This window comes from Dipteris shenzhenensis, chromosome 3 (assembly GCF_047967505.1).
Source record: "Dipteris shenzhenensis isolate YYH24624 ecotype China chromosome 3, Dip_SZ_1.0, whole genome shotgun sequence".
NCBI lineage: Eukaryota > Viridiplantae > Streptophyta > Polypodiopsida > Gleicheniales > Dipteridaceae > Dipteris > Dipteris shenzhenensis.
In genome coordinates, this window is record NC_141598.1 from 31,173,122 (window position 1) to 31,245,210 (window position 72,089).

A 72,089-nucleotide genomic window follows, 5' to 3' on the forward strand; every position below is an offset into this window, starting at 1 on the left:
CAAGCGGACGATTGGCATTCGAGGCATGGGTGGTAAGGCTACTTCTTTTAATTTAATTTATTGTTCTATTTGTTTCATTACATATTGCATGCACTTTATCTAACTCTTGTAAATTGGACCCACAACAAGCTACGATGGGTCGCCTTGCCACAGAAAAAGAGGCGATGTGCATGTTTCGCATAGGAGTGAAGCCGTGGTTTATTGAGATGGAGGCCATGGGAGTGACAGTCGATTGCACTGAGGTGGCTGCTCGCACGCTATAAAGTCTACTCCTACTTGTAATCTCTTATTTTTTAAGTTTCAATTAATATGGTTTCACTCTTAGAGTATAAGCTCGAACGTCCCATCAGCGGAGGTGAGCAGTGATGACGAGGGGTTTGGCTTACACGACTTCGATGAGGGCCAAGGATCAAGCGTAGCTCATGAGGGCCGAGGATCAGGCCAGCGCGACCACGATGATGACAACGATGATTCGGATGAGCATCAGTAGTAGTAGTAGTAGTATTAGTAGTAGTTTGTATATACTTCGGCATGCATATGCTTTTGTATGTTGGCTCATTTGAGCGATTTTGTATCACTATATAGCGACGCTTATATAGCAACATTTCTTTTTCGATGCTAATAGCGATGTAATTACCAACCTTTGCGCCTATCAAAAGAAACTTTTTAGTGTAAAAAAGGTCGGTATTTATGTCGAAAAACAGGTTGTGCCTTGTAGTGCTTGTTGGTTCTGGCCTTTTTATTTTCAATCTCTACTCCTCCAAACCACCTTAGTACACGATGGTAGTTATCTAGCAATAAAGAGTGTTGGTCCTTAAAGTACTTGTCCAGGAGCTCCTTGCCATAGAGATTACTTTTATCTCTACCACTCGTCTTAGTGGCCTAAAGACGTCATCATAACTAGGTGTTAAAACTACACCCGAGACTAGAATGCGAGAAACTAGAGGCCTATCTTGCAAGGAAGCATGCTCCTTATCTTCTTAAGAGAACCCATCTCTTGGTAGCTATAGGATCTCCTTTGCCGGCTATATAGACAATATATGTGTAATTTTATAAGGTAAGTGCATAGTACAAAATTCTAAACATAGCATCAAATAAACACATAGCATAACGATAAGCATAGAGACATAGCATAGAGCATATAGACATAGCATAAAGCATGTCCATAAAGATGATAACCATAAACACATACATATATAGGCATATCATAAATACATACATAGCATAGAGACATACCATAGCATAACCATAAGCACAAACACATAGCATGGATAAACACATACCATAACCATAAGCATAGCGACATGGCATGGATAAATAGCATAAAGACATAGCATATCATAGCATAGAGACATAGCACAAAGCATGGCCATAAAGATGATAACCATACATATATAGGCATAGCATAAATACATACATAGCATAGCATAACCATACATACATGGGAATAGCATAAATACATACAAAGCATACCATAACCATACATATATAGGCATAGCATAAATACATACATAGCATAGAGACATACCATAGCATAACCACAAGCATAGAGACATAGCATGGATAAACACATACCATAACCATAAGCATAGAGACATGGCATGGATAAATAGCATAAAGACAGCATATCATAGCATAGATACATAGCATAAAGCATGGCCATAAAGATTATAACCATACATATATACATACATAGCATAGCATAGCCATACATATATAGGCATAGCATAAATACATACATAGCATAGAGACATACCATAGCATAACCATAAGCATAGAGACATAGCATGGATAAATAGATAGCATAACCATAAGCATAGAGACATGGCATGGATAAATAGCATAGACAAATACCATAGCATAACCACAAGCATAGAGACACAAAATGGACAAACACATAGCATAACCATAAGGATAGAGACATGGCATGGATAAATAGCCGAAAGACATATCATATTGGAGCATAGAGACATAGCATAAAGCATGACCATAAAGATGATAATCATAAGCACATAGCATAACCATAATAATAAATTATATAGATAGGCATGCATAAGAATACATAGGCATATATAGGCATGTACATAGCATAGCATAACATAGCATAGAATAACCATAAGCATAGAGACATGGTATGGATAAATATCATAAAGACATAGCATATCACAGCATAGAGACAGCATAAAGCATGGCCATAAAGATGATAACCATAACAATAAGAATAAAGCATAAAGCATGGGCATAAAGATGATAACCACAACAATAAGAATAAAGCATACCATAGAAGCATAGAAGCATGACATATAAAAATAAGCATAGAAGCATAGAAGCATAGAAGTAACATATAAAAATACATAGGCCTATGTAGAAGCATACATAGGCATACATAGGCTTTTATAGGCATAGGTGAATAGCCCTCTCATGTATTGAATTAAATAAGATAATTTTTTATGGTTTCTAATGATTTGGAAGTGTATCATCATCTTTACAATGGATGAAATATATATTTACATTGAAAAAAAACTAAGGTATCATCATCTTTACAATGGACAAAACAAATCTTTACCATGGTTAAAAAATACATACCTGGAGTCTGGCTACATCGAATCGCAGGCTGCTCGTGTGATTCGAACTGTATGTGATCACAATCGGTTTCTTTAATTTCTGCCAAGAAACACATTTCTGCGAGTGAAAACCAGACGTTAGTGGAGACTCTATCCAGCTCACGGCTCACAAATTGGAAAGTTATCCCTCCTAAAGCAATAGTTATATATTTGGCTTAAATATGATAGAGGACTTGACTCTGGCATGTACCGTCCGTCAGACTCCGTCAAAGCAATATGATTATTTGGCGCATGCGCAGGGAAGCGGATATCAATGCAGATTCGAATTCGCAGTAGCTATTCCGTCCGTGGACACTACAGCTACAACTCCGAACTCTGCGCCACTGGTCCCGCAGATCAGGCTATTTGGTACTCCGACTACTGCAAGACTGTAGGTAGCAAGGCGGAGTTATAGCTAACTATAAAGTGGCATAGGTACGGCACTAGCTCACAATTGACGACGTCGTCTTCTACCAGTAGGAGCAGGCAAGGGTGAGTAACGGAACTGTTGTGCGCAGATATATATATTACACAGGTCGACCAGGTCGGTACTACAGAGTGCATGCACTACAACGAAATGCGAAGAGGGTGGGGATATGTCTGCAATGAAATGGGAAGCGGGCTCGTCGGGTATGTTTGCGGTTGCAACGAAATGTCTGTGGTCCGGGGATATGTCTCCAACGAAATGGCATTAGGGAGCTGTTGGTGCATGAACTGGAAGAGAACAAGCATCAAACCAGACCCAAACCCCCCTCTAAACCAACCCCCAACCAACAAACCTCCCCCCCCCCTTTCCCCGTCCACCTCCAACCCCCCTCTTATCTTAGGACCTCTCGTGTTCGTTAATGGGTTTTGTGAATTGCCTCTAGCGATGATTGAAAAGCTCATGCATCCTTTCAAATGTCTATGTGACAAACTCTGGTTGATGCATGGAAAATTTCACGATGAACTTATCAGCCATGTTTTCTTTTCTTTTTCTGTTTTTGGTAATTTTTATGGTTTTAGTTGAAAAGTTGGCTACCAATTTATGGGTGACTTGTTTTGCATGCCCTCTGGTGACATACTAGGTTTGTATTTTTTCATGGAAACATTTGCCTATATATATCGCACTGAAACCCACTCTAAGGGCTAAGGTGTGAAAGATATATTGGCTACAGGTTTGGAAGCCAAATTGTGATATGGTTTACTGAAGGGACATTTTGGGGGGGGCGGCCATGTTCACCCTTCAATCTTTCTACTACTGAGTGTCGCATTGGGTTTAAAAACTCCTTGGGGGAGCATCTCTTTGATCGAGATTTGCAATGTTCTACTTTAGGTTGTATTGAGTCCCCCCCCCCCCCCCCACTATTTGGTAGCATAGCCCAATGGAGGCTGAAAACAGTCTTCCTCTTCTTAGTTGTGAAAGACAAAAGAACTCTCTCTAAGTACAAAAGGAATAGGTGAACCCTATATGTGGGTCTCAAACCAAACTCAGCTAACTAAGGTGGCATACTAACTGAGCCACTAACTAGAGTACATAATGATAGCTGTCATCTAGCTATTATTCATGGGCGGTGTACCAATCGCATCTACAGCTAACAAGTCCGTGACATAAATGCACAATGGTCACCCTGGCATATCATGAGTGGAGCTCGATATCTCAACACTCCCCCTCGAGCTCAATCCCAATTCCTACACACCAAGCAGGTCTCTGAACTTGTGCAGCTTCTCTATGCCCAATGCCTTCGTGAATATGTCAGCTACCTAATCCTTTGTGCTGACATAAACTAGATCAATAAAACCTACTAGAACCTTCTCTCTCACATAGTGATAATGCACCTTAGTGTGCTTTGTTCTAGCATGATAGACTAGGTTATTTGCCAAGTGTAAACTGCTCATGTTGTCACAATAAATGACAACTAGCCCATCTGTAGACTGATGCATATCATAAAGTAGGTTACGCAACCAAGCCACCTCACATGCAGCCATTGTTGCACCCCTATACTCAGCCTCTATGCTTGACAAGGCAACTGTAGGCTGTTTCTTACTACTCCAAGTGACTGCAGCACTCCCAAAAGAGAACACATATCCACTGGTAGATCATCTATCAGAAATACTACCAGCCCAATTAGCATCAGTGTATTCATGCAATTGTATCTGAACCCTAGTCTCATAAAATAGTCCATAATGCAATGTGGACTTCACATACCTCAATATGCGCCTAGCTGCATCCAAATGCGGTTTCCTTGGAGCCAGCCTAAACTGACTTACCAACCCAACAACATAGCTCAAATCTGGCTTGGTAATAGTCATATAAATCAAACTTCCTACTATGCGTCTATACATAGTAGGGTCTTCCAGAAGCTCATCTGCATCTATGCTTAACTTCACATTCTGCTCCAAAGGAACTAAAATAGGCTTACATTCTATCATCCCATATTTACATAGCATGTCCAATCCATACTACCTTTGCAAGAGCCATATCCCACTTGTGGATCTAATCACCTCAATGCCCAATTAGTAATGCAGCTCTCCCAAATTGTTCATCTCAAACTTCTGCTTGAATAGCATTTTCACATGAAGGATATCTTCATCACTATCACCTATGATGATCAAATCATCAACATAAATGACAAGTAGCATAATGCCTTTCTCTGTTTTTCTCACATAAAGTGAGAAATCTGCCTTGGAAATCTGAAAGCCAATAGTGACAAGATACTATCCTATCTTGTCAGACCATGCTCTGGGTGCTTGCTTTAAGCCATACAAGGCTTTCTTCAACCTGCAAATAAACTGCAAATAAACTCAGGATGAGCAGCATGAACATAACCTGGTGGGTGCTCCATATAGACCTCTTCTTGCAAATCACCATGCAAGAAGGCATTCTTTATATCCATATGATGTAAAGACCATCCCTTTGATGCAGCCATAGCAATGACTTCTCTTATGATTGCCATCCTTACAATCGGACTGAATGTTTCTTCATAATCAATGCCATATGTCTGTGCATACCCCTTGACAACTAATCTGGCCTTGTGTCTATTCACAGAACCATCTGCATTGTGCTTCACCTTATAAACCCACTTGCAGCCAATTGCATTCTTGTCTTTAGGCAAAGGCACCAATTCCTATGTAGCATTTGCTTTCAAGGCATCCATTTCTTCATCCATGGCTTTCTCCCATTTTTCATTTCCCATGTATTACTCAAAAGAAGTGGGTTCTGGTTTATGTATCACTTTGACCATATAGGCATAGTGAATGGCTGTAAATCCATCATATGTCAACCTATCCATAGGATACCTAGCTCTGGTTTGTGGGGGTTAAAGGTCACTGTGCCTTTACCCCAATTAAGTACAATACTCAAACACATATATAAATGAATGAAAAAGAAGATTAGGGTGGTTCTGCACCCACCAAAACTTGTGTGGCTCTCTGTCTCTCTCTCTCCTTCTTCCGTTCTTGCTTCCGTTGAGATCACTCTCAACTGGTATCAGAGCACGGGTGATCTAGCTGAGCGTGCGTGAATGCTTGGAAGCTCAGCAGCTCTGTGGGAGGAAGGAGAAGCTCTGTGGGAAGCTTTGTGGGTGACTTTACTTGCATTCGAGTGTGCAGAGACCTTGGAAGAACCTTTGGAAAAGTCACTTTGGCTTTGCAAAGTGGTTTTGAGAGCCTATTAAGTGGTTTGAAAGAAAAAGTCGTTTTTTGAGCTTTTCCCTGTTCCGTTCGATGACAGAGACTCCGTATTGACTTGTAGAGGCAACTATTGCTTGCTTTTGGTGTCCACATTAGTTCAGGAGCCTGGAAACACCTTCATTCCTGAATCTGGGATCATTTCATTGGATTTCTGACTCACTGTGTCAGTTCCTGCGTTTTTTGCCCAGGTGTTGGAACTCAAGTTTGGAGCAACCATTTGCATATCTGTCAGTTCCGGTGGACTCAGGAGGTCCTAAAACTTCTATGTTGCTCATCATTCGCACTCCAGTGGAGTTTACAGATAGCTCTGTTTCCAAAAACGTTTTTCAGTCCGTGTGTTGGACCCAATGATTGAGACCACGGTTTCCAAAACCGTTTGTCCCATTGCGTTCCGGATGCCCAAAAACCCCTACCTATCAGTTCTTGCGCGATTCGGTGAAGGATTTTCAGAGTTTTAAATCTCTGTGTATTCGATTTCGTCTCTCTGTTATGCATTTTTCATACTAAGGTTTTGAAACCTTAGATTTATGCCACATGGCAGTGGATAAGTGTTGACTCCCATTTCTCACTCATCGGTTGGGATTTTGGAGTTCTGGCAGAAGAGAGATATTTGCAGATTTTCTTGCTGAGTCCAATTATGCAATGGCGCCCATGTTTTGAAGCATCTCAGGTTCTATTTTCAGTAGCGGTCATTACCGTGGGACTATGATTTCTTGAGCATACCTTATGCAGATCACTCTGGTTGCAGTTTGAGCAATGTGCGCTCATTTGTGGTATGCATTTGGTTGCAATGGATGATTTGTAGGCCATTTGGATGCATTGCGGTCCTTATTGGATGCGCTGATAGGCCCAAATTGCCTTGTGGGATGCTATTTTTTATGGACGCTTTACACATGGATGCTATTTTATGCTGAGGGATAGCTTTGTCACATTGTTGGTGATGCACTGATAGTGCTATGCTCTCTTGGATGAGATATAATTGATGCATATGCCAGTGGATGGTGTTTATGCTTGAGTCTTATTGGCATTTTCTTTTGGGCCAGATTTGCTCATATGGATGCATAGTATATGCACATGAGTCAGATGCATCTTTTGATGCTTTGAGCTTCGAGTTTTGGTGATATTTCACTCTATTGTGACATACACATTTGGGTGCACCTGGTATTTGGTGTGATTCTCTCTTGCAGGGACTAGCATTTGGGATTTTGTTTCATTTGCATCATGGCATCCTCTTCCATGCCTGAAAAGGAGTTTTTTAGCATTAAAAAGTTTGATGGGACAAACTTTTCTTTGTGGAAAGAACAAATAAGGGATGTGCTTATTCAAAAGAAGCAGATTAAACCCTTGGCAGGGATTGAAGCTAAGCCTGCAAATATGTCTGAGGATGATTGGAATGAGTTGGATGCATTAGCAAAGTCTACTATTAGACTTCATCTTGCAGAGTCAGTTTATTTCACAATAGTAAATGAGCAGACTACGGAAGATTTGTGGAAGAAACTGTGTGCCACTTATGAGAAGGAAACTGCCTCTAATAAAGTTTACCTCATGAAGAGGTTGTTTGAGCTGCAGATGAAGGAAGGGGTCTCCATTGCTTCTCACTTGAATGAATTCAATATTATTTTCAGCCAGCTTCAGGCTCAGAAAATGAATTTTGATGCGGAGACTAAGGCAATATTTCTCTTATGTTCATTGCCATCCTCATGGGATACCTTCTGTACAGCTGTCAATAACTCTATGTGAAGATAGTGGGAGAGAGGGAAGGAGTCTCACTTGCGGCTCTCTCACATGCACAATGGGGGAGTACACACAAAGGTGGAGGCTGAAAACAGTTTTCCTCTTCTTAGTTGTAAAAGCCAAAAGAACTCTAGTACAAAGAAATAGAAGAACCCTATATGTGGGTCTCAAACCAAACTCAACTAACTAAGGTGGCATACTAACTGAGCCACAAACTAGAGTAGATAAGGATAGCTGTCATCCAGCTATTATTCGTGGGCGGTGTATCAACCGCATCTCTAGCTAACAAGTCAGTGACATAAATACACAATGGTCACCCTAGCATATCGCGAGTGGAGCTCGATATCTCAACACTCTACATCGAGCTCAATCCCAATTCCTGCACACCAAGCAGGTCTCTGAACTTGCGCAGCTTCTCTACGCCCAATGCTTTCGTGAATATGTCAGCTACCTGATCCTCTGTGCTGACATAAACTAGATCAATAAGACCTAGTAAAACCTTCTCCCACACATAGTGATAATGCACCTCAATGTGCTTTGTTCTAGCATGAAAGACTGGGTTCTTTGCTAAGTGTATGCTGCTCATGTTGTCACAATAAATGACAATTGGCCCATCTGTAGACTGATGCATATCATAGAGTAGCTTATGCAACCAAGCTACCTCACATGCAGCCATTGCTGCACCCCTGTACTCAACCTCTATGCTCGACAAGGCAACTGTAGGCTGTTTCTTGCTGCTCCAAGTGACTGCAGCACTCCCAAAAGAGAACACATATCCACTGGTAGATCGTCTATCTGAAATGCTACCAGCCCAATCAGCATCAGTGTATCCATGCAACTGTATCTGAACCCCAGCCTCATAAAATAGTCCATACTACAATGTGGACTTCACATACCTGAGTATGCGTCTAGCCGCATCCAAATGCGGTTTCCTTGGAGCCTGCATAAACTGACTTACCAACCCAACAGCATAGCTCAAATTTGGCCTGGTAATAGTCATGTAAATCAAACTTCCTACTATGCGTCTGTACATAGTAGGGTCCTCCAGAAGCTCACCTGCATCTGCACTCAGCTTCACATTCTGCTCCAAAGGAACTGAAATAGGCTTACAGCCTGTCATCCCATATTTGGACAGCATGTCCAATCCATACTGCCTCTGCAAGAGCTGTATCCCACTTGGTGATCTAATCACCTCAATGCCCAAGAAATAACGCAGCTCTCCCAAATCCTTCATCTCAAACTTCTGCCTCAATAGCATTTTCACATGAAGGATATCTTCATCACTATCACCTGTGATGATCAAATCATCAACATAAATGACCAGCAGCATAATCCCTTTCTCTGTTTTTCTCACATAGAGTGAGAAATCTGCCTTGGAAATCTGAAAGCCAATAGTGACAAGATACTGTCCTATCTTGTCAGACCATGCTCTAGGTGCTTGCTTCAAGCCATACAAGGCTTTCTTCAACCTGCAAACAAACTCAGGATGAGTAGCATGAACATAACCTGCTGGCTGCTCCATAAAGACCTCTTCTTGCAAATCACCATGCAAGAAGGCATTCTTTACATCCATCTGATGTAAAGACCATCCCTTTGATGTAGCCATAGCAATGGCTGCTCTTACGGTTGCCATCCTTGCAACCGAGCTGAAAGTTTCTTTATAATCAATGCCATATGTCTGTGCATACCCCTTGACAACTAATCTTGCCTTGTATCTATTCACAGAACCATCTGCATTGTGCTTGATCTTATAAACCCACTTACAACCAATTGCATTCTTGCCTTTAGGCAAAGGCACCAATTGCCATGTAGCATTAGCATCCAAGGCATCCATTTCTTCATCCATGGCTTTCTCCCATTTTTCATTTCCCATGGCTTGCTCAAAAGAAGTGGGTTCTGGTTCCTGTATCACTTTGACCATATAGGCATAGTGAATGGCTGTAAATCCATCATATTTCAGCCTATCCATAGGATACCTAACCCTGATAGACCTGCGCAAAATAGGCTCACTTCCAGGTGCTCTCAAAACATCCTTGGTCTTTCTTACTCTAGGTGTAACAACAGAAGGAATACCCAACTCATCATCAATGCTCTGTTCTGAGCCACTGGATTCACCATCCACACAAGAGTGACCTGCATTCACATCAAACATCGGCTGATCTACCTTCTCTTTTCCTTTTCGTGATACCTGCGTACCACTCTCTGCATTGCTTTGAGGGGATTCTCCTGATCTCAATCTGCCTGTCCATGGCGAAGTATGTGAACCACTGGTAGAGGACACTCCAGGTCCACTGATATTTTGTGATTGCTGCTGTGCATTCTGTGCAGCATTACCATTTTGTGCATCTACATCAATCATCACATTTACTGGTTTATACCAGCTGCTCATCTCATAAAAAACAACATCTCCGCTCACTGTGAACTTACGTGTAGAAGGGTTATAGCATCTATACCCTTTCTGCTGCAGAGAATAACCAATAAAGACGCACTTCTCAGCTTTTGGATCCAACTTGGACCTCAACTCATCTGGCACATGGACATAGGCAATGCAACCAAAAATCTTCAAATGAGAAATATCTGGTTTCCTACCAGTATACATCTCCTCTGGCGTCATGCCATGTATTGCTGCAGTGGGAGTCCTGTTCATTATATAGACTGCTGTAGCAACTGCTTCAGCCCAATAATAATCTGGTAGATCTTTTTCATTTAGCATAGCCCGAGATACCTCTCCAATATGCCTGTTTTTTCTTTCTGCAATTCCATTTTGCTGTGGGGTATGACTGCATGAATATTGCTGCTTTATACCATGCTCCTGCAAGAACCTTGCAAACTCATTTGAGAGGTACTCTCCCCCTCCATCTGACCTTAGGCATTTTATTTACAGGCCTGTTTCTTTTTCAACCATAGCTTTGAAAGCTTTGAAGTGCCCAAACACTTCACTTTTCTTTTTCATAAAATACACCCACAGTTTTCTGCTGAAGTCATCAATAAATGTGACAAAATAGTGACACCCTCCAATAGATGCAGCTTTTGTAGTCCACACATCAGAGTGGATTAATTCCAATGGCTTTTTACTCTCTTGAACATGCCTAGGAAAAGGTTTCCTTGCCTGTTTCCCAAATTGACAGGCTTCACAAACCTTGTGCATTTCTGCAACCTTGAATTTAGGCAATCCTGCAACAATATTTTGGGCTTGCATTGATTTAAGTCGCTGTATATTAACATGACCAATGCGTTTGTGCCAGATATCAATATCTGCAACTACACCGGTCCCATGTGCAAACATTGCTGCACTCAATTCAGGCATGTCCGCATCCAACGTAAACATCCTGCCCTTCTTCTTTCCTTTTGCTATCAAGCGACCATTATTTTTCATATCCTCAACAAAGCATCCATGAGGATTAAATCTGACCTGCAAGCCCTGCTCAACCATCTGACCAACAGAAACCAGGTTCTTGGTGATGTTCGGGACATGAAATACATCAGACAAGTATTTCTTTTTCCCATCCTGCATAGACAAAGGAATTTTGCCAATCTGCACAATAGGATGTGCAGTATCATCACCAGTCTCCACAAATCCTGGTTTTTCCATTTTCCTTGCATCTTGCATCCATTCTGCATGACCTGTCATGTGGTTTGACGCACCTGAGTCAACATACCACACATCATTTTGTTCTTCTGCACTTGTCACAGAATTGGTCATATGCTGCACCATAAATAGATGCTCATTTCTGTCATCACCCTGCCTGCTAGAAGATGCATAATTGCCTTGCTGCAATTTTCCATTCATAATGTCATTCTGCTTTTTGTAGCAGTCCTTAGCCATATGACCCATTTCGCCACAATAGTAGCATTCAATATTGCTGTTTGCATTTTGGCCTCTCTGCCATCCACCATGGCCTCTTTGGCTCCCCCTGCCTCTAGAGTTACCACGTCCTCCTGCATAGGACTGGTTTTCTTGCGTTTGCTGCATATTTTGATTTCCACCACGGCGTGCAGATCGGCCTCCTCTACCTCTGCCTCTACCTTTGCCAGCATTTGAGTAGAAGACAGTTTCTTTTGAAGTTCCTGCTGAAGAAGATGCACCCCCATTTCTTTGCTCTTCGGAAATTAGAAGAGCAATTAACTCCTCAAAATTAGGAAAATTTTCACGGACGGCAATGGATGTCCGGAACTGTGCATAATCCTTTCCTAGACCATTCAAGGTCACAGAGACCAAATCGTCATCATCCACTGGCGACCCTATGGAAGCAAGTGCATCTGCAATTTTCTTCACTTTCATGTGGTAGTCATTTATGCTCAAATTTTCTCTCTGCACATTGTGCAACTCCTGTTTGAGTTGCATTTTCCTGGCTTGCGTATTTGTGCTGTATATTTTTGCCAAAGTATCCCATGCCTCCTTTGGCGTATTTGCATCCTGAATATGCACAATCATGGAGTCCGAAATACTGATAGACAGCCAGTACATAACTTTCCTGGCTCTCTCATGCCATCCTTTAAATGCCTGCATTTCCTGTTGATTGGGAACATTAGGAAGAATAGGTTCTTCTTCATTTCTTGTAATGAATTCCCAATAGCCTTTTCCCATCAAGAAATTCGTCATTCTAAACTTCCATGCCAGGAAGTTGTTCTTGTCAAGCTTTTCAGTGACAATCTGTGAAAGAGAATCAGATGCCATTACAGAACACTGCAAAATATTCTGTCACTGCAAAAAACACAGCTTTTTGCCTCACACGGGCAGATCTGCAAAACTGACGAAAGTGGTATTTCACCACACAGTCACTTCCTAGTGACGATTTTGCATCAACAGGCAACAGGCATGAATCTGCAACTCCCAATATCTCTGCACACAGGCATACGATGCAATTTCTGCAGCAACTTTTCACCGACTAGCCGCGTAGTGGTCGCACAGCAAAAAATAGGGCCTTTTTCTGAGTGCCTGCGAAGAGCTTCCGCCTTCAAAACGGGCCCCGAAACGGCCTCAAATCAGAAAACGCCTTCAATACTGCGCTCTCGCCACACCGCGAAGGGCGTCTCAATTAGAAATAGTGCACTCCTGCACTTCTGGCTGTGCTACTTGTAGAGATTTGCTCCCAAACTCGAAATAGGAAAGCAACACTGGTCCTCTTACCAGGACACCACGAACTTGGCTTGCTTTCTTGAGCTCCTTACCACGAACAAGGCTCTGATACCATGTGAAGATAGTGGGAGAGAGGGAAGGAGTCTCACTTGCGGCTTTCTCACATGCACAATCGGGGAATACACACAAAGGTGGAGGCTGAAAACAGTTTTCCTCTTCTTAGTTGTAAAAGCCAAAAGAACTCTAGTACAAAGAAATAGAAGAACCCTATATGTGGGTCTCAAACCAAACTCAACTAACTAAGGTGGCATACTAACTGAGCCACAAACTAGAGTAGATAAGGATAGCTGTCATCCAGCTATTATTCGTGGGCGGTGTACCAACCGCATCTCCAGCTAACAAGTCGGTGACATAAATACACAACGGTCACCCTAGCATATCGCGAGTGGAGCTCGATATCTCAACACTCTACACCTGGTGGAGTACTAAAATTTGATGATGTTGTGGGTAGCTTGTTGGCCGAGGAGATTAGACGGAAGTCTATGGATGGCAACAAGCAGGATGCAACCTTAAATGTGCAAAGGGGTAGATCACAATTTAGGGGGAAGTCCCAAGAAAGAGGGAAGTCTCGTAGCAAATCCAGGGCACGTAACATTGAGTGTTACCACTGTGGCAAGAAGGGCCATATGAAAAAGGATTGCTACAAGCTGAAAAGAGAGCAAAAGGATAAGAAAAAGAATGCAAATTAGGGTGCAAATCAAAAGGAAGAGAGTCCAAGGGAGGACAAAGGAAAAGTGAAGATCGAGGAGATCAATGCAGTCACACATGATAGTGACAATGACGTTCTCTTCATGTCTAGTTTATCTGCAGAGTTGCTTGCCACTTCCGATGATGCATATTCCCAGGATTAGATTTTGGATTCTGGTGCTTCATTCCATGTTACTCCCCATAGGGAATGGTTCTCCACTTATGACAGTGGAAAGACAGGTTGTGTGCATCTTGGAAATGACTATGCATGTGACATAGTGGGAGCAGGTGACATAGAGTTTTCTTTTGCAAATGGGTCTGCATTTGTTTTGAAACATGTGAGACATGTGCCTAAGTTGACCAAGAGTCTTATGTCAGTGGGTCAGCTAGATGATGCTAGTTTTCACACCACTTTTGGCTTTCAAAGTTGGAAAATTCAAAAGGGCTTTATGCTTTTGGCTAGGGGTGCCAAGTGTGGGACTTTGTATCCCTTACATGTATCAGGGGTATTTGATCATGTTGTTGCAATAACCGAGCAGCCAAGCACTTCTTTGTGGCATTGCAGGTTGGGGCACATGAGCCAGAATGGAATGAAACTCTTATGCCGTTTGGGTTATGTACCGCATTTGAGTTTCTTTGATTTTGAATTTTGTGAGCATTGTCTCTATGGGAAGCAAACTAAATCAGCCCATAAAAGAAGGGGAAAGAAAGAGTTTGAAATGCTTGATTTGGTGCATTCAGCAGACGTATGTGGTCCCATGCCTACACGGTCATTAGGCGGGGCTGAATACTATGTGACATTCATTGATGATGCAACTAGGAAAGTGTGGGCTTATGCTATAGCTCGGAAGAGTGATGTGTTCCAGGTATTTTAGAAATGGCTGGCCTTGGTTGAGAATCAGTCAGGTAGAACGCTTAAATGCCTACGGACTGACAATGGTGGAGAGTATCTCTCTCATGACTTTCAGCATTTCTGTGATACTCGTGGGATTAAGAGGGAGATTACATCCCCTCGTACTCCAGAGCAAAATTCAGTTGCAGAAAAGATGAACCATACCATTCAAGAAAGGTTGCAATGCATGCTTTCCAATGCAAGTCTTTCTGGTGGTTTTTGGGCTGAGGCAATGAAGACTGCAGTGCATGTGATCAATAGATCACCTAGTAAGAGTTTGGATGGTGGTATTCCTGAAGAGGCATGGAGTGGCAAGAAGCCCTCTTACTCTCATTTGCGTATATTTGTGTGAGGCATATGCACATGTTCCAAAAGAGCTTCGAAAGAAGCTAGATCCTAAGTCTAGGAAATGCATCTTTCTGGGTTATGGTGAAAGTGGAGAGATGGGCTATCGTCTCTGGGATCTAGAAGCAAAGAAGATCATACGCAGCCATGATGTGGTCTTCAATGAGAAGAAGATGCATAAGGCACCCATGAGGGATGTGGAAATGAGGAGAATCACTTTCCAGGATGTGAATCCACCTGCATATGTTGATAGACAGCAAGCTGTCCATGCACCAAATGTGCAAGAAATGGTACAACCAAGTACTCCCACAGGTATACAATCAAGGGTAGATGATGGATCATCTATTGGTGGAAATGATGAGCCAAATGTGGCTGATATGCAAATAAGACAGCAAGCTGAAATGCCCTTGAGAAGATCATCTAGAGTGTCTAGACCGCCTGATAGGTTTGTTCCAGGGGTAGACTATGTGATGCTTACTGATTGCGGGGAGCCTTCTTGCTACAGAGAAGCTATGATGCGTGAGGATCAATGCAAGTGGGAGTATGCTACGCAATCAGAGATGAGTTCACTTATGAAGAATAAGACTTGGGACTTGGTTTCTTTGCCACATGGAAAGAAAGCATTGCCATGTAAATGGGTCTACAAGATGAAGGTCACAGGTGATGATGTGCTTAGGTATAAGGCCCGTTTGGTTGCTAAAGGGTTCAAGCAAGAGAAGGGTGTGGACTTTGATGAGATATTCTCTCCAGTTGTGAAGATGACCACACTTAGATGCATGCTTGGACTAGTGGCAGCAGAGGATATGGAGCTTATGCAGATGGATGTCAAGACAGCTTTCTTGCATGGGGATTTGCATGAGGAAATTTACATGGTGCAGCCGGAAGGCTTTGAAGAAAAGGGCAAAGAGCATTTAGTTTGCAAACTAAAGAAGAGTCTCTATGGTCTTAAGCAAGCGCCTAGAGAATGGTATCAGAAGTTTGATGCTTTCATTCGGTCCCAGAATTTTAGGAGGAGTGAAATTGATCACTGCCTCTACACTAAAAGGGCTAAGGATAATAGCCTGATAATCTTGGAACTATATGTGGATGATATGCTATTGGCTAGCAAGAACACTTATGAGCTAGATGCATTAAAGGCCAAGTTGCATGAGGCCTTTGGGACTTGCAGGTCATATTCTTGGTATGCGCATCACGCGTGATCGGAGTAGGAAAATCCTTTGGCTTTCACAAAAAGAGTATGTTACAAAAGTATTGCAGCGTTTCAATATGGAGGGGGGGAAGGCAGTGAGTACTCCATTGCCTCCATATGTGAAACTGAGTCATACAGATAGTTCCAAATCAGAAGGGTTGCAAGGAGGCTATATGGCTTGATCGGCTAGTGGGAGATTTGGGGATTCATACAGGTGTACCGACATTGCATAGTGATTCCATGAGTGCTATTCAGCTAGCACGGATTCCGGTCTTTCATGCAAAGACCAAACAGATTGAGGTCAGGTACCATTTCATCAGGGAGGTACTTGAGGACAAGTGCATAGAGCTTGTCAAGGTTCATACAGATGATAACCCTGCAGATATGAGTATTGTCGTGTATTGATGGGCATTGAATAGTATGCTCACTGGTTGTTCTCCCTTAAAGGCACATTGTCCTTTAAGTGGGAGGTTGTGGGGGTTAAAGGTCACTGTGCCTTTACACCAGTTATGTACAATACTCAAACACATATATAAATGAATGAAAAAGAAGATTAGGGTGTGGTTCTGCACCCACCAAAACTTGTGTGGCTCTCTGTCTCTCTCTCTCCTTCTTCCGTTCTTGCTTCCGTTGAGATCACTCTCAAGACCTGCACAAAATAGGCTCACTACCAGGTGCTCTCAAAACATCCCTTATCTTCCTTACTCCAGGTGTAACAACAGAAGGAATACCCAACTCATCATCAAGGCTCTGTTCTAAGCCACTGGATTCACCATCCACATAAGAGTGACCGGCTGATCTACTTTCTCTTTTCCTTTTTGTGATACTTGCATACCACTATCTGCATTGCTTTGAGAAGATCCTCTTGATCTCAATCTGCCTGTCCATGGCGATGTATGTGAACCACTACTAGAGGACACTACAGGTCCACTAATAATTTGTGACTACTGCTATGAATTCTATGCAGCATTACCATTTTGTGCATCTAGATCATCAATCACATTTACTGGTTTATACCAGCTACTCATCTCATTAAAAACATCTTTACTCACTGTAAACTTATGAGTAGAAGGGTTATAGCATTTATACCCTTTCTGCTGTACAGAATAACCAATAAAGATCTTGGGGGGGGAGTCACTATGTATACACCCTCTATATCGTGTGCGTTCAAGGCCTATTTGCAAAATCCCTTACCTGTAAATTTGCTCTTAATAAAATGTAGCCTTTTTCTATATAAATCTGTAATTTTTTTCCAAAACTAGTTTAAATATTCCCTTATGTAAATTAATTTTTGTAAAATTTAGGAATTAAAAATAGCCTTTTGTTGAACTCACGTGATAGAATTAAATATGATGAGTGACCCCCCCAAGATAAAGATGCACTTCTCAGCTTTTGGATCCAACTTGGATCTCAACTCATCTGGCACATGAACATAAGCAATGCAACCAATAACTTTCAAATGAGAAATATTTGGTTTCCTACCAGTATACCTCTCCTCTGGCATCATGCCATGTATTGCTGCAGTGGGAGTCCTGTTCATTATGTAGACTACTGTAGCAACTGCTTCAGCCCAGTAATAATCTGATAGGTCTTTTTCGTTGAGCATGGCACGAGATACCTGTCCAATATGCCTCTTTTTCCTTTCTATAAGTCCATTTTGCTGTGGGGTATGACTGCATGAATATTGTTGCTTTATGCCATGCTCCTACAGGAACCTTGCAAACTCATTTAAGAGGTACTCTCCCCCTCCATCTGACCTTAGGCATTTTATTTGCAAACCTGTTTCTTTTTCAACCATAGCTTTAAAAGCTTTGAAATCCCAAACACTTCACTTTTCTTTTTCATAAAATACACCCAAACTTTTCTACTGTAGTCATCAATAAAAGTGACAAAATAATGACAGCCTCCAATAGATGCAGCTTTAGTAGTCCACATATCAGAGTGGATTAATTCCAATGGCCTCTTACTATCTTAAACATGTCTAGGAAATGGTTTCCTTGCCTATTTTCCAAATTGATAGGCTTCACATACCTTATGCATTTATGCAACCTTGAACTTAGGCAATCTTGCAACAATATTTTGGGCCTGTATTAATTTAAGTTGCTATATATTAACATTCATGACCAATATGTTTATGCCAAATATCAATATCTACAACTACACCGGTCCCATGTGCAAACATTGCTACACTCAATTCAGGCATGTCTGCATCCAACGTAAACATCCTACCCTTTTTCTTCCCTTTTGCTATCAAGTGACCTTCATTTTTCATATTCTCAACAAAGCATCCATGAGGATTAAATATGACCTGCAGGCTCTGCTCAACCATTTGACCAACAGAAACCAGGTTCTTGGTGATATTCGGGACATGAAATACATCAGACAAGTATTTATTTTTTCATCTTGCATAGACAAAGGAATTTTACCAATCTGCACAAAAGGATGTGCAGTATCATCACCAGTCTCCACAAATCCTAGTCTTTTCATTTTCCTTGCATCCTGCATCCATTCTGCATGACCTGTCATGTGGTTTGACGTACCTAAGTCAACATACCACACATCATTGCTTTCTTCTGCACTTGTCGTAGAATTAGTCATGTGCTGCACCATAAACAAATGCTCATTTTTGTCATCACCTTATCTACTAGAGGATGCATAATTGCCTTGCTGCAATTTTTCAGTCATGATGTCATTCTGCTTTTATAGCAGTCTTTAACCATATGACCCATTTTACCACAGTAGCATCATTCAACATTGTTGTTTGCATTTTGGCCTCTCTACCATCCACCACAATCTCTTTGGCTCCCCCTGCCTATAAAGTTACCACGTCCTCCTGTATAGGACTTGTTTTCTTGAATTTGTTGCATATTTTGATTCCTGCCACAGCCTCCAAATCGGCCTGCTTTACCTCTACCTCAACCTCTTCTAGCATTTGAGTAGAAGACAATTTCTTTCGAAGTTCCTCGTGAAGAAGATGCTCCACCATTTCTCTGCTCTTCAGAAATTAGAAGAGCAATTAACTCCTCAAAATCATGAAATTTTTCATGGACGGCAATGGATGTCTAGAATTGTGCATAATCCTTTCCTAGACCATTCAAGGTCACAGAAACTAAAGCATCATCTTCCACTAGCAACCCAATGGAAGCAAGTACATCTACAATCTTCTTCACCTTCATGTGGTAGTCATTGATGCTCATGTTTTCTCTCTGTACATTATGCAACCCCTGCTTGAGCTGCATTTTCCTGGCTTACATATTTGTGCTATACATTTTTGTCCAAGCATCCCATGCCTCGTTTGGTGTGCTTGCATCCTGAATATGCATAATCATAAAATCTGAAATACTAATAGACAGCCAGTACATAACTTTTCTGGCTCTCTCATGCCATCCTTTGAATGCCAACAACTCTTGTTGATTGGGAACATTATTAGGAATAACTAGTTATTATTCAGCTCCAGTAATGAACTCCCACAACACAAAGTAACTATAGACGTGCTTGGTAGACACGCAAAATAGCGGGCACATCTATAGGCATTGCTTGAGTAGAGGAATTACGGGTGCATCTAAAAGCACGTCTAACAACTCGTCTATTTGCGTGTTTAAATAGCGCATCTATTTGCGTGTTTAAACTGAGAAAATACGGGCCCGTATAACATCGCATTTATCAGCGCATCTATTTGCGCATGTATTAACATGTCTATTTGTGCGTCTAAACTGAGAAAATATTAGCTTGTCTAACATAGCGTTTATCAGCACGTCTATTTGCACGTGTATTAGCGCGTTTATTTGCGCATTTACACTGGGAATCAGACGTGTATTTAGATGCATATATTGACGCAAACCATAGAATACAGAAAGTGAGATTTTGGTGTACATCATTGCTTTCCAAACATTGCCCATGATTACCAAAGTACATAATTTTAACAAAAACATCAATGCTTTTTTGCAAGCCCACATATACAAGAATTAAGTGAGGTGAGAAGAATGAGACAATACGTAAAATAGTTTTGCCAATATCAATGATGGGCTACGGTTCAATTTCATCCTCAATGAGATCAACCCTTGCCAAACTATCTACTTCAAAATCCAAATAAGTGTTTAGATCTACAAATACATTCAACCCACTACTACTTGTGCTACTCATGTGCTCATCGAAATCAGCATCACCAATGGTAGGCTCGTCCTCACGTGTAATGGCCTCAATATTTGTATCTCCTAACTCATGATCATCCTCCTCTATCGTATCACGGTCATCATCACGTCCATGGCCATGATCATCCTCCATACGCTCCATATTAGTAAATGTACTATACATCACTTTGGAACGTGGCATAATAGGTATGACATGCCACCATTGGGTATTATCCACCATTGGTTGATAGACAACCTAATTCAAACACAAATACAATCATGTTATTTTTCTTGCATCAAATATTTAAAAGCGAGTATTTTTATATGTGTGCACAGTACCTGTTCACATTGTTGCGGTAGTACTAGTGTGTCCTTCCTACTTTGCCAAAACTTTGTGGAGTCAATAGTTACAAAGCCACTTGCATGGCGTTTGATTGTTGCATTAGGGCGTCTTTCCACCACGTCCTTAGACCACTTTACATCCAAAACATACGTGCAAAGAAGCGTCGAAAGTCAAGCTTAATAATATCTTGGATTATGCCACAATAATCATCCATGGCTCCAATGGCTCCCTCAAAGCTAGCAATGACGCCGCAATCTTGTGTGTTTCTCTTATCATTAATTCGTTGTGTTCAAAAATGCTTGCCCTCACACCATATAGCATTGAACATAGTGCACTACACCAAGAAAAAATCAATTAAATAAGCAATCTAAATTATTGAAAGCTCCTAACTTATGCATAACATTCTATATACCGACCTTGCTCATGCATTCCCTAGGATACTCCCATTCTTCCATTGTGATATGCATCCCCTCGTCTTTCTCTGCTTTCTCCATTTCATCAAGTAGCCAATCCACATGAATATCCTTTGGAAGTGCTCTTAGATACTGAGGGTATGGCACAGAGATCCGTGGTGTGTACGAAAGAGGGTGCTTTCTTCTTGTCTTCTTGCCTTTGCATCCTCGTATCTTGTTACCCATCTTTTCATCACATCACTATTAAGCACGCAAAAGAGGTTGATACTATTATGCAACTCTGTGTCTATTACTTTGTTGCGTCCTTTCCCTTGAGGCACAATAGAGGTCATCCTTAGGTCTTCATCATCTCTCCATAGTCATGGGAGAGAGCTATCCACATCAACAAGAAACTATGAAATATATACAAGTGACTCTTGTACCAACCAACCCTCGGCCATGCTACCTTTGGGTCTTGCATTTTGTCTCACGAAGCCCTTCAAGGTCTTCATGAAGCACTCGAGGAAGAACAACCATCGTGCATGTATAGTACTGCATATAGCAATCTCATTCACCAAATGCACTATAAGATGTAGTTGGCATGTGAGAATAGAACGTGGAAATGTCTCCTCCACTAAACAAACCACCTCCACTGACATAACTCGAGCATTCTCAAGCGTGGTGGGATCTACTTCCTTTGAGCTCACATACCTAGAAATGAAAAAGTACAGCATATTAGCAATATGTATTCAAACTTGCATGGAGCATTGATACGCATCATATTTTGTATCATGTAAAGTACCTCATAAGCTCACCCATCTTGTAAATACAATCTTTCATGTCCTTTGATGCACTACGTGAAATGCTAGTAGGTAGTATGAACTGAACCCACGAGGAGGTGGTTGATTAGTTGCTTATAATTATTCACTCACAAATTTGAAAGGAAAAAGATATTATGCACATAAAATACTTACTTGGAGCATCTTGTGCCAATCATGAGATTTCAAGCCATATAATTGCTCTACACCTCTTTTCTTGCTCTTTGTAAAGGCTCCCTTCAAACACCTCATGCATCTAGTGGGAGTACGAATTGTAGTAATAGTGCGCTTCACCGTCGCCATCTCTAGCTTTGATAACATCCACGGTGCACGAGGTAAAAAAACACGCCCATTTGGTCTCTCTTGTGGCCAAGATTCATGCATCCTCCTTGTGGTACGTAGATCCTCCCTTATGCCTGCGGAATCTCGTGTCCCATTCAAATGCTCCCAAATGGTAGATGCCACATTCTTGAAGATATGCATGGGATCAAGCAGGTGATTGATCTTGAGGTGGGACTAATATGGCAAAACGATAAAAGATGGAGTATCTAAACAAAATAAAGTGTTAGCGGGTAATCTTTATTTCCAGCCAATATAGCACACAATAGTTACAAACCATTAAACAAAATAAAGTGTTAGCGGGTAATCTTTATTTCCAGCCAATATAGCACACAATAGTTACAAACCCTTACCGGCTCATGCCAAGTAGTGGAGGAGTCATGGAACCGTCCCAAATTCTCATCCAATCTCCCACGGTGAGTGATTGTGGGAGGGCTTCATTCCAAGCTGGGGCAACATATCTAGGATGATCAGGTGGGAGAAATCGATGGTGATTCTCATAGATGACCTTATTCAATGCATCTGCCTGTGAGGCAACTAGTGAAGGACCACAAATAGGATATGCATGGTAACCCGATGTAGTGAGACCTGAACAATAGATGCAATTAAGAGTTGAAGGTGGGTTTAGGATGCCACATCCTTTGCCTATTCATAATTAGAAGTGCAATGCTTACTTGAACACTCGCCATAGCCTGGGAAGTCATGCATCATCCACATCAAGACTGCTTTGCAGTTGAAGTCTCGTGACGAGGGAGGCCTGCTCACATCATGCACTTCGATACCTCTCCAAAGTATCTCTAGCTCGTCAATCAAAGGCTCCAAATAAACATCAGGGTTTTTGACGTTATGTTTCCCTGGAATTAGAAGGGACAGCATAACATGTCCTTTCTTAATAGCCATAGAGGGTGGAAGATTATAATTCACGAATATCACTGGCCATACACTGTAAGACATGCTTTTGAGACCAAATGGGTTCACACTATCCATACCCAATCCAAGTCTCAAGTTCCTAGGTTCTTCCTTGAAGCTTGGCCATGTGTCTTCAATATGCTTCCATGCAGGAGAGTCCGCGGGAGTTCTCCACTTGCCATCGGTTGATCGATGGGAGGAATGCCATGACATGAGCTCTGCAATAGATTTGCACTTGAACATATGTTGGCTGCGAGGGATTCTGGGAAAATGTCACAAAACCTTACGAGGCACGTCCAAAGTTTTGAGATCTGCTCTATATCTTGCCTCTCCACAAGTAGGACACTCTTTTGCATCCTTATGTAGTCCACGAAACAAAATGCAATCGTTGACACATGCATGGATGCACTTGTAATCTAATCCTCCAAGAGAGGTCACATGTTGCCTTGCCATATCTCTTGAGGTTGGTACTTTATTCTCCCTTGGAAACATTTTACACAATAGCCTGCACGTGAAGACCATAAATGAGAAAAAGCATTCGAGTAATTGACCCACTAGCATAATTCACCATGTTGGCAAAATAGACTTTAAAGCTTACTTGAGTAATGCATTCAAACTTGCATTGCTCCATCCATAGATGGTTTGCAAGTTTAGTAACTCAAGGGAGGCACGTAGAACAGAGAATGTGCACCCCTCAAACAGTGGAGTCGATGCTGTAGTAAAAAGATCATCCTGCTCCATGCTATCATCCCTCCCTTGATGGACATATAAATCCTGCACCATATCATCAAACACCTTCTCCTCCATGGCTTCATGAGGTAATGGGGGAGGGCTACTATCACCATCACTCCATGCATCCGTAATGGTCCCTCCAAAAGATTCCACCTCATATCGCTGATGCTTTGCCTCCTCATGGCGAGCATAGGGCAACATATGTGGGTGTGGCACTGCATCCTATATCAAATTAAAACGGGATCATAACTCAAACATATGAACACCCATAGGTATCTCAATCAACCTTAACTTACAAACCCTTACCCTGTTTATGGTCGCATCCCATTCTCCATACTTTGAGATGTGATTGAGTGTAATCCTGCGTGCACAATACATGTTTCCTTGACATCGATCACACATACATTTAATTTTTTGCTCCAACCACATTTCACGATGGTGGATATGGAGGGATTCATCCTCACTGGAGCTACTTGTTGAAGATGAAGACATCCTACAAACAAACAACCCAAAAAAATTTGCTCTTTTTCAAATGTTTAATTTTAAACTCTGTGGCGCGTCTATTTGTTCTGTGGTGCACGTCTAAAAGTGCATCTAAGGGCACGTCTAAAATCGCATCTACTCTATGCATTTACATGTGCAAATAGACGTGCTTTTAGATGTGCCTATAGACACGGCTTTTAAACCTACTTTTAGCACGCTTGCTTTACTTTTCTTAACATTACTTATACTTCACGTGGCTTGCTTTGTTCCTTATTAGCAGATCCACAATTGCGACGCTTAAGAGGAAGGCACCCACACTTACTTCCAAGCTTACACTTAAGAGGAAGGCACCCACACTTACTTCCAAGCTTAAAGGAGAGGAGGGCGAACAAGAAGGAGAAGCAACCTTGAAAAAGGAGAAGAACCTTCCATACCTCTATCCAAGGTAAGTCTTTTTGCAATTGATCTTTTTTGGAAGTTTGCTCTCTTTAGATTTGTACTTTCTCGTATCCAAAAAACGCATGATCTGGGTATCAACACATGATCTGGGTATCAGTGTCACATTTGTGTGTCGGGCGCAATGTCCTTTTCTACTTTTTAGAAAAGTCCATCTATTGGAGCGCATCTATAGGCGCATCCCAGAGTGCATCTAAACATGCATCTAGTCTATTTGCAGACACAAGTAGTCGCGTCTATAGACGCGCGATTACACGAGAAAATAGATGTGCTAATCAGACGTGTCTATAGACGCGCTCTGACAGTAATCCTTTCCCTTTCTTCTCAGCTCATCAGTAATAGATTTTTTTTCTTTTTTTCAGTTCATCATGTGGCCAGGAAGCGCTTCCAACTCACCTAATCCCCGGGAGTTTATTTTTAGGGACTTATATAACCTTTTAGGGCACCCTCCTAGTCCTGCGGAGTTATATGAGTATATGATGGGTACCCTAAACATCCCCCAAGAGTCGGCACTAGAGACTCCAAACCACCCCACACCAGCTGAGATCACCCCAGTGGAGTCAGCACAGCCCAGTTGGCTACACAGCGCAGGCCCATCTCCCATGCCGTCTTATGTCCCTTCCCCCATGCCGTCTTATGCACCTTCCCCCATGCCATCTTATGCCCCTTCCCCCATGCCGTCAGGAGGTCCTTCTGTCTCGCAGAGCCGTTGACATACTCTTGTGCAGTCGAGACTCGGTTCTCTAGCTACGATTGGTCAACGTAGTTCCCTGCAGTCTCCAACTACGAGTGGCCAGCATACGAGCTCGACACGACATGGTAGCAGGCGTAGTAGCAGGGAGAGCGGTGGGGGATGCATGGCACAGTGCTTTGGGAGGGGTGGCGGTGGGGACGATGATGATTTAGATGATTTGGACGTGCCTCCGAGTGATGGTTGGATATTCTATGACATCACTCAGACAGGAGGCATCTTGATGGATGCGCAGGGGAAGGACATCATGGCCTTCATGTGCTCTGTAATTGCTAACAATTACAGAGATTGCTTTATCCACTTCAAAGACCAGCCAAAGAGGTTGGTTGATGAGACCCTCACTGCTGTTCGCTCTAGGTATCCTAACCCCCCCAATCACTAGTTCACAGATAAATGGGCCAAGTCAAAGATTGCTATGATACTTGGCAATAAAAGATCTTCGCTTAAGAGGCAGGCACTAGCAGAGCTTGCCAAGATTGAGGGAGGTCAACCACCAAGGGGCTCGCCCCACACCGCTCACAAGCGTGAGTGGAAGAAAGCAATGAAGTCAGCGAGGGAGGACCCCAGTCTGCAGCACGTGGAGGCACAAAGGATCTAGATGGAGGAATATGGAAGCGCGCATTTTGGAGCAGGAGGTGTTGAATCATGGGAGGCCTAATTTGTAAGTATCGATCTCAAATTATATTACTTATGTAGTTTATTAGGAGGTTGTTTCTTTGTACTAATCCCTCTGCAAATTGTGTCATCTTGTAGCCTGAGATCGTGGGGAGATACCCTACTCCTATGGAGACAGCCTACCACCGCCACCATCGCAGAGGAGATACATGGAGACACTTCTATGATGACGGGTTGATTACTGAGGAGCAGTATATCCGGGCTACTGGAGCGGCCCCTGAGGTATTTGAAAGTAATTAAATAATGCCAATATTATAAGTAAAGATTTGATTTTTCATACATTGATATATATTGTCCCTTGTTTACAGGCCCGTGCACAAGACAACGAGGAAGATGAGGCAGGAGGCGCAGAAGGGAGTGCAGAAGGGAACGTGGAAGGGAGTGTGGAAGGGAGCGAGGATTAGTCGTAGAAGTAGTGCTAGCTACTCTTTTTTGTACTTAAAGCCACTGGCTTGGCTTCGTGCCTCTTGCATATACACTCCTCTTATTTTTTGTACTTGAAGCCACATGACGTGGCTTAGCTTCCTTATTTTTTGTACTTGAAGCCACATGACATGGCTTAGCTTTGTGCTATATGTACATACAAGCACTTTTTGAGCTTTCAATTTTATTGCGTTTTGGACTTGTAGTGTTTTATTTGGAATTGTAATTAAAATGCGGTTGGCTGTAAGAATTGAATTACACAATGTGGAAATGGGATTCTTGTAACTATATAGCATACACAACATACACGGCATTCTGTAAATTTTAAAAAAAATATTATAAAGTGCGTCTATTAGTGCATCTATAAACGTGTCTATATACGCGTCTGTCTGTCGACAAGCGTCTATTTTTACGTCTACAAACACGTTTATAAGAGCGTCTATTTTAGCATTTATATGTGCGTCTGTATGGGCGTGTATGTCCTATATAGATGCGTTGTTAGACGCGGGTCTCCAGACGTGCAAATAGACATGCAAATAGATGTGCCCATAAGTTTTTTAATTTAGTTCAGCAAATGCGTTTGTGTGCGCGTCTATGGGTGCTTTGTCTTGTTGTGTCCCAAAAGCCTTTTTTCTTAAGGAAATTCGTCATTCTAAACTTCCATGCTTAGAAGTTTTTCTTGTCAAGCTTTTCAACGACTATCTATGAAAGAGCATCAGATGCCATCAAGAACATTGCAAAAATATTCTGTCACTGCAAAAAAACATAACTTCTGCCTCACAGGGATAAATCTGTAAAACTGATGAAAGTGGCATTGGACCACACAGTCACTTCCTAGTGACGATTTTGCATCAACAAGCAATAAGAATGATTCTGTCACTCCTAATATCTCTGTGCATAGGCATAAGATGCAATTTCTGCGACAATTTTTCACCGACCTACAAAACAGTGGTCGCACAATAAAAATAGGGTACATTTTTGAGTGCCTGCAGAAAACTTTCACCACCAAAACAAGCCCCAAAATGGCCACACCATGAAGGGCATCCCAATCTGAGACAGTGCACTCTTGCACTTTCCAGCTGGGCCACCTGTAGAAATTTGCTCCCAAACTCGAAAAAGGAAAGCAACACTGATCCTCTTACCCAGACACCGCAAACTTGGTTTGCTTTCTTGAGCTCCTTACCATGAACCGAGCTCTGATACCATGTAAAGAGAGTGGGAGAGAAGTAAGAAGTCTCACTTGCAACTTTCTCACATATACAATGGGGGAATACACAAAGGTGGAGGCTGAAAACAGTTTTTCTCTTCTTAGTTGTGAAAGCCAAAAGAACTCTCTCTAAGTACAAAAGGAATAGGTGAACCCTATATGTGGGTCTCAAACCAAACTCAGCTAACTAAGGTGGCATACTAACTAAGCCACTAACTAGAGTACATAAAGATAGCTGTCATCCAACTATTATTCATGGGTGGTGTACCAACCGTATCTACAGCTAACAAGTCAGTGACATGATAAATGCACAACGGTCACCCTGGCATATCACGAGTGGAGCTCGATATCTCAACACCCTCTTATAATCTACAAGGTTTTTGGAAGATGAAGATCAAGGCGAAGGCTGAAATTTGAAGGCCTTCCCTAGCATTCTTTTGGAATGCCTCATATAATGAATGGCCTTCCATAGAGAAACCAAAATTTTAAACTTAGCCTTCAAATGTAGCCTTAGAATAGAATTGGACTTCCATGGTATTATGTTGAAGTTTCCCTCCCCTTTGATGCATTCAATGCACTTAGATTCATATTACAAAAGCATGCATAAGGTTTTAGTTCATCCAATTATTGAAAATCAAATAAGCTTTTGATGTTTATAAAATAAAAGTTTTGCAAGTTCATCACATCAAAAGGCCTTTATATGAATTGAGCTGGCCCCTAGACATTTCAACATTTCATCACATAATAAGGCCTTTACGCATCAAGCCGATGAGACCTGCGATTTTTCATATTCAACCATGCCTCATAAATCTTCTCCCAATAGACTTCATTCACTGATTGAGGTGTCGTGAGGAATTCAAGCTAGTGGAAATCGATGGAAGGAGAAAACTTTATGCCCATTTATATATAATGGAAGAGCTTCAAAATTTGATGACTTACTGTGAATGATTGAATCATCGTAGGGCTTTGAACCAGTGCTGAAGTTTGAATGTGTTGCTCTGTAGTATTGTTTGAACTTTGAAGGTTTCAAGTTTGTGAACAACTCTTGAGTCTGAACTTGAAGGTAAGTTGTAATGTAAGATTTGAATCGCCTTATTAAGTAGATTGGCTCAGTGAGAGTCGAGACTGAGTAGGCAAGAGTTGGTCTAACCGACTCGGTTAGAATTTAGGAATTTAGAATAGTGGGTTGAAAGGCCTTTACTTGCAGGGAGTTAGAAGAGAAAGGGTTGAGGCATGTTTTGATTCTTTTATACTAAAATTTTTTGAAGACTTTTCACAAGAGATGGCCTTCTTTTGCAGCATCCAAAAACATTCTCTCGTGAATACCATTGAGGTGGCTTTCTATCCATGAAGGTTGAAATTTAAGTTTGTGTTTCATTTGAAAGCCTAAATTTTTCTCCTACTTCGTATGAAGGCTTGGCAAGGCTTTGATGCTTGATGAAACCTTCAAATTTCAGCAATGATCGGGGCTTTCAACCACCACGATTGTGAACATCCTGCCGATCCCCAAGCAACGCATGAAGTCCAAGGATGATCGCCATAGCCAAAGTCACCATCGCATCCTCTCTCGAACACCTTGTCACAAAACGGATCAAAGTATCCAAAAATCACAAAACACATCCGTTTCCGCCGAGGGATCCAAGTTTTGCTAGACCAAAAGTAGCCGTCTGGGCACCCGTAAGAGTTCGGTTGGTCTTGTAGAAAGTATTCATCGTTCGAACTCTGTCGATCTGATTCCGTCGTTCCCTATAGTGGGGGAGAGTGCAACGATGCACTCGGTGATCACGCGGCGACAGCAGTGACTTGTGATAATTAATGTTAATTGTCTGGGAAGGGGACCGATTCATTAGAATTTAGATCATTCTAATTGAGCGCACACTATGTTAACTGTCTGTGAAGGGGACTGATTCATTGGATTTTGAGTAGGGCATATACTTCTGTTTTCTTTCTAATTCCGGATATTTCTTTACTGCCAATCGACGTTGCACCTTACGAATTTGTAGCGGCATTACTTCTGTACTGGCACGTACGTAATTACGAATCTTGTGGCGGCATCAATTGTTTTGTTATACGAAAGTATCTTGCGGAGGCATCAATTGAGAGAGCTAGACGATAGAATCGTGTGGAGGCATCAATTGAGAGAGCTAGACGACACCTGAATACGGTTGTTGCAGAAGAAAATATATCATTCTCACCTGAGTTTTGGGAGAGAAGGTCTTTTAAATTGTAATTTTGAGGCCATTCTACATGTATCTCAGTGAAAACACCTCAAAAGTTTTGAAAAGAACTCGGGTACACTATATATAAATCCTCTATATCAAGTGCCTTGAAGGCTTAATTTAAAAGTCCCTTATCTCTGAATTTTTTAAGAATAAAACACACCCTTTTTCTATGCAATGTGTGAGTACCTCCTTTAAATGGTACCCTTCTTATGTAAAAAGTGTGAAAAAAGGATTTTTAAATTCCTTTCTATTGAACGCACGTGCTATGGTTTACATATTTGTGAGTGGCCCCACAAAAAAACTTGTAAAGTTTTATGTGTTGGTACCTAAAACGTTTTTCGGCTTAATCCAAAGTTTCCCAGGTAGTAAGTATCTGGGGAACCAAATATACAAGCCGTAAAAGTCGAATTAAATGTGGAGAGGCGGGCTATTTGGATAACCTCGGCAATACCATTACCCCGAATCCAAAAGGGTGCAATCCAACGCGACAATGCGGTCGTATAGGCATTTTAATAATTGTATCCGCATGTATAAATAAAGTCTGAGATTTCAAGGGGGTGTGTGCATTCCATTTCACATTGTTGTTGTCTGAGAGTAAGCAATATGGCAGCGAGACCTTTCGAACTCATCACTGCTTTTGCTGCCCCCAAGCAATCCCCCAGCGGTTCTCCTCCCTCCCCCTGCAGTTTGCCGAATGGAATGTCACGATTTTGTGCATCAACCAGTATCCCCTTTCGCGAACATCGCCCAATATTTCCTCGCCATCTTCTGCATGAACCCAGAATGATAATAGTTAGTCTTGCTACATATGTTTCTTAGTGACATTTGTCTTGCTCAGAAGATCATCAATACGTATTGATCATTGCATACCTCACAGATCGCTCGTTCAGACCTGTATCTCTTGCCTTTGCGCAGTTACGTGCGTCGTTCAGATCTATATAGGAATTGTTTACTCAAATCATATGTGTTTCAATGTGCCGTTTGTATTGTTCAGTGTTCCTGGAAGATCAGCACTATGTACTCATCATTGCATACAGATCCTGGCGTTTGAGAAGTTCTGTGCCTCTTACAAATCGTTTGTGCAATCGTGTGTTCCCTCAGGCAAGACATGCCGTCCATGCACAGCTTAATCTGGATGCTGCGGAGTTGGGGGTGAAGATAGATTCCTTGTTACAGACAGTCCCAGACGTGGGTTCTCCTCAGCTTACTCGCGAGAGCAAAGAACCCAAGGCAAAGAAGGCTTCAATCAAGAATGATCAGATGTCGCCATTGCTTGAGGTGAATGATCTACTTGCAATTCATTGCGGTACAGCATACCGAACTCGGCGCTTAGCGACTTTCTCACGATGACTGTAGATGTATCGTCGTGATTTATGCAGTCCATTTCCGGTCTCGTGTTCGATGGCAAGGAACGAATAGTCAGTGCAATAGCTGATGTCCTCTTCAAGCCCACGAAGGAAACAAATATCTATTTCGAGGTGGGCTTCCCGAGCTGAACAGAATTGTCCGTACTTGAATCTATAGGTTGTTTTATTGACTCATTCCAATCGAAAGTCACGTCTTATCAAAGCTGTTATATCACTCAGGGAAACTTCGCACCAGTTAAAGAGATTGGCCGTAGAGTTCCAGTGGAGGTTACCTCAGGAGCATTGCCAGCTGATTTTCCAATTGGGGTGTACATTAGAAACGGTTAGTAGCAAACTCCTGCAGAGCTGTATGGCGGATTAATTTTACAAGCCCTGGTAGCTGAAGACCTGCGGTTCGAGGTGCAAATTTCACACTTTCAAACGTGACCTGCAGGACCCAATCCTCAAAATGGAGCTCAGCATCTGTCTTCCCCCTTTGGAAACGTTAGCTTTCTTTGGGTTGAGGGTGATGGCATGCTACATGCAACTTACTTTGAGCCAGGAGGCAAAATTTTTTATCAAAATAAGTACATAGAGACCGAAGGCTACAAGCTTGAAAACAAAAGGGGTAAAAGACTCTGGCTAAATACTGTAGAGGGTGATCCAAAAGCAATTTCTATGTGTTATCTTCTCAATCAGGTGCGCCCATTGGATATGTGCTTTTATGCTCTTACTAATCTTGTCTTCCATGGGGAATGAGGAATATTTCCATAATTGATCTAGACACTCTACAACGTCATCCATGGGTGAGTGTGTGCTTGACATGGTATCATTATGCTACCAACCTTGCCATAGGTTTATTCAATAGGTTTCAATTGACTAACATTTTTTATACAATAGATTTATTCAATCCATTTCAACTGACTAACATTTTTCAGTGTGATATTGTAGAAAAAACATCTCACTTGAATACATTTTTTTGTATGATACTTTGGAAAAGACATCTTATTCTCAAGCCAAACAATAGTTCCATGACTAACTTAAATTCTAGACCGTTATCTATGTATGAATTTTTGTGACATTGTACAACTAGAATACCACTTTTCATTGGTCCATTTCAATCTTTTGGTATGATCAATATGCATAGCATGTTATTTTCAAGCCAATGCAAATACGATGAGTTCAAATAGACCCTAGAAGCATTTAGACAACAAGTCACTTTAAGGTGTTTATACATTATTGCCACCCAATATGTATTAAATGCATCTCAACCATGGGCAGGCTATGGATAGACAATCTTGCCCATCCATGAGCTGTGGGAATACCCACAGGCAGGATAGCATGCTTATGGAATTATGAACGAAGGCAAAATACTCCCTCTTTTCCTTAGTTCTTGAAAATATATAGTCATGAAAGTAGAAGCCTTTCCTAATGGAGCAAATGCTAATAGTTGTAAAGAACGATTGATGGTGCCATAACATTTGCAACTTTTGTTTGGTGAATTTTATAGTTGCGGTTCGGCAAGGTCAACAAACGCACTTGCAACACTGCAGTATACACACATGCGGGAAGAGTCTTTGTAGTGGTGGAGGCTGATTCACCCCTAGAAATCAACATATCAGATTTGAGCGTAGTACGTGAATGGAATGGGGATGGAGAATGGACTAGGCCATTCACCTCTCATCCAAAGGTACTCATACTGCATCCTCATTTCTCATCTATACTTTTCTTAAAGTAGCCGCAGAACTGTGAGAGTCTATCCATGTAGCATCAACATAAAAATCCTGTTCAATTTTTTGATTACTTATACAATGTTGTCTTTAGACATGAGTTTTTAATACTAAAGCCATGACATAGTTATGCTTTTTGTTGAAGATATCAAAGCGTTGTCAACCTTTTCTTGATGTAGTTCATCTTAAAACGTTGCATGAGTGTAAAGTATTGAGGCCTCAATGTGATTTTTTTTGCAGCTTATTCGTGACACTAAAGAGTTGGCTATTTTTGGCTTTAGTGCAATTAAACCTCATTACATGATGGGCATAATATCAGGTGATAGTAAAATCTTTACTTCCTTTTTAAAAAGAGCTACCCAAAATTGTAGTTGTTTGTCTTTTTGAAAATATAACACATTGCTAGGTATTTCTGTATAACAAGAAGGTCTTGAAAATACTGATAATGTAGTCACACAGATGCTTGTACACACATGCATGCAAAGTCAGTGACATCAACGTCTACAACTTGTAAATAGATATTTGAGTGCCATAGATGTAGAGCACTATGCTTCTTTAGAAATTAACAAATTCAAATCATCAATCTCACTAGTAAAAGTGTCTCAGCTGATGGTGAGAGACTCACCCACAAGTGCGACTTGGAGCTTGAGAGATGCACTTTTAGCCATGAACTATGTATCACAGAGAGGTAATGCTTGTTAACTCTTCCTTTAGATTTAGGGTTAATAGCATGCAACTAATTGATTAACAATTGAGATCTACCTTCATGTGAAGGGTCTGCAATTTAGGCATATAAGTTTGAAGTCACATCAAATTGGGATAATATTGCATATCAACATTATCACATTATCATATACCCATCTATTCACATTAGTATATTATGGGGTTCTCATGAAGCAATAGCTTATCTAACCATTTGAGAAGAAGGAATATTACACATGCAAGCATGAAGTGTGCATTTAAGGCATAATACGTCTTGTTCAGGTCCTTTAATGCCATCAATATATCTCTATGGTGCTCAACTTCATCACATGACAACATGTTTCAAATAGAGTCTACACTAACTTTGAGTTTGACATGGTTTTGGAATATTTGTGGTTGTTAATTCCAGATACAATTTGATCCTTGATTGGCCAGTAACAATAGACATTGACCGAATGATGAATGGCCAAAAGTAAGTTAAAGCATTTTATGATAAATCTATAGATAAGCATTAAAAGATCAGCGAGCACATTGCCCATGGAATACTTTGAGTTTGAATACCCCGTATAGTGTCCACAACTCTATCTCGAGCTTTTCTATCATGAATAAAAATGATTCTTGGGGTTAATGTTGATTTTCTTTCAGTCTCATATCTTTTGAAGAAGATAGTTATGCAAGAGTTGGAGTTATGCCTCGTTATGGGGATGCTAAATCAGTTCAATGGTTCAATGTGGGGATGGGATATTCCTTCCATGTTGTGAATTCTTATGAGGAAGGTGATGAGGTGTGTAAATCATCACACTAAACTTCATTCTCTATCTTCATATTCACTAGAGTTGAGACACCTATGTTTGCATGCAAGGACTTTGGAGGAAACAATAAAGATTCTAAAAAGTTGAAATGATCATGTAGGTTGTCCTTCACGCTTGTCAGTCAAGAAGGCCATTTTTTCCATCTTCAAAGCCAGAAATGGACAAAGTAGAATGGTTTCGTCGTTCAATCACATTCACTCCACTTGATGCTGCAAAAGACCCAGTAGTCGATGGAGTGGTATATACTCATATCCATGAATGGAGATTTAATCTCCGAACAGGTGGGGATTGTTATCATTATAAACTTTCTTCTTTCATTGTTTTGTGGAAGATTTCAAATTTAAGATCTAAGCATATGTGAGCTCATGTAGGATGGGAATTCAATCCCTAATCACATACATTACCTGATGACAAAATGTTGGCAATTTTTTTAATGAGTTTATGCATTTCCCAAACATGTTTACCTGCCATTGCCAAACCATGAATCTCAAAATCAGATACAGATGCCATCAATCCACCCACCCCTCATTTCTTTGAAAGGTAGGGCCACATTCGAGAGCATATATCAACTTATTAGATAGTACGTTTACTTTCAAGAGCATATAGCAATTCATCATATAGATTGCATTTATACTATAATTGGACATCATATAGCAATTCATGATTTAGATTGTATTTATAGTATAATTAGATCTCTCTACTTGAGAATTTCATCTTGACAATTGAATTAGCATATAACAAGTGAAATATTTGTTTGACTCATTCATCATTTTTTCAATAGGTATTGTCAATGAAACCAACTTAACGGGTGATTCCTTCTCCATCGACATGCCAAAAATCAATGATGAATATGTGGGGTATAAAAACAAATATGCCTATGGAAATGTACTTGATTTAGATGAAAGCAAAGCAATTGGTAAGATTTTGCTCGGCTACCTCACACGAATTGGGAAACATGCACGATGTTTTTTTACATTTTGATAATATTACCTTTTTCTCATGCAGGTCAGCCAAAGTATGGGAAGCTGGCCAAGCTACACCTAACAGAGCATGTAAGGTGTTCTTGTCTTTGTGTTATATTCTTGCAAAGTTTGAACTGTTTGGATAGTGAATGGAATCTTGACCAGAACAATTGGTCAAAGCTTTTATATTCGGGTTACATTCATGAATCTTAGTTCAACTCTTCTATTGTCTGTTGTGTAAATCAGGGTGAAAAATCAATCAAAGTGGAATTTCATGATCCAGGTCCTAGCATCTATTTTTCAGAACCACAGTTTGTTGGTAGACCAGGTAGCAAAGAGGAGGATGATGGATGGATTGTGACATACGTCCATGATGAGAACTGTGGTGAATCTCAGGTGATTATAAATGGAGAGAGAGAGAGAGAGAGAGAGAGAGAGAGAGCACATGTACATCCCACAAGAAGATAGACAACACAACATGAAAATTCACAAATCCATTAAGTTTAGATACAAAGTGTGTACATACACACACACACGCACACACACACACACACACACACACACACACACACACACACACACACACGCACATACACACATGCCATATGAGTGCCATACATTATAATATCTTATTTTGGAATTTTCTATATAGACATCTCTTGACTCTATGTTTAAGAGAAAAGAAAATCATGAGATTTTATTTATTCGAATAGCATTAACTATCAATTATGGTTGAGAATGAATACATGAGATTCAATAACAAGAGCTTTTATAATGATGTGTAGGTGTATATTATTGATGCCCAAAAGTTCAATGATCCTCCCATAACCAAAATACGTCTCCCTCAAAGAGTACCGTATGGTTTCCATGGAAACTTTCTTCATGGGGCTGCTTAATTGAGTTATGCTAAGTGTTGTAGTGCTATGAGATTCTTCCTAAAATGGTACTAAACTATAGTCCTTGAAAAATAGCTATTCTATGGATATTTTATTATTGGAGAAGGACAATGTGTTTCTACAAAAGGTATATGTTCTCATACATTTCAATGTGTTTCTACATTTCAATGTGTATATGTCCTTTCATATACATTTCAATGTATATATATAGTTTTGTAAATGCAATTCTTATCGTATGTGTGTATTCAACTCCTCTTGTAGCAATTCCTAGGTTCACAAGGAGCTATTATCTTCCCATATATCACATCTTATTCTTTCTCTTTGCATCATGGAAACTAGAAAGATGTAGTCAGTAAATTCTTTCATTCAATTGATCTTAAAAAAGGATTCGATTGGTCTTTGATTTCATTACTTTGCCACTTTCTTATGAAATCTAATATTTTTCCCTTCATGGAAATATAGTCTCGTTAATGCTTCCATGCTTCATGGTGTTTGGGGGTACATCCTTTCATATCATGGGTCTTTATACATTAGCACTCCTAGGATTTGTTGGTAGCCTTCCACGTGTCTTCTCCTTCTTGTCTTCTCCCCTTTTCTATTCAAACAAAGTATAGTTTCCAATATGCATTATTTTCATAGGTGAGGAGAAATGGGGATTTCTAATAAAGTATTCTGATTATTTTAGAATGAAATCTATATTTAAATTTGGACCAATTTGATGTGAACTTCTTGATACATGTGTGTGCTTAAGGCAACGCAAGTTGCTACTTACTATGATTTTAACATACTTTATAGTATGGAACCATCCCGTCAAATCAATCAAAGATTTTTATCCTCAACCAAAAATGATGTCGATGTAACACAAAATCGTTCTACCCTTTATAGTTTAATATGGTGATGTACAAAGAGTAGGTGCCTTCATGTACATTGGGATGCCACCTGGAAAGGAATGGCTACTTCATTTGATCATGAATTCAAAACTAATACAAGAATTTTTGTAATCTAAATATAGAATATTATTTTTAACATTAGTTTGGTAACAAGACATTGAAGTCTCGTAAGACATAAAAATGTCTTGCTGAGTGGACATGTTTGAGGAATTTTCACAAGCTACATGCAATGATTTTTCATATCCTATATTCATAATGTCCTTTCTTATGATAAAAATTTTATTTAAAAATCATTTTATGTTATAATTACGTGTCGTAGGATTAAAATTTATAGAATTTTCTCCACCCTAAATTCCTATTGGTCTAAAAAATACCCAAAAATAGCAGCTTTAGGTTTTGTGAAAAGTGGGTCTTACAAGGTCCTAATGAATACTTATTTGGATCTACTACTATATGATCAAAATCATCTTCTTTGAATTAAAAAGTTGAAAATCTAGGGGTGTATCTAGGATTTGATTGCTATTTTCTGTTATTTTTGTTCTCAAATAGGCTAAAAATGACTCGTAATCAATGTTTTTTCCTGAAAAAAGGCCATATTCGATAATTAGAGAAAGTCTCAATTCCTAGAATGACATTTCTGGAAGAAATTGTAGCCTTTCCCCATGAAAAAATAGGACTAATACATGAAATAGGCTACATTGCCATTCATGAAGTATGAATTATGAACTACATTGTCAAATAATAACTAGAATATCAATGCCTAAACTACATTATCATCAACATAATAATAGAATTCCAAACCAATTAGAGTGAGAGTCATCTCATGAGCCATAGTTGTGTTAAGAAACACCTTCATAATAACTCTCCAGAATTTCCATTGATATTGAGACTCGCTTTGTTGTGAGCATTGTCATTTGAAAATCTCTAAAGCTATACAAGATGTCCCATAATTGCCACCATGTTTGACCCTTCATGGTGCTCAACTGGTCCTCATGAGTCGTAACACCATTTTAAAAACTCAAGAGTATAATTGACAACCATGAATATTGCAATGACAATCTACCAACTCTTAAACTTGAACAAGCAAGGATAAGAATGAGATTTGTTTTTTTGAGAAGGATGAATGCAAGATAATGTTAGCTTTAGACTAACTCAAATTATTGTAAAAGGATATCTTTACATGTCATGTTGATTACTCATTGCAAAGAAAAAAAATATATTTTTGGTTGAAAACATAATAGTTTGTTGATGCACAATTCAAAACCTTGAAACAAAAAATGATTCCAAGGAAACTCTCAATTTCTAGCCCTGCCAAGGAGAGGTTGGGGAGAATGGCACCAATGCCACTCCTTCAAAATCCATTAGGAAGTAGTCTAGAATTAGTTGTGAACATGTTCACATATTATTAACAGACAACAATTACACACCAAGTTACATAGTTGGGCAAGAAAGTAGTAATTCCCACTAGTAATGAATGGATAAAGAAATACAATGTCTTAAATCAAAACTCATTGTCTACAAACAACTCCTCTCCTACATGTATATCATCTATGGACTCAATACAAACTAACCATACTCTCCAATATCTATGTTAATGATGGTGTCAGACCAAGGTGGAACATCAAGGGAAAATACATAACAAACGTTTGGCTTTGCATTGGTATTTCTGTTGTTGATAAACCTTGCCACATTGCCATATTGAACATCACCAACAATATGCACCATATCCTTCCTAGAGACAGTAGTGTCATCTTTCATGGAGTACTTCTTTAGCCTTGGATGAACTCTACATAATTATTTCCAGTCTCTGTAGGAGTACCAGTGTCACCTCCATAATAGAGAATACTGAGAGATCTCAACAACGGAAGTGGAATGGAAGAAGGTGAGAGAGAGAGGGAGAGTCAGAAAAGAGAGTCACACAAGTTTTGATGGGTGTAGAACACCCTTACCTTCTATGTCATCCATATATATGTGTGTTTGAGTATTGTACATAACTGGGGTTAAGGTACAGTGGCCTTTAACCCCCACAAACTCCCACTTAAAGGATAATGTGCCTTTAATGGAGAACAACCAATGAGCATACTATTCAATACCCATCAAAACATGACAATACTCAAACCACTGACTAGGTAGACTCTTTGTCATATCTGCAGGGTTATCATCTGTGTGAACCTTGACAAGCTCTATGCGCTTGTCCTCAAGTACCTCCTTGATAAAATGGTACCTAACCTCAATGTGTTTGGTCTTTGCATGAAAGATCAGATTCCATGCTAGCTAAATAACACTCATGGAATCACTATGCAATGTTGGTACAACTATATGAATCCCCAAAGCTCTCACTAGGCCATATAGCCTCCTTACAACCCTCTATAGCTACAACATACTCGGCCTTTGTGTCGTAGACAAAGCAACGCACTGCTATGTGTATCCATGACACTACACCACCTGCAAAGGTGAACACATAACTAGAATTGGATCTCCTGCTATCCACATGCCCTGCATAGTCTGAATCTGTGTACCCAAATACATGCATCTCTCCTCTGCCAAAGCATATACACACCTCGTTGGTACCCTTCATGTATCTCATGATGCACTTAACTACCTCCCAATGCCTCTTTCTTGGATTAGCCATATGCCAGTGGCTAACAACTCCCACTGCAAATGCAATGTCCAGGCTAGGAGCTATCATAGCATACATAAGACTCCAAACTGCTGATGCATAAGGAACCTTGGTCATCATGGCCCTCTCTTCATCTAATTTGGGACTATTTGCCTAACTCAATTTCACATATGGAGGCAATGGTGTACTTACTGCCTTCCCTCCCTCCATATTGAAATGCTGCAACACTTTTGTAACATACTCCTTCTGTGAAATCCAAAGGAGTTTCCTACTCCGGTCACGTGTGATGCGCATACCAAGAATATGACTTGCAAGTCCCAAATCCTTCATGTAAAAGGCCTCATGCGACTTGGCCTTCAATGCATGAAGCCCATAAGTATTCTTGTTGGCCAATAGCATATCATTCACATAAAGTGTCAGTAGTATGATGCTATTATCCTTACCCCTTTTAGTGTAGAGGCAGTGATCAATATTACTTCTTCTGAAACCATGGGACCGAATGAAAGTATCAAACTTGTGATACCATTCTCTAGGTTCTTCCTTAAGGCCATAGAGACTCTTTTTCAGCTTGCAAAGAAAATGCTCTTTGCCCTTTTCTTCAAAGCCTTCTGGCTGTACCATGTAAATTTCCTCATGCAAATCCCCGTGTAAGAAAGCTATCTTGACATCCATTTCCATAAGCTCCATATCCTCTATTGCCACAAGTCCAAGTACACATCTAAGTGTGGTCATATTCACAATTGGAGAGAATATGTCATCAAAGTCCACACCCTTCTCTTGCTTGAACCCTTTAGCAACCAAACGGGCCTTGTGCTTAGGCACATCATCACCTGTGACCGTCATATTGTAGACCCATTTACATGGCAATGCATTCTTTCCATGTGGCAAAGAAACAAAGTCCCAAGTATTAATCTTTATGAGTGAACTCATCTCTAATTGCATAGCATACTCCCACTTGCATTGATCCTCGTGCATCATAGCCTCTTTGTAGCAAAAAGGCTCCCCGCAATCAATGAGCATCACATAGTCTACCCCTAGAATGAATCTCTCAGGCGGTCTAGACACTCTAGATGTTCTTCTCAAGGGCATTTTAGCGTGCTATCTCGCCTACATATTAGCCACATTTGGCTCATCATTGCCAGTAATAGATGATCCATGATCTGCCCTTGATTGTGTACCTATGGGAGTACCTAATGACACCATTTCCTGCACATTCGGTGCATGGACAGCTTGTTATCTATCAACATATGCGGGTGGATTCACATCTTGGAAAGTGATTCTCCTCATTTCCACATCCCTTATGGGTGTCATATGCATCTTCTTCTCATTTAAAACCACACCATGAATTCGTATGATTTTCTTTGCTTCTGGATCCCAAAGACGACAACCCATCTCTCCACTTTCACCATAACCTAGAAAGATGCATTTCCTAGCTAAGTAGAAAAATTCAAAATTGTGATTCAAAGAAATCGAGAAAATCGCTTGAATAATTTGAATGGAAGAAAAAATCGATTAAAAAAATGGTGACACGTCATGTTTTTTATATAAATTACCACATCATCACCACACATTCGTACGAATAAACTTGTATTAGGACGAATACATTCCTTCGATTTTGCATATAATCTCATTGTTTGCCAATTTCTCTTCTCTCGCGCTTGGTTCCTCAGCTGAGCATAAGAGATCTAAAAAGGAAAAGAAGGAGTCCTCAAGGTTGTGAAAGCAATCTAGAAGGTCCGAAATAAGATAGATTTTTGTTAGGGAGCTTTAAGATCTCATTCTGAGTTCCTGAGATCTCTTGTTTGGATTTTGGTTTTGGTCTTTTCTTTTGTGTTTTGGAGTTCTAGGTTCCCTTTATTGAGTACCTTCAATCTATTGTGATAAGATATTTATGTGTTTGAAATTTGTTTCTGGGAGTTCTAGGTTCTCTTTATTGAGTTCCTTCAATCTCTTGTGATAAAAAAAATTTAGATATTTATGTGTTTGAAATTTTTTTGTGGGAGTTCTAGGATCTCCTTGTTGAGTTACTTAATCTATCTCTCGTAAGATAAATTTTTTTGTGAGAGTTTGAGGATCTCCTTGTTGAGTTCCTTGGATCTCTTGTGAGAAATATGTTTGTTTTTGTGTCTATGAAATTTGTTTGTGGGAGTTTTAAGATCTCCTTGTTGAGTTTCTTAGATCTCATGTGAATAGTTTTTTGTATGTGGGAATTCTAAGATCTCTTTGGTGAGTTCCTTGGATCTCTTGTGATAAATGGGCTTGTTTTTGTGTCTATGAAATTTGTTTGTGGAAGTTTTAAGATCTCCTTGGGATCTGTTTGGTGAGTTCCTTAGATCTCTTGTGATAAATGGGCTTGTTTTTGTGTCTATGAAATTTATTTGTGGGAGTTCCAAGATCTCCTTGTTGAGTTTCTTGGATCTCATGTGAATAGATTTTTGTACGTGGGAGTTCTAGGATCTCTTTGGTGAGTTCCTTAGATCTCTTATATAAATGGGCTTGTTTTTGTGTCTTTGAAATTTGTTTGTGGGAGTTCTAAGATCTCCTTGTTAAGTTTCTTAGATCTCATGTGAATAGATTTTTGTACGTGGGAGTTCTAGGATATCTTTGGTGAGTTCCTTAGATCTCTTGTGATAAATGAGCTTGTTTTTATGTCTATGAAATTTGTTTGTGGGAGTTCTAAGATCTCCTTGTTGAGTTTCTTAGATCTCATGTGAATAGATTTTTGTACATGGGAGTTCTAGGATCTCTTTGGTGAGTTCCTTAGATCTCTTGTGGTAAATGGGCTTGTTTTTGTGTCTATAAAATTTGTTCATTCTTGAAGATATGCATGGGATCCAAGAGATGATTGATTTGTAACTGACCCCAATAAGGAAGCTCGTGAAAGATCGATAGCCTCTTCATACCAGGAGGAGGTTCCTCTCCATTCGCCCTCCAAGCTTGAATCCAATCACTTGCCTTCAAATATGATGGTGGTGGATCAAGCTGACCTCCACGTGCGAGATGGTCGAGCGGAAGGTATCGAGCATGACCTTCATAAACATTTTTCCTCATATTTTTGGAGTAGAGTGCAAGCGATTTTAGAGCCGGTCCACAAACAACTCTTGTGATAAATGGGCTTGTTTTTATGTCTATGAAATTTGTTTGTGGGAGTTCTAGGATCTCCTTGTTGAGTTTCTTAGATCTCATGTGAATAGATTTTTGTATGTGGGAGTTTCGGATCTCCTTGTTGAGTTCCTCAGATCTCTTGTGAGAAGTGGGCTTGTTTTCATGTCTATGAAATTATTAAATTAGTTTGTGGAAGTTCTAAGATCTCCTTGTTGAGTTCCTTAGATCTCTTGTGGGAATTTTTTTAAGTGGGAGTTTTAGGATCTTCTCGTTGAGTTTCCTAGACCTCATGTGAGAAATATGATTTTATTGTGTTTGTATTCTCACACTTTCTTTGAATGAATATGTAATATTCTTTCAATAGAATGTGAAAGAATACAAAGAGTTTTAAAGTGTATGAATTGAAAGTTTTAGAAGTTATGAGAAGAGTTGTCTCATTCTTACACTTTCTTTTGAATGAATATTTAATATTCTTTCAATAGAATGTGAATTATTTTAAAAGAGCGTGATTGAATGACAATTAATATATTGCATGAATAAACATGTTTTTCAAAGGATATGTGTTGTCTTTTATAAAATGTGTATTGCAATATGTTTCTCTTGTATACTCAAATTAGTTTTTTTTGCATTTTGTTTTTGGCAACTTCAAAAGCATGGCGTGTGACAAGATTCGGTCATATGTGATGGAGATATGAAAAGTACATGCCTCACTCTCTTTCTTGTAATGTAAATATTGTGGACACAAATTCACAAGTGGTTCTACTCGCGTCAAGCAACATTTTCTCGGAATAGGTAGTGACGTTGGAGCTTGCACATGCACTCCATCTAATGTTCTTCCATTATGCAAATCATATTTAGAGAAAGTGAAGAAAGTGGTTAATACGACCCTAATAAGAATTTGTGCAAATCAACAAGATGTGAGCACTGAGGTTGATGAGACAGTTGAAGGAGAAGCACCAATAAACGCGAGGAGTGTATCCATACATGAAGGTGATGTAGATATGCTAGCAAGTGGGTCGTAGGTGAGTTTTGAGGTGACTAATGTCTGTCAGGTGAAGAAGAGGAAAAAGGGAGAACAATCTTCTATGGAGGATCGATTTCTTCGACAACAAGTGCATGAAGAGCACTTAATATGGAGAGAAGCATTTGTTAAAAATGGTATACCATTCAATGTCATGAGAGATGACACGTTTTGTAATGCCTTGAAATCATGTGCTAGACTAGGATTTATTTTGCCAGATTATAAAAAAATGTGTACCGATCATCTTGATAAAGTCAAACAAACTATGGCGGATTGCTTTAAAAAAAAGATATTGAGCTTTATTCCTATATATGGGTGCACTCTTGCATTTGATGGATGGACTAGCAAGTAGGCCAGACCCTTGATAAATGTAATGTGCATTACTCCCAAGGGAGCTATGTTTTTGGAGAGTATTGATATGTCTCTAAAAGAAAAAACTTTGGCATATATTGTAAAAATATACAAAAGAGCAATCCGCAAAGTTGGTGGCAGTGAGAATGTTACTGTATTAGTAACAAATAATGCATTGAATTACAAGACCGCAAGTGAGATGGTCATGGCAAAGTATCCCTCTCTGATATGGGTGCCATGTGGTGCTCATACTCTCAACTTATTATTTTAAGATATTGGACAATTGCCATTTGTGCAACTAGTACTGCAACATGCTAACATCGTAGTGACTTTTATAAAGAGTCGTCAATACTTGCATGCGATATTCAGAGAGCACTCTATGAAGCAACTCAGGCAATTTTGACAAATTAGATTTGCCACTTCTTTTCTAGTTCTTGCTAGATTATTGGAAGTGCATCAAGCTTTAGTTGAGACTGTTGCTGATAGACGATGGGCGAATTAGCTAGAAAAAAAGACGTAGTACACAATACCAGGCTCTAAATATGTACATATTGTACAATCATCTCTATTTTGGAACAATGTTAAAAGAATAAAAGGTGTAGAACCATTTGTAATAGTATTGAGGATGGTTGATGATGATGCCTTTGTTATGGGTAAAGTGTATTGGAAGATGTCAGAAGCAATACGACAAGTTTAAGAATTTGTGCGCTTTGCTCCTAGGGAGAAGCAACAAGTGGTATATTTGGCCGATAAGAGATGGAAGCAAATGCACACCTCTTTGCATGGAACTGCATTTGCAATACATCCACAATATCAAATGCATGCTCAATCACAGAATCCTGAAGTCATAGGTAACTTTTGAGAGATTTTAAAAGGTTATTTCTTGGAGATAAAGGAAAACTAGCCTACCAGCAACGAGTGAGATATACAAATCACGAAGGCTCTTATGGAGATCCTTGGAATCTTGATGCTATTAAGATGACTATTGCACCTACTTGGTGGAAGGAATATGGTGGAGAGACATTGGTGTTATAGCATGTTGCAAGTCGTGTGCTCTCTGTTGCTGCATCATCGGGTGCATGTGAGTGAAATTGGAGTGCATATGATTTTATTCATTCTAAGAGATGCAATCACTTAAAGCCATCAAGAGCTACAAATTTGGTATTTTGCTTTGGAAATCTACGATCGTTGAAAGGATTTAATATTGTGGCTAGGGCAACAAGTGAAGCCGTTATAATGAGAATTGCTGGACAACGATTGACTACAGAATTAGTTGCTGTGGGTGAATTCAGTGAAGAGGAAGACAAGCTTGAGCTACTCAGTGGCAACAGCAAAGTTGAAGAGATAGACGATATTGTACCTGTGTTGAATGCAATATAGAGTGATAGAAGAATATGATAGGTGATAGAAGCGGTGGATGAAGCTCTAATTATATCGGATATAATGTTGTATGCGAGGGGATGGATGGGAGAATATGTCAAGCGATGGGAGAGCGCATATGCTCATATCCATCTCGTCTCCTTTTGTATTGAAATCTAGAACCTTGTGGGCTACAAGCAATGTTGTGTTGTAATTATTGAGATTGTGGATGATTTTGGTATACATAATAGTTAGAGACAACCTTGTGACTTGCAAATACTTTCAAGGCAACATTGAAGGGAACATCAAAAAGTTGGAAATAATAATCGAATATGCGCAATCAAAGTTCATATTTTCAAGTCTCAAGGGTTGATCTAGCTATTATGTGCACTAATTGACGTCAATATATTTTAATATTTCTGCATTAACTTTACAAGTCCACCTAATCCATTGAAAACCATGTAAGTCACTTATACCACACTTAGTCCACTTAAATCACTTATACCACTTAAATCACTTAGATCACTTAAATTGATAGAAAATTACTTAAATCAATTATACCACTTAGATCACTTTAATTACTTAAGTCGCTTAAATCACCTAGTCCACTTACATCACTTATACCACTTAAATCACTTAGTCCACTTAAATCACTTAGATCACTTCAATCACTTAGTCCACTTAAATCATCTAGTCTACTTAGATCCACTACAAGGCATAGGCCATTTTCCGACGGAAATATCGACGCTTTTTACATAAAATTTTTTTTTTTTTCTCGGGTGCAAAGGTCGCTATAAAAGTCGCTAAAAGCATCGAAAAAGGAGCGTCCCTATATAGCGACACTGGCAAATGTCGCTATATAGCGACGATGCAAACGTCGCTATATAGTGACACTGTTAATCGTCGCTATATAGCGACACTGGTAAACATCGCTATATAGCGACGATTAACAGAAGTAAAAAAAAAAGGGTTAGTGGGGCTAAACAAGGCTTCCTTTTGGCCCTATTTAGTCCCACTAATCCTTTTTTTTTTTTGTAATTACAAAAGAAAGTTTTTTATAACAAAATTTCCCTTGCTTGCAGGGTGATACAAAATTGTTCTTGTGAAATGATGAGTAAAAAATGCATATACATATCGGACATATACAACAGTGTTTGTAACAAAATTACCCTGTGAAAGGGCGATACAAAATTGCTCAAACGAGCGGATATACAAAATGCTACTACCACTACTCATCTGAATCCGAATCATCTTCGTCTTGTTGGCCTGTTCCTTGGTCCTCGACACCTGCGTCTTCTCCCTCGTCCTCGGCACCTGCGTCTGATCCTTGCCCCTGTAGATCGCTCGCCTCCGATGATGGGACGCTTGAGCTTTGACCCTAAGAGTGAACCATATAAATCAAAAATTATATTGGAACTTAAATTAAAAAGTGAGATTACAAGTAGGAGTAAACTTATACCGTGCGAGCAGCCACCTCAGCCCAATCGACTATCGCTCCCATTGCCTCTTGCTCAATGAGCCACGGCTTTGTTCCTATCCGAAATGCGTGCTGTGTCTTTGCATCTATAGGAAGACGACCCATTGCAGCTTGCTGTGGATCCAATTTACGAGAGTTAGAGTTAGCTAAAGTGCATGTAATATGTAAGTAAAACAAATAGAACAATACATTAAATGGGAAGAAGTAGACTTACCACGGTTGCCTCGAACGCATACCATCCGCCTGCACCAAAGTGCGAAGTACCTACGACGTCCAGCCGTCTCTTCGTAGCCCTCCTCTGACCCTCGAACATTTCGGGATGGTCCCTATGTTGCTTCTTGAAGTACTTCCAATCAGCTTTGTCTGCCTAGCTAGGTTTAACCAACCCCTTTGTAATGGAAGTACGCAAGGTTGATCTACAATGCTTTAGGACCAAACCCATGCGCTCGAGCATATAATTGTCATTAAACTCCACATTTGGCAGATTAGGGTATCTTTGTTTTAACTCATCGATCACCGCCTGCTTCTTTTGGGCATCTTGATACCACCAATCGGTATTTATGCCACTCTTGAAGTGATGACTCATCAACCTCCTCATGGCGGCCATCACTGCTTTGCCCTTTTTATCTTCTATTATCTCTCCGGCAGATGTGATTTGATAGGAGAGATCCCCTGATGAGTAAGGGGGACTGACGGTAGTAGAGTCTGAAGGAGTGGAAGCTATGCGACCGCTTTCGGAGCGGAGCGAGGAGTAGCAGTGGGAGTAGGAGAGGGAAAGGGACCTGACTGATACTGTGTCTCCGGACCAAGTGGAGACCTAAAGGAGCGTGAGTGTGCTGACTTGTCTACATCTCTCGAGTCAGCACAACATGAGCAACCCGTCCTACTCTTCCTTCCCTTGCAGGAGGCATGCGCAAGTGATGATCCCGCAGTCGAAGGGGCGCGAGGGGATGGCTGGGCAGTACGTCCACCCGTCGGTGTAGGGGAAGGAATTGCGGAGGTCCTCTGAGAGAGCAGAGAGAAGAATCTCGCTGCCTCCTCATCGCTCATCTGCGCTACAAACTTGTCGGGACTCCTGACAAAGCCATGCGTGGCTAGCAAAGGAGTTCCCCGAGGGGTAGTCGCAGTGCTACGTGGAAGAGGGGTCGGACCAGGGGTAGTCGTAGTGCTAGGTCCGAGAGGAGTCGGACCAGGGGTAGTCCTCCGGGTAGTCGCCTGAGAGGAATCAAAGTCCTCTGGAGCATATAGATCATGAGCTCTCCTCTTGCGAGGCTGTCCGTACTCGTCAGATGAGCGACGTGATCCCATGTCTAACATAGACACAAACATGAAAACAGATTGCAAAAAAACAAACATAAGCATTCTCATAGGCATAGGCATAGGCAAGAAGAAAGAAGAGGGAAAGGAAAGAAGAGGGAAAGGAAAGAGGGAAAGAAGATGGAAAGGAAAGAAAAGAATGAGAATGAGGAAATAGAGAATGAGAGAAGGGGGAAATAGAGAAGGGGAAAGAGATGAGGGAAAATAGAGAAGGAGAGAAGGGGGAAATGAGAGAAGGGGGAAATAAAGTGGGAAATAGAGAATGAGCTTATGCAGAAATAGAGAATGAGCTTATGCTTCTCTCATTCTCTATTTCCGCATAAGCTCACACATAAGTATGAGCTTATGTGGAAACTTAAGCATAAGCTCATGCTCATGCATGAGCATAAGCATGAGCATGTTGATGGATCATCGGTAAGTCAAAGCTATTTAAGTTCGCAATCTTATTGTATACCAAGAAATAGAAGATCTTATATTTACACAAATGAGCTTATGACAGGATGAGGAGGGTGACGAGGGTGCACATATACCTTCTCACTTTCAACAAGACTATAGTCTCCCGGATAACGACGAGGGTATGGTCGACATGATGGATTCCATTTTTAGGGGCACTACATCCCACGTACACATGATGTCAGAGTCTGAGGTCAAAATGCGAGAGTTGCAATCAACACAATTGCGGAGGTCCTCTGAGAGAGCAGAGAGAAGAATCTCGCTGCCTCCTCATCGCTCATCTGCGCTACAAACTCATCGGGACTCCTGACAAAGCCATGCACGGCTAGCAAAGGAGTTCCCCGAGGGGTAGTCGCAGTGCTACGTGGAAGAGGGGTCAGACCAGGGGTAGTCGCAGTGCTAGGTCCGAGAGGAGTCAGACCAGGGGTAGTCCTTGGGGTAGTCGCCTGAGAGGAATCAAAGTCCTCTGGAGCATATAGATCATGAGCTCTCCTCCTGCGAGACTATCCGTACTCGTCGGATGAGCGACGTGATCCCATGTCTAACATAGACACAAACATGAAAACAGAAAGCAAAAAAACAAACATAAGCATTCTCATAGGCATAGGCATAGGCAAGAAGAAAGAAGAGGGAAAGGAAAGAAGAGAGAAAGGAAAGAGGGAAAGAAGATGGAAAGGAAAGAAAAGAATGAGAATGAGGAAATAGAGAATGAGAGAAGGGGGAAATAGAGAATGAGAGAAGGGGGAAATAGAGAAGGGGAAAGAGATGAGGGAAAATAGAGAAGGAGAGAAGGGGGAAATGAGAGAAGGGGGAAATAAAGTGGGAAATAGAGAATGAGCTTATGCAGAAATAGAGAATGAGCTTATGCTTCTCTCATTCTCTATTTCTGCATAAGCTCATGCATAAGCATGAGCTTATGCGGAAACTTAAGCATAAGCTCATGCTCATGCATGAGCATAAGCATGAGCATGTTGATGGATCATCGGTAAGTCAAAGCTATTTAAGTTCGCAATATACCAGGAAATAGAAGATCTTATATTTACACGAATGAGCTTATGACACGATGAGGAGGGTGACGAGGGTACACATAGACCTTCTCACTTTCAACAAGACTATAGTCTCTCGGATGACGATGAGGGTATGGTCGACATGATGGATTCCATTTTTAGGGGCACTACATCCCACGTACACGTGATGTCAGAGTCTGAGGTCAAAATGCGAGAGTTGCAATCAACACAATTGTACGAGGGTGCTAGGATGTCTAAACTACGTGCTTGTCTCTCAATCTTGAATCTACAAGTATAGTATGGGTGGCCGGATACAAGTGTCTCGGCCTTAATGAGGTTAGCCCTTGCATTAATTTGACTCATTATTTGGATATTGTTTGTTTTGAGAATCATCATTTGGATAGTGTCTTTGTCATAGGTTGCTCCAGAAGATGTTGCCTGCACCAAATACCATGCCCGCATCAAGAGATGAAGCGAAAAAGATGCTAACAATGGTGGGTATGGATTATGATACCATCCATGCTTGCCGTAATGATTGTATTCTCTTTCATCGTGAGCATGGAGATTTGGCTAGTTGTCCAAAGTGTGGGGAACAACGATATAGAGATGACTTGCAGGGTGAGCGGATACCGGTAAAGGTCTTAAGACACTTTCCCATCATTGCAAGAATACAACACATGTTTCAATGCAAATCCATAGCGGAGTTGATGATATGGCATGCATCTCATCGGTCCACTGATCACACATTGAGGATTCCCGCAGATTGTGTAGCTTGGAAGCACATAGATAATCAATGGCCGGACTTTGTGAGGGAGCCACGCAACTTACATCTTGGGCTATCCATGGACGGCGTGAATCCTTTCGGGTTACGCTCGACATCTTGGTCGACATGGCCCATAGTCGTGGTGAATTACAATATCCCACCATGGCTAATAATAAAAAAGGGACACCTCATGCTTGCACTACTTGTGCCAGGAAAGTACAAGGCAAAAAACATGGACATGTACATGGCACCTTTGATAGAGGAGTTACAGATATTATGGAGAGGAGTGCAGGTCTTTGATATTTCCAGAGCTCCTAGGCATACCAATGATATTTTGGTCAGGGGTATCTTGATGTGGACCATGCATGACTACCCAAGATATGGAGAGTGCGCAGGTACGTGGTTATGTCTTTACATGTACAATGAGGGATTATGCTTTTTTTACTCTCTTTTGCATGCATGTCTTGTACTAACATATTCATGCACGCGTGCAGGACTTGTTACAAGTGGGTACCATGCTTGTCCTGTTTGTGGACCCGCTCTGAAATCGCTTGCACGCTACTCCAAACATATGAGGAAAAATGTTTATGAAGGTCATGCTCGATACCTTCCGCTCGACCATCTCGCACGTGGAGGTCAGCTTGATCCACCACCATCATATTTGAAGGCAAGTGATTGGATTCAATCTTGGAGGGCGAATGAAGAGGAACCTCCTCTTGGTATGAAGAGGCTATCGATCTTTCACGAGCTTCCTTATTGGGGTCACTTACAAATCAATCATCTCTTGGATCCCATGCATATCTTCAAGAATGTGGGGGCTACCATTTGGGCACACTTGGTTGGTTCCAAGGACTCGAGAGAAGTGCGAGAAGACTTGCGTGCTATGAATAGGATGTCTCGCTTGTGGCCCCAAGTGCATGCTTCGGGAAAAGTTGTCCTCCCGAAAGCAATGTGGATCCTCTCTACGAGGGAGGAGGCAGCGATCAAGGCAGACATTGCCTCTTTTCAAAGACCGACAGGGTACATGCGTTGCTTGAAAGGAGCATTTTCAAAGGACAATAAGCTTAGTGGCCTCAAGTCCCATGATTGGCACAAGGTCTTACAGGTATTCTAAGTAGAATTAGTGTACCGATAATAGTGATGCATTAGCGTAATTATTATTATGTTATATTGTTGACTTGACTTCATTGTTGCTTTGATAGTTCATCCTTCCAATTACAATAAAAGGGTGCTTACAAGAAGATGTTAGAAATGCTATATTCAAGATCTGTGGTATTGTGAGGTATGCTTACTATCAAATCGCATTATGTATTTTCTTAATGGACGTGAAATAGGTGGATATCTCAAATATCTTACATATGCATGGACATGTGAAATAGGTGGATATCTCAAAAAGAGATCTCTATATCGAGCATCGAGAAGGCTAGGGTGGAATCCATCGAAGCCGTATGCTTGCTTGAGAAGCACTTTCCCTCAAGCATTATGACAACTCAAGTCCACTTGCTTGTGCACATAGTTGATGAGGTGGCTATAGCAGGTACCGTTCATAATCGATGGATGTTTTTTCTCGAGCGGTTTATGAAAACTTTAAAGGGGTTTGTAAGACAAAGAGCAAGACCGGAAGCAAGCATGGCAGAGGGATGGCTTGTGCAAGAGTCATTAGTATATATCACAGAGTTTCTTGCATCCACGGATCCTGATATGCCGCAAGCTTGGCACAACAAGGATGATGATCGCATCATTGGCGAGGTCCCCCAAGGAAAAGGAATTGAAAGAAAGATGAGCGAAGAGCAAATGGAGAAATTCAATAAGTTTTGTATCCTCAATAGCCCTGAGATGCAGAAGTGAATTGAGAGATATGAAGTGGCCAAAGCAGAAAGAATAAATGCAAGGACGAGATTCAGAGTAATGTACAGGCGATCACAACCATATCCACGAGATCTGGCTCTTCTCCCTACTCACATGTCACTTGATTGGCTACAACTGGCTCTACGTAAAGCCGAACATGATGGAGAGACAATAAACGAGCGCGAGCAGGAGTTATCATCTGGATGTATGGTGCATGTAAGTTTCTTATCTCTTGACGTAATTAAGTAATTATTTGTGGCAATATATGCTATAAAATAGGTGCATCTTCATTGTTTTAATGATGCTCTTTTACAATACAAAAAGTACAGTGCATTATGGTCATATGGATGACATTTTCGCGTGGAACGCATCGATTCAAAGAGAGTCACGTATGATTGTGGAGTCATGGCTAACTTCACACAAGAAAGCCGAGCAAGTGCTTCGGATACCAATCTTCTCTCCTCACAGTTGGATTATTGTGGAACCATACGCGACATCTATGAAATTGATTTCAGACGATTTACTATTTTCATTCTTGATGTAAAATGGTTTAGAACTCTTACAACGGTCCCCATGCGACAGTGAGAAAAGATAGTAGCGGTCTCTTTGCAATAGACTCCACCAAACATTGGACCGATGAAAGTGATACTTTTATTCTTCCCGAGCACTGTGAGCAGGTGCATACTAATGATTTAATTAGTCGAAGCTTTCGTTATTAAAGTCCATTGATATATATATAATTGACGACATTTGGCACCCATCTTCATTATAGGTGGTTTTTCATCCGGATCGTTCTGATCCAAGATGGTGGTATGTGATCCAAGTTGCACCACGAAGTAAGCAAATTTTTGAAGATTGAGATGTGGATATGGAGATGCCACTACCAATGCCGAATCCAATTGATGAATCTAGCGAAGAAGATGTAGATCACCATATGAGGCAAGAGGAAGATGCGCATAATGACATCGCACGGGAGGAGGATGGAGATCACGATATTGACGAAGAAGACAACAATCATCAAGATCAATCACCACACTTAAGCTTTATTGAAGAAGATGATCAAATACTTTTAGGTGAACGTACGATACTAGAGTACGATGATGATATAGGAGATCAACTCGGTATAGAGTTGGAGATAGACTTGCTTGGCACCTTAGACTTGGCTCAAGATGAAACAGTTGATGTAAATGCTCTTATTTGATTTTTCTCATCTCAAACTTGGACATGAATATATGAGCTTCAAAGGCTTGATGTACATGCTCTCATTTTTTTATTCTCTATGAGCTCAAACATGTATGAAAATTTAAAAAATTTTGTCATTGGAAAAACCTAACTTTTAAGGCCTAAAAAAAAAAAAAAACCTCTCTGTAAAAACGTCGCTATAATATTTTGTCTCAGTGCAAAAGTCGCTATATAGCGACGATTTACGAAACCCGATTTTCATACCGACGATTAACGCTAAGCGGGCGCTAAACATCGGTACGTAAACATCGCAATAGGATCCGTGTGTAGTAGTGATCACTTATACCACTTAAATCACTTAGTCTACTTAACTCACTTATATCACTTGAACCATCATTGCAGAAGAAGAGTATTATAAAGTTATATATGAAGTTTACAATGTACATAATTATGCAGTAGGATCCACATCTACCATTCCTTGAGTGCTTGGTCCTGCACCCTGCGAATCTATATTAGTGAGGTCCTCAAAATAAAAAATATAAGTATCGTCAGCTACATCCAAATCTCCAAAGGATTGTCTGTAGCATTCAAGCTCAAACTCCAACGTCTGTATGCATGCTTGTAGGTCCTCGATCTCTTTGGCTTGTGATGCAATGCGATCTTGTAACTCCTTAGCAGTAACACCTTGTTGATAAAGAGGTATGGCAGATGTGGCCAAGTCAACAAGATCACTGTGTGCCTGGGGAGGGATGCGTCTATTTTACGAGCAAGAACCTATGAGCAGGTTTATCCGAGCGTGTTTTTCAAGAGATTTTTAAAAATGTTTTTCTTTAGGAAACATGGTTTTCACTTTTATTTTCACTAGAACTAGATCCCTTTATCATAAAAATATACAGACTAGTCACTCATTCATTTTTACACAACATAATTTTCTTATTTAGAGACATCCCTTTGTACCCCTGTTATTACCTTAAAAAAGTGTTGATTCCTTTAAGAAACATTCCTCATAGTCACTCTCAATGTAATAATACTATGCATATATAATTACTTATTAACACATTTATATCATATGGCAATATCTTTTTAGTGCTTTTATAGCATATTTATGGACATGTTTCTAAAGAAGTTTAAATTACTATAAATAAGTATTAACTTGGGCTTATATATCACTCTCAATAAATACATGTAATATTTAATACTATATATGAAAGATTTTCCAAAATATAACTCCATAGATGTGCTCAAATGGGGTGTTCCGATCAATTTGAGTGGTTGAATGACTATATTTAGACATTGGATATGAAAGTTATGTCACTTTTAAAAGTGTTGTCCAAGGTAGTTTCGCCAGCGAAACTACCTTGGGAGACTTGCTTCAAAGGGGTTTCGCTGGCAAAACTACCTGGATGGCTTGCTTCAATGAGTTTTCTTTGAAGAAACTCTTTCATGAAGATAGGTTGAGAGAGGGTTTTCAATGTCACCCCCTATTAAGTAAAAGTTGTAAGAAGGATCATAAGGGAATTTTCATAGAGAAGTCTACTCTACATGTGGGTTTCTTTAAAGGCCATCCCATTATGCTCTCACCATTCCTACAGATTCACCTAAAGATTTTTGTATAAAATAGGCATCGCTATAATACTTTGCATATTTCTAAGTGAAACTATGTTTTCTTCTGATCGATTTTTGCCATATTTATGCATAGTTGGAAGCTTTTTTTTTCCTTCGCTCGGACGCTCGGAAGATTTCGCTCAAAAAATGCTCGTCCCCCCTGGGGAGTTAGCACACGAGGTCTCTGAGACATAGGCTCTATGTTCTCTGTCCTTGCTCACTTGCACTCTACAAGACGTCCCTTTCCTGTTCCTGACAAGTGATGCTTGTCATTCCAATCCACGCGTCGATGCAAGACGTCATAGACATACACCTGTTGGATGAAATACATGGGTATTTGCTGGTTATTGGGGATGCTTCCTTCCATCTCTATGAATTGTTGGAGAAGGATGTGGGCTAGGGTTTTGTGCCACAACTCTGACAACTTGGGTTGTGCATATTTACTCCTAGCACTTCCTGAATGAAGAAACAAGGTGTTTCTTACGAACTCTGATGGGCATAGTCTCTGTACTTGTCGAAGAGAGACCGGGTCGCCTTGTATGGTATCATCATCCACTGGACTAGTAGTAAAAATACATAGTCCCTCTCTGCCCAGCATCTCTCTTTGTAGTTGTAAGATAGCCTGAGCCTCGGCATGATTTAGCTGGTCTATTAAATAAGCCTCTTGAGGCACAAAAGCACCTTGTGGGCACTCTTGGACTGGAGGTTGCTCTTGCTGGGGAGGATCTTGTTGGGATATCTCAAGGTGTATGCCTCAGGCACACCTTATGTTTCTATGTGTGAGTGCTAGAGGCACAGTTAGGTGCCCACAAGCACAGTTAGGTGGTGGAAAAGCCACATAGGATGATTGAGTGAATCTAGGAGCAGATTGAGGAGATGATTGTGGAGCTTTGAGGTCATCAGTGATGTCAGTGACCTTGTATGAGGTGCCTCTTTCTTCTTCATTCTATAAGCAAGTATTCTGATTTTGTGTCCACTCTACTCTTTTCTTTCAGTGTTCCAACATGGTATTTGAGCCATTTGATCCCCCTTGAGCCCATTTTTGCCACATCATCATCATCTTCTTCTTCTTCTTCTTCACCATCTCTCCCTCTTCTTCCAAAAACTTGCTTAAGCTTGTTCTCCTCCAATTCTCACTCATTTCCCATGCCCTTCCAGCTGAAGATCCACCTAGTTGGGGCGCACTCTTGGCTGCAAGGAATCGACGAATCATTGCGTCTGCTCGTCGCCATTGCAGGAAAATTGTCGAAGTTCTCTGCTGCAAGTTCTCTGCGCCTGCTCTGTCTTTGTCTAATTCCTTCCAGGGCAAGCTTCTCCATACTTAGAGCTACCTTGTGCTAAAATCTGAGCAGCAATGGCTGCATATTGAAGGAGAAATCAGAGAAAAACCAGTCGACTTTGTTCAAGAAGGTGAAGGCGACCTGACACATATTTTTGCCACTTCTTCCCAGAGGATCTACTGTGTTATACCAGCTTTCTTTTTTTCTTCAGAAAGCCCCCTTTCTTTTGCTTTGAAGAGTGTGATATGAGCCCTCCAAGTTCAGCTCTCTAGTTTTGACAGTTTTGACATACTTTTGAAAATGATGCTACATAAAATGCTACTCTAGCATTTCTGGTCTTTTGAAGTTTTCAATAACTTCACTACAAGTGTTGCTTCAGTTTTTTTTTGACTTGCTAGACCTGGTTGTGATTGGAAAGTTTTTATTTCATTCACTTCTATGAAGCATGCAAAAAGTAGCATCATTGTTTGAAAACTAGTCACTACTATTTGCTACATCAAGTGCCTATACTTTGGAAGTATTTTAGTTCTTTTTGCCTTGTAAGAGAGATAGACACTGCCCAATATCTGGGTTAGACCCTCTCATGGCTACTTTATATAATCTTGAGAAGTTCAATGGAAAGGGCTTCCATACATGGCAAATGAAGGTAAAATTTGCATTGATGCGGGAGAACTTATGGGGACTTGTCAAACCTACTCCTGCCACTTCTTCTACGGCCTCAAATGCTGGAGAATCTTCAGCTCCGACACGACCGGCAAGGGATCCAGCAAGAGAAGAAAAAGCATATGGTATAATTGCTTTAGCTTTGGGTGATGATTACATACATCATATATCTGACTTGGAGTCTCCATCGGAAGCATGGCAGAAGCTAGATTTGATTTTTGGTGCAAGCTCTCGCATATCTAAACTATCACTTAAAATCTCTTTCTTTGAATTAAAGATGGCAAGTGATACTACTTTAGCTGCTCATGTCAACTATATGCGGAGTCTTATGACTCAGTTAGCTTCTATCAACTCTCCTATCACACCTGGTGATGCTATGGCAGTACTACTTAAGAGTATGCCTGAAAGTTTTGATCACATTGTTAGCACTTTGAAGAATCTTCCCAATCCAAACCTTGAAGGCATTATCTCAGCTCTCCAAGAAGAAGAAAGACATATGGAGTTAAGGAAAGGCAATGACACTGCTTATGTTATGAAATTCCAGAAGGGCAAGTATTCTCCTTGCAATCACTATGGAAAGACAAATCACCTTTCAAAGGACTGCTTCAAAGTTAATCCATGCAAGCACTGTGGCAAAAACAACCATAGTGAGAAGTTTTGCAGAGACAAAGAAAAGATAGAAAATGCAAATCTACTTACAGTGAATGAGCCTCCACAAGATGAGGCATCCTTTGAAGATTATGCATTTTAACTCATCTATGTATGCTCCAGATCTCTCTTTTTATGTCAAGGTACTCAGCCTGGATAGTCCTCCAAAATGAATGAAAATAAACTGTTGTGTGTTGTGTATTTTGTAAACACCTCTGGTCACCTTATGATGTAGGCCATGTGTATGTTTTGTTCCATGGTACCTCCTACAGACATTGTGTGCATGTACATGTAGGGGAGATAACCATTGGAAGGTCTGTTTGTATCCCTTTCTGTTTACCTTACACCCAAGGGAACCCTTGCTAGCATGAGAACCTAACCATAGATTTATCCTTGACCACCATGAGATGGCATGAGAAACTATGAGACTAGATGTATCCTTGACATAGCCTGAGGCATTTCCTTGAGAGGGGGTCTGTTGGGATATCTCAAGGTGTATGCCTCAGGCACACCTTATGTTTCTATGTGTGAGTGCTAGAGGCACAGTTAGGTGCCCACAAGCACAGTTAGGTGGTGGAAAAGCCACATAGGATGATTGAGTGAATCTAGGAGCATATTGAGGAGATGATTGTGGAGCTTTGAGGTCATCAGTGATGTCAGTGACCTTGTATGAGGTGCCTACTTAAGGACCTCTTTCTTCTTCATTCTATAAGCAAGTATTCTGATTTTGTGTCCACTCTACTCTTTCCTTTCAGTGTTCCAACAGATCTTGTGGGAGAATGTTCTCTAAGTTCTCTCCCTCCATGCTCATACTTAGCCTAAAAAATGACAACAAGATAAAATTAATTTGTAACCACAAATAATATTAAATATTTAAACTATAATATTAAATAATTAAATAATATGAAACCTATACAAACAATATTTATATATTTATTGTCACATCATTTATCATATTTTAAAATTGGACCATCATTTTTATTGCAACATTCAGTTATACAAATAATATTTAAACATTAATTATTGCATCATTTATCATATTTGACAATTGGATCATCATTTTTATCGCATCATTTACTTATACAAACAATATTTAAACATTACTTATCACATCATTTATCATGTTGCTGTAAATATACAAACTGTTCAAACAATGGAGTGGATCCAAACTTGGATGATATATAAAACTAAAAATGTTACAAGTTCCATGATCGGTCACTCATGTTACATCTCGGTGTCCAAGAAAGACTCAGTCATTGGCTGGTCTAAGTCCTTGGTTTGGACTGAGCTATATACCACATCTTGGAGCAATGTCAAAAATCCCACAAAAATCTGCAGTACTTGGACGTCTGTTCGGTTCTATTGACTTTCCCTGAACCTCAAGGTCATAAAATTTGCAACTTTTGTTTGGTGAATTTTATAGTTGCGGTTTGGCAAGGTCAACAAATGCACTTGCAACACTGTAGTATACACACATGCGGGAAGAGTGTTTGTAGTTGTGGAGGTTGATTTACCCCTAGAAATCAACATATCAGATTTGAGCGTAGTACATGAATGGAGTGGGGATGGAGAATGGACTAAGCCATTCACCTCTCATCCAAAGGTACTCATACTGCAGCCTCATTTCTCTTTTTAGAGTAGCCTCAGAACTGTGAGATTCTATCCATGCAGCATCAACATAGAAATCTTGTTCAATTTTTTGATTACTTATACAATGTTGTCTTTAGACATGAGTTTTTAATACTAAAGCCATGACATAGTTATGCTTTTTGTTGAAGATATCAAAGCATTGTCAACCTTTTCTTGATGTAGTACATCCTAAAACGTTGCATGAGTGTAAGGTATTGAGGCCTCAATGTGATTTTTTTTGCAGCTCATTCGTGACACTAAAGAGTTGGCTATTTTTGGCTTTAGCCCAATTAAACCTCATTACATGACGGGCATAATATCAGGTGATAGTAAAATCTTTACTTCATTTTTAAAAAGAGATACCCAAAATTGTAGTTGTTTTTCTTTTTGAAAATATAACACATTGCTAGGTATTTCTGCATAACAAGAAGGTCTTGAAAATACTAATAATGTAGTCACATAGATGCTTGTACACACATGCATGCAAAGTCAGTGACATCAACGTCTACAACTTGAAAGACACCAAAACTAACATTGTAAATAGATATTTGAGTGCCATAGATGTAGAGCACTATGCTTCTTTAAAAACTAGCAAATTCAAATCATCAATCTCACTAGTAAAAGTGTTCCAGCTGATGGTGAGAGACTCACCCACAAGTGCAACTTGGAGCTTGAGAGATGCACTTTTAGCCATGAACTATGTATCACAGAGAGGTAATGCTTGTTAACTCTTTCTTTAGATTTAGGGTTAATAGCATGCAACTAATTGATTAACAATTGAGATCTACCTTCATGTAAAGGGTCTGCAATTTAGGCATATGGGTTTGAAGTCACATCAAATTGGGATAATATTGTATATCAACATTATCACATTATCATATACCCATCTATTCACAATAGTATATTGTGGGGTTCTTATGAAGCAATGGCTTATCTAACCATTTGAGAAGAAGGAATATTACACATGCAAGCATGAAGTGTGCATTTAAGGCATAATACATCTTGTTTAGGTCCTTTAATGCCATCAATATATCTCTATGGTGCTCAACTTCATCACATGACAACATGTTTCAAATAGAGTCTACACTAACTTTGAGTTTGACATGGTAAATTTGGAATACTTGTGGTTGTTAATTCCAGATACAATTTGATCCTTGATTGGCCAGTAACAATAGACATTGACCGAATGATGAATGCCCAAAAGTAAGTTTTAATAAAGCATTTTATGATAAATCTATAGATAAGCATTAAAAGATCAGTGAGCACATTGCCCATGGAATACGTTGAGTTTGAATACCCCGTATAGTGTCCACAACTCTATCTCAAGCTTTTCTATCATGAATAACACTGATTCTTGGGGTTAATGTTGATTTTCTTTCAGTCTCATATCTTTTGAAGAAGATAGTTATGCAAGAGTTTGAGTTATGCTTCGTTATGGGGATGCTAAATCAGTTCAATGGTTCAATGTGGGGATGGGATATTCCTTCCATGTTGTGAATTCTTATGAGGAAGGTGATGAGGTGTGTAAATCATCAACACTAAACTTCATTCTCTATCTTCATATTCACTAGAGTCGAGACACCTATGTTTGCATACAAGAAATTTGGAGGAAACAATAAAGATTCTAAAAATTGAAATGATCATGTAGGTTGTCCTTCACGCTTGTCACTCAAGAAGGCCATTTTTTCCATCTTCAAAGCCAAAAATAGACAAAGTAGAATGGTTTCATCGTTCAATCACATTCACTCCACTTGATGCTACAAAAGACCCAGCAGTCGATGGAGTGGTAGATACTCATATCCATGAATGGAGATTCAATCTCCCAACAGGTGGGATTGTTATCATTATAAACTTTCTTCTTTCATTGTTTTGTGGAAGATTTCAAATTTAAGATCTAAGCATATGTGAGCTCATGTAGGATGGGAATTCAATCCCTAATCAGATACATTACCTGATGATGAAATGTTGGCAATGTTTTGAATGAGTTTATGCATTTCCCAAACGTGTTTACCTGCCATTGACAAATCATGAATCTCAAAATCAGATACAGATGCCATCAATCCACCCACCCTCATTTCTTTGAAAGGTAGGGCCACATTCGAGAGCATATATCAACTTATTAGATAGTACGTTTACTTTCAAGAGAATATAGCAATTCATCATTTAGATTGCATTTATACTATCATTGGACATCATATAGCAATTCATGATTTAGATTGTATTTATAGTATAATTAGATCTCTCTACTTGAGAATTTCGTCTTGACAATTGAATTAGCATATAGCAAGTGAAATATTTGTTTGACTCATTCATCATTTTTTCAATAGGTATTGTCACTGAAACCAACTTAACGGGTGATTCCTTCTCCATTGACATGCCAAAAATCATTGATGAATATGTGGTGTATAAAAACAAATATGCCTATGGAAATGTACTTGATTTAGATTAAAGCAAAGCAATTGGTTTAAACATTATGCTTGGCTACCTCACACGAATTGGGAAACATGCACGATGTTTTTTTACATTTTGATAATATTACCTTTTTCTCATGCAGGTTAGCCAAAGTATGGGAAGCTGGCCAAGCTACACCTAACATAGCATCTAAGGTGTTCTTGTCTTTGTGTTATATTCTTGCAAAGTTTGAATTGTTCTGATAGTGAATGGAATCCTGACCAGAACAATACGTCAAAGCTTTTATATTCGGGTTACATTCATGAATCTTAGTTCAACTCTTCTATTGTCTGTTGTGTAAATCAGGGTGAAAAATCAATCAAAGTGGAGTTTCATGATCCAAATCCTAGCATCTATTTTTTAGAACCACAGTTATTTGGTGGACCAAGTAGCAAAGAGGAGGATGATGGATGTGTTGAGAGTTCACGCTCAACATCATGTGATCATGTGTGATAGCACCATCACGTGATCATATGTGCATAGCACTAACCTTATAGAGTGCTATAAAGGAAAGGGTTAGATCCCCTAACCCTAACCCTAAAAGGGTTTGTATATATTCTATTTTTTCAACTAATTCTAGTGTACAGTTAGTCATTTGTGGTGTGCTCTCTAGCTGTGCCCTCTCTCCTCATCTCCACTCTTCTCCTTTTCCCTCTTCATATTTTGTCATGGTATCAGAGTTCCCTTGCCTTCCGTTGAGACATTGCGATTCTTGAGAGTGTGAGAGAGATTGTGAGATTGAGAGTTCTCTTGAGTGATTGTGAGATCCTTCCCTTCACTTCCGTTGAGAGAAATTTCTATTCATGTGAAAATTTCCGTCCATGAGAGATTTCCGTTAATCTCCTTCCATTTGATTCATTGTTTGTGAGAGATTTGAGAGAGTACATTTGAGTGTTTCTTCTTGGGTGAGAGAGATCAGGAAAGTCTAAGGAGTGATCCCTACTCCTTCGAAAGAGAGAGAGAGAGAGAGAGTTATTCTCTCTGAGAAATCGAAAGAGAGATGCTTTGAGGACGCCTTCACTATAATACTTCATTTTTGGTTCTTCAGCGGCTCTCAAACAACAACTCCTTCAACAGCAAGCTTCTTCATACGGGCCAAGCTGCCACCAAACCAAGCTCAACGCTAGGCTGCATCACCAGCCTCTCCAAAAGGCTCTTGCATAAGCCTTCTACAGCGGCTCCTCCAGCCCATCTTTAGCGACGCAACCTCTCCAACAGAGCTTTGCAACAAAGCTCGACACGAGCAATGCTGACTCCAATGCCTACGATTGTATGTTTTTCTTTCGTATTCGGAGGCGTGGAACAATTTCAGCTAATTCTCAAACGGTGAGTGTGCGGCGGACAACTTCTGCTTCCATCCCAGAACGTGTTAGTGACCTCACAGAGAGGAACTCAGGAGAAGGAACTGGAAGTACACCTCCATCGGCAGAAGCAGGAGTGGCTGTTCCCTCAGAAGATAGGAGTGCGGTTTCTCCTCCGATCCCTGATCGGTTTCTAGGGGAGGTTAACATCCGCCCTCGAAGGATATCTAGGGAAACTTTGGCTTCTTTTGACACAAGTTTGGATGGGCTTTTTGATGAACAAGGTGGACGAAGGTGGTCTTTACCAGGGTTTTTTCTCAAACATGGTCTCTCCAACCCCCTGCACCAGCGAGCAGTCGATGGACATCTCCAAGCTTCTAAACCTTCTCCAAACGGGCTCCCGGCTCCTACCAGTCCACTGACAACCGCCCGCCTAGCTTCAGCTCCAAAGCGCTCCATCTCCATCGACTTCAAGACGCCACCTCCAAACGGCATCGACGGAAATCCGCAGGGAGACGGAATCTCGAAGATTCTGTCAGAATCTTTCAAAGATTCCGGTGCCCAACAGTCAGACACGTGGTAGATAGAATAGAACCAAGGTCTGGTTGCGATGACCTTGGGTTAACTGGCTGACCCACAATTGGGCACGTGGCAACCTTATCCTACCCACGTGCCGCGTCACCACATTATCTTGACACGTGCCAATCCTTAGCTGCCACGTCAGCACTACCACATCAGCACTACCACATCATCAGGCCACATCATCAGGCCACGTCATCAGTGCCACATCACCCTGTTGACATCATCTGTGCCACCTCAGCACTGCCACCTCAGCAGTCCAGTCAGCACTGACCCCTGCAGGCACAGTCCCTTACCAGGCACACTGTGCACACACTGCATGTGCACACTCCTGCCACCTCAGCACAGAGCTTCACTGGCACGCATCTTGCTAAGCACAGTGCCACATCATCACTGCATGTGACTCACAGTGACACATCATTATTGAGCACCATTTGCACTCCTTTTGCCCCTCCACCTAGATCAAGTCATATCTCTTGATCCAGGAAGAATTTGAGGGCGCTCCAAAAAGGAAAGTCGCTCGATTTTTTGTGCTCTATGCGCTCGTTACATCACACACACATTTCGGTGCAAGTTACACTCACATTTAAGCCTCGCCGACAAAACCACTTCCTTCACGCACATTTGCCTCTACATCGACGCATCTGACCTAGCACTTAAAAAGAACAAAGGAAAAGGAATTATTTGCTGCTCTTTCATCGATCGACGGTTGGTTTAGATCTAGATCAGAGTAGACTAGATCGCCATAGAGGGGACGCTTTGAATTCCCCAAGTTGCCAATCTAAGCCATGCCCGAAATTCCCGACTAGTACCTACTCGGAGTCAGTCCATATGCTCACATCCGATTTCACATCATTACATTACCTGAAACCTTACGTTCATCAGTTCAGTGAGCAGACTTCAGAGTTCAGAGGCATTGCAGATTGATTCAGTGGGCAGATAGCACTTGATTTCACACACACATGCCACCATTGTAAAGCCTATTTGGCTATCTCACAGCATCGTGCACATCATTTTTTCAGCCTTGTAAAGCCTCTTGGCTATTCTCGGCATCATTGCCACAAGCCTTGTAACACAGGTCAGATCTTATTTACTGTAGTTCTATCTTTACCGACGGTACAGAGACTTCACTTGGCATCTTCAGTGTATTTGCAGTTGATTCATACAGAGTTTTCCAGGACACTTTTTGAGTACATTGTTTGCACCATGTCGACTAGCAACCTCAATCTGGAGGCATCTGCTAAGTTAGACAACTCCAATTACGGTACATGGAAATACCGAATGGAGACCATTCTTGTGCTTCAGGATAAATGGGAGTATGTCGATGGATCCATACCTAGACCATTGGCCGATCCAGCCACCAGTAGCTCTACTCCATCTATTGTCACAGCACCAGCAATGGGATCTACATCGGGATCTACATCTACACAAACAATTTCCACACCAGTAGCAGATCCTGCCATTGCCCGAGCTCAAGCAGAATGGGATAAGAAAGACAAGTATGCCTATCACCTGATCAAGCAGAATGTGCAAGATGTCATGCTAGGATAGCTCAACACAGTTAAGACATCAAAAGAAGCATGGGATATGTTCGCAGCTCTCTACGAGTCCAAGAACACATCCAGGATTCTCACCCTGAGAAACCAGATCAACCAGAGTTTCCGCAATAGCAATGAAACTGGTCATGCTTATGTACTCCGCATCAAAGACTACAACAATCAACTTGCAGCAGCAGGAGAGACTATGAATCCCGCAGAAATGGTTCAAGTAATCCTGAATGGACTAGGAGAAGGATATGAGAATCTAGTCCAGAGTATTGCCATCCAACGGCAAATTCCAACACTGGAAGAACTTCAATCAGTTCTACTTGGTGAAGAACTCAGGACTCAGGCCATTCAAGCACGTAAAGGTCATTCTAATGATCAGGCATTCACAGCTTCAGACAGAAGCAGAGGCAAAGGCAGAAACAGAGGTAGATCATATCAAAAAAGTGGTCATCATCAACAAAGTCAGAATCAGCATCAGCATCAGCATCATCCTCAACAACATCAAAATCAGCAAAGAGGAAATCATTCCAACCGAGGAAGATTCCAAGGACGAGGGAATGCATCCACCAATGTGTCAAACATTCAATGCAACTATTGTCACAAGTTTGGACACTATGAAAGAGATTGCCACAAGAAGCAGTATGACCAAGGCGGTCAATCCAGCAATAATCGAGGGAATTCCCGAGGAAGAAGAAATCATCGTGGTGGACATTCTAGTCACAGTCATTTTGCAAATGAACATGGAAATATGTTTCTTGCAAGTGAGGAATTGCATCAGACTGATACAATGCACCTAGACACTGATTTCAATCCCAAAGAGGATTTCAGCTATCAAGTCGACCAAGTGGAACAGGATCCTTGGTACATCGACAGCGGTGCATCATCTCATATGACAAATCATCAGGAATGGTTCACAGAAATGAAGCCATTAGAAGGTCAAAAGAATGTCATCTACACAACAGACAATACACCGAATCCGGTTCAAGGGATAGGTGTTATCCCTATGAACAATTTCACTGGTACAAAAGGATTAGTCAAAGATGTGCTCTATGTTCCGAAGCTCAGCAAGAACCTTTTGTCAGTAGGTCAAATGACGGAACACAACTACAAAGTCATCTTTGACGGTGATGAATGCACTATCAGAGACAAATCCAAAAGAGGTCAGCTAGTAGCAAAAGGTGTCAAGGAAGGACGCTTATACAGGATGCTAGCTACAGTACCAGATAAGCATGCCATGTCAGCACAAATGCAACAGATGCCACTATCTGCAAAATGGCACAAGAGATATGGTCATGTCAACTTCAAGTACTTGTTAGATCTCAGGAATCAAAATATGGCAATTGGGATTCCGAAGCTATAGTTTCTTGAAAAAGTTTGTGAAGCATGCTGCTTCAGCAAACAAAAGTGAACCAACTTTGTCAGAAGTACCTCTCGTGCACGAGGTATTCTTGATTTGATTCATACAGATGTATGGGGTTATGCCCAGACCCGCAGCATCAATGGTTCACTTTATTACTTGACCTTCATCGACGACTACAGCAGATATTGTTGGGTCTACTTTCTGAAAGAGAAATCTGAAGTGTTTGCCAGATTTCAAGAATTCAAAGCCATGGTAGAAAACCAAACAGGCAGAAAGATCAAGGTCATGAGATCAGACAGCGGAGGTGAATACATGTCTTCAGCCTTCATCAACTTTTGCAAAACTCACGGTATTCGAAGACAATTCACATGTGCAGATACTCCTCAGCAAAATGCAATAGCTGAAAGGAAGAATGGGACTTTAGCAGACAGTGCTAGAGCAATGCTTAGTGAAAAGCATCTTCCGAATCAGTATTGGGCAGAAGCAATAGCTATAGCTAACTACTTGCTTAATCGGCTTCCTACCGAACCGATACAAGGTATGACTCCTTATGAAGCATTCACTGGACACAAGCCACGCATTGGGCATCTCCGCACATTTGGTTGCATAGCATATGCCCACATACATGATGATCATCGCAGGAAATTGGATGCGAAGTCACGCAAATGCATCATGGTTGGCTACAGTGAAGAAAGCAAAGCATACAAATTGTATGATCCCATCAACCACAAAGTCATTATCTCCAGAGATGTAATCTTCGATGAGGAATCAGAATGGAAAACCTCACCTACACAGGAGATAGAAGTATCGACTTCACAGTCATCTACAGAACAGGTTGATGAAGAAGAGCAAGAATTGCCAGCAACACCCCAAGCAGTGCCACAGCAGCTTAGACGGTCTACTAGGGAAAGCAGACCACCAGCCAGATTGACATATGCTCAGAAAGGCAAAGCAATTCAGGTGGAAACCACCAACTATGCTCTTATGACTACCATCATGGCTACAGAAGAGCCTGTGTACTTCGAAGATGCAGTAGATAAGCCAGAATGGCAAACTACTATGAATGAAGAAATGGATGCTTTGTATAAAAATAACACTTGGGAATTATGCGACCTTCCACCAGGAAAGAAGGCCATAGCCAACAAATGGGTATACAAAGTGAAGTACACTCCAGATGGCAGTATTCAGAGATACAAAGCCAGATTAGTTGCAAAAGGATTTGCACAACAATATGGCCAAGATTATGATGAGACTTATGCTCCAGTAGCAAAGATGGATTCCATACGGTTCTTGATATCACTAGCGACACTCGGTAAATGGAATGTGTATCAGCTCGATGTCAAGAATGCATTTCTCAATGGTTATCTAGATGAAGAAGTCTACATGCAACAACCAGCCGGTTATGTTGAACCAGGAAAGGAGAACCAGGTTTGCCATCTCAAGAAAAGTCTCTATGGCTTAAAACAAGCACCCAGAAGTTGGTACAGTGGAATTGACAAATATTTTGCTGATCTGGGATACATGAAGTCCAATGCAGATCATACTCTCTACTACAAAGTTCAAGGGGAAGATATTACTATTGCACTTTTGTACGTAGATGATCTGATTGTGACAGGAAGCAAGGATAGCTTCATCAGACAATTAAAACAAGACTTATCTACAGAGTTCGACATGAAAGATCTTGGACTTATGCACTATTATCTTGGAATTGAGTTCTGGAGAGATTCAGATAGCACATTCATGAGTCAGCTCAAGTATGTTGACAGTCTCTTGAAGAAGTTTCATATGGCAGATTGCAAGATTGTAGCCACTCCCATGGTACAGAGTTTGAAACTTACTAAAGATTCAGAAAAGCCTACAGTCAATGACAAATACTACAGGCAACTCATTGGATCTCTTATATATCTGACAATCACACGGCCAGATATTTGTTATGCAGTAAGCTCACTAGCACAGTTTATGGAAAATCCAAAACAGTCTCACTGGAATGCAGCCAAAAGAGTCTTGAGATACATCAGAGGTACAAGACAATTTGGGATAGAATACAGAGGAAGTCATCCACAGTTGCATGGATACTGTGACAGTGACTATGCTGGAGATCATGAGACCAGGAGATCGACACAGGGATATGCATTTTTCCTTGTTCAAGGTGCTATATCATGGTTGTCAAACAAACAGCCAACTGTTTCTTTGTCTTCAACTGAAGCAGAATATAGGGCACTCACTATAGGTGCATGTGAAGCTATATGGCTCAGAAGACTATTGTCAGAAACAAATTACTTTGATGAGTCAAAGCCAACAACAATATACTGTGATAATCAATCGGCTCAAGCATTGGCCAAAAATCCAGTATATCACTCCAGGACAAAGCACATTGATGTCAGAGAACACTTCATCAGAGAAAGAGTGTTACTTGGTGACATCACACTGCAGCATTGTGATAGCAAAGAAAATGTTGCAGATATCTTTACCAAACCACTCGGTAAAGAGCTATTCGAGAAACACCGACTAGCTCTTGGTATGATGCAGAGGAAGGACATTCCCATTAAAGGGGTGTGATGGAATGTAATGCTCAGTCCTTCTTCGATTCCCCAGAATCATCATCTTGAGGGAAGGCCTACTTCATGATGTTGATCTTGAGGGAAGGTGTTGAGAGTTCACGCTCAACATCATGTGATCATGTGTGCATAGCACCATCACGTGATCATATGTGCATAGCACTAACCTTATAGAGTGCTATAAAGGAAAGGGTTAGATCCCCTAACCCTAACCCTAAAAGGGTTTGTATATATTCTATTTTTTCAACTAATTCTAGTGTACAGTTAGTCATTTGTGGTGTGCTCTCTAGCTGTGCCCTCTCTCCTCATCTCCACTCTTCTCCTCTCCCCTCTTCATATTTTGTCAGGATGGATTGTGACATATGTCCATGATGAGAAATGTGGTGAATCTCAAGTGATTATAAATGGAGAGAGAGAGAGAAAGAGAGAGAGAGAGAGAGAGAGAGAGAGAGAGAGAGAGAGAGAGAGAGAGAGAGAGCACATGTACATCCCACAAAAAGATAGACAACACAACATAAAAATCACAAAGCCATTAAGTTTAGATACAAAGTTTGTACACACACACACACACACACACACACACACACACACACACATACACACATGCCATACACGTGCCATACATTATAAAATCTTATTTTGGAATTTTCCATATAGACGTCTCTTGACTCTACGTTCAAGAGAAGAAAATCATGAGGTTTTATTTCTTCGAATAGCATTAACTATCAATTATGGTTGAGAATCAATACATGAGACTCAATAATAAGATCTTTTATAATGACATGTAGGTGTATATTATTGATGCCCAAAAGTTCAGTGATCCTCCCATAACCAAAATACGTCTCCCTCAAAGAGTACCGTATGGTTTCCATGGAAACTTTCTTCATGGGGCTACTTAATTGAGTTATGCTAAATGTTGTAGTGCTATGAGATTCTTCCTAAAATGGTTCTGAACTATAGTCCTTAAAAAATAGCTATTCTATGGATATTGTTTTATTGGAGAAGGACAATGTGTTTCTACAAAAAGTATATGTCCTCATACATTTCAATGCGTTTCTACATTTTAATGTGTATATGTCCTTTCATATACATTTCAATGTATATATTATATAGTTTTGTAAATACAATTCTTATCATATGTGTGTATTCAACTCCTCTTGCAGCAATTCCTAGGTTCACAAGGAGCTATTATCTTCCCATATATCACATCTTATTCTTTCTCTTTCCATCATGGAAACTAGAAAGATCTAGTCAGTAAGTTCTTTCATTCAATTGATCTTAAAAAAGGATTCAATTGGTCCTTTGATTTCATTACTTTGCCACTTTGTTATGAAATCTAATATTGTTCCCTTCATGGAAATCTAGTCTCATAAATGCTTCCATGCTTCATGGTGTTTGGGGGTACATCCTTTGATATCATGGGTCTTTATACATTAGCAATCCTAGGATTTGTTGGCAGCCTTCCATGTGTCTTCTCCTTCTTGTCTTCTCCCCTTTTCTGTTCAAACAAATTATAGTTTCCAATATGCATTATTTTCGTAAGTGAGGAGAAATGGGGATTTCTAATAATGTATTCTGATTATTTTAGAATAAAATCTATATTTAAATTTGGACCAATTTGATGTGAACTTCTTGATACATGTGTGTGCTTAAGCCAACGCAAGTTGCTACTTACTATGATTTTAACATACTATACAGTATGGAACCATCCCGTCAAATCAATCAAAGATTTCTATCCTCAACCAAAAATGATGTCGATGTAATACAAAATCATTATATTTTAATATGGTGATGTACAAAGAGTAGGTGCCTTCATGTACATTGGGATGCCACCTGGAAAGGAATGGCTACTTCATTTGATCATGAATTCAAAACTAATACAAGAATTTTTGTAATCTAAATATAGAATATCATTTTTAACATTATTTTGGCAACAAGACATTGAAGTCTCCTAAGACATGAAAATGTCTTGCTAAGTCGACATGTTTGAGGAATTTTCACGAGGTACATGCAATGATTTTTCATATCCTATATTCATAATGTCCTTTCTTATGATAAAAATTTTATTTAAAAATTATTATATGTTATAATTACGTGTCGTAGGATTAAAATTTTTAGAACCCTAAATTCCTATTGGTCTAAAAAACACCCAAAAATAGCAACTTTAGGTTTTGTGAAAAGTGGGTCTTACAAGGTCCTAATGAATACTTTTTTGGATCTATTACTATATGATCAAAATCATCTTCTTTGAATTAAAAAGTTGAAAATCTAGGGGTGTATCTAGGATTTGATTGCTATTTTCTGTTATTTTTGTTCTCAAATAGGCTAAAAATGACTCGTAATCAATGTTTTTTTCTAAAAAAAGGCCATATTCGATAATTAGAGAAAGTCTCAATTCCTAGAATTGCATTTTTGGAAGAAATTGTAGCCTTTTCGCATGAAAAAACAGGACTAATAACTCCCTTATCTTATATATCATCCATAT

At 40.3% G+C, this 72,089-nt stretch overlaps 1 protein-coding gene across 1 annotated transcript; it reads left to right on the plus strand.

Moving 5' to 3' along the window:
• Positions 1–2,567: 2,567 nt before the first annotated feature.
• LOC147903652 (carotenoid 9,10(9',10')-cleavage dioxygenase 1-like) lies at positions 2,568–36,590 on the plus strand. Its single transcript, XM_087372212.1, has 17 exons — positions 2,568–2,634; positions 2,864–2,994; positions 3,139–3,233; positions 31,180–31,420; positions 31,522–31,620; positions 31,729–31,831; positions 31,943–32,187; positions 32,999–33,178; positions 33,459–33,537; positions 33,825–33,906; positions 34,330–34,392; positions 34,566–34,704; positions 34,833–35,013; positions 35,514–35,648; positions 35,738–35,797; positions 35,960–36,090; positions 36,480–36,590. The coding sequence occupies exons 1-17, from the start codon at positions 2,568–2,570 to the stop codon at positions 36,588–36,590; spliced, it is 2,142 nt and encodes a 713-aa protein (XP_087228338.1).
• The last annotated feature ends 35,499 nt before the right edge of the window (positions 36,591–72,089 follow it).

What these genes read in the sequence shown, in the direction of transcription:
- LOC147903652 (XM_087372212.1), top strand. Translation starts at nt 2,568, where the DNA reads ATGGTTAAAAAATACATACCTGGAGTCTGGCTACATCGAATCGCAGGC. An exon ending in ACTCCGACTACTGCAAGACT is followed by an intron (nt 2,995 to 3,138) that starts GTAGGTAGCAAG and finishes TATATTACACAG; the next exon opens with GTCGACCAGGTCGGTACTAC. An exon ending in ATGGGAAGCGGGCTCGTCGG is followed by an intron (nt 3,234 to 31,179) that starts GTATGTTTGCGG and finishes CATTGCATACAG; the next exon opens with ATCCTGGCGTTTGAGAAGTT.